The sequence below is a fragment of the Camellia sinensis genome, chromosome 12 (assembly GCF_055761805.1).
Source record: "Camellia sinensis isolate YWXY chromosome 12, ASM5576180v1, whole genome shotgun sequence".
NCBI lineage: Eukaryota > Viridiplantae > Streptophyta > Magnoliopsida > Ericales > Theaceae > Camellia > Camellia sinensis.
In genome coordinates this window covers 55,077,945-55,150,033 of record NC_138972.1, presented here as the reverse complement: position 1 = coordinate 55,150,033, position 72,089 = coordinate 55,077,945, and the positions used below count along the sequence as shown (strand labels likewise).

Here is a 72,089-nt window from a genome sequence, read left to right as displayed (position 1 = left end):
TTACTAAAAACCTATATTTACCCATTTGCTATTAAATTATTAATAGATTAGCTTAAGTATTAGCTCGGCCAAGAATTGACGCTGAGTAGCTCAGTTGAGCGCTCAAAAGAGTGCCTGGGCAACCTAGTCAGAGTTTGCAAAGTAAAAAAGAAAGGTGTTAAGCACAGATCGATTGGACCGTGCTAAAAGAAACAAAGGCAAGATAAATGAAGTCCTAGCTCGGCTACGTGGGATACTGTCCATTCTTAGCCCGGTTTGAGCGAGGGTCTTTAGCCCGGTTGAAGCTATTGGAGCAGCATTCCTAGTTCGGTTTTGACTAAGGGAGCTGGTTTAGCCCAAGTTATAGCTCGATTGGCGGTTGAGGCTTCCTAGCACAGTATTGCGCGAACCTAAGGCAGTTCGCTAACTCGGCCAGTAAAGCACAAGGTATTTAGACTTATTGAAACTACAAGTATGACATGAAGTGTTAGTTCGGTTGTTTAGTTTGGCTAGGTTCGCACCTAATACAAACAATTTCCTAGTTCGGTTGGAGTGTGATTTTGGATCAAATACATCGTTTCTCAGATTATTTGTGGGTACAAGTGGTTCTATTATATGGTTTTTCACAGAAAAATGGAAGCAACCATAGTATATATATTTTGAAAAACAAACGAACGAGCATGCTACGTATTGCAAAATAGGTGCAAAATCAACAAAAAGGAAACAGATTTGAGCAAACATACCAGTCAAGAATGGAGGAACTGGAGATGGAAATGGCACCAGGAGCAAAACACGAGCTTTTGCAGATACAATATTGAGGAAATTTCAGAAAGTAGAAAGAGAAAAATGTGAATAGCGTTATGTTTGAAAAGTAGGGTTTTTGTGAAGAGTAAGAAAAAAGACGGGACTGTTCAAATTTCTCGAAGTACGAAGACGGCGTGACAGCTACACTGGGCCAATGAACGTTCACCACGTGTCCACAGAATGGGAAGCGATTCAGTTACAGCGGCTGAAAAGACATTTTGACCGAACAGATTAGTAGCTCTATGTGAATTTAGCCTGGTTAAAGACTACTTTTTAGCTCGGTAGGAAGAAGAGTAATCCCAATCATGTTGGGCAGATAGAATTAAGGGGCAATTGAGGGTAATTTATAAGTAAATCGGGCCGAGCTAAGTAATGGGCCGTTTTATGGGCCACGGTAGAAAAGGGCTTGGCAAGTGGACCGTAGTGTTAGCACGGTCCAAATGGAATGACAAACACCACGGTCGGAGTGGAGTTAGCTCGGTCTTAGCGTTTGGAGCTGAGGTATGATGGCTTCTCACAGTGGACCTGGCTCTGGTTAGCGCGGTTGTAGCTTGCCATAGATTAGCCCGGTTTTCAACAGGCAACCGAGGTACAACTGAACGAGAGCCGAGCTAGCTTGGCGTTGCGTATTGGAGCACCAAGCTTAATTAGCTCGGTCTTAAGTTAATAGCCCGATTGGAGTATACCTAACCAAGATACAGGCACTGAAGGGAAGGTCTGAGCTGGGTTAGCTCGATCGTACTGTCTTCCAACCGGAGTAAAACCATCTCACTCGGTTTAAGCAGTGAGGAGGGTGTTGAAGGATAAGCACTATCTTTCAGGAGTGTGATTCCTAGGAGGACTATGTATGGAGGAATAAGAGTCCTACTAGGATTATGCCATGCGGAACCTATAAAAGCTCATAACATCACCTATGGAGAGGTAACACAACTTTGATTCTCGAATACGCAGAACTTTTGTCTATTTGTCTATTTTGCTAACTTAGGCATCGGAGAGGTATCCGGCACACACCCGCCGGCTAGCTCACGTTTGTGTTTTCAGGGAGTAAAGCGACGACGTTTGGAGGAGCGCAGACTTGATTAACAGGATTATACGAGAAGATTATTTCTTGCTCGTACAATTACTATATTAGAAAATGAGGTAGGAGTGGGAAAGAGGACAACACTATCAAAACATCAAATTACATTTTTTAGTCAATCCTGTTACATCTCTTAATTGGAGTTTTTTTATTTTATTGAATAGTCTAAAAAATAAAATTATTTATAAAAATAATTTTCTTTAAACTATTTATCAAATCAATTGCTTTTGTAAAAACACAACTTGAACTTGCAATTTCATCTTGAAATTAGACTTTCCACCTACAATTTTATGTTGACATGTCCCCGTAGTGATTGCTGACACGTCTCATGTCTCCTTAGTCAACATCAAATCATAAGTTAAAGATCTTATTTCAAGGTGAAATCGTAGTTTAAAGATTCGATTTCAAAGTAAAATCTCAAGTTCAAGTTTCAATTTCATAAAAGTTATTAGTTTGATAGATAATTTCAAAGGTGAGTTATTTTCATAAATAGTTTCATTTTTTAGAATATTCAAGAAAAAAAACTCCTCCTAATTGAGGTCCTAATTCCACCGTCAATGAAGTGACTAAGACATGTGTAAAGAAACACCCACACTCCTCTCTCTCTCTCGCTCGCTCGCTCGCTCTCTCTTTCTCTCTCTCTCTCAACTTTTATGTTTTTCATCCACATTGTTGGGGTGAAATTGGGAGATGTCTATTAGGAGATGAATAATTTTTCTTTTCTATTTAGGGTTTTGAGATAAAAAAAAATTACACCTTGTTGACTAGAATAATTATTCTAGATTGATGATGTATACAGTTGGGGAAATTATATAATACACCTTTATGTCTTTGGTTATGATCCACTGTGTTGTTAGTTATGACTTATTGTAATATTAGTTATGATATAATTTTGCTTATGATTCAAGAGTTCTTTATTATACGTATGTGATGTTTGATTATAATTCTAATTTTTTTTTAGTTATAACTTTCATAATATTAGGTTTTGTTATTTGTAATTTAAAAAAAAAAAAAACTCATTAATAACATAACATACATATGAAGGTGTGTACTAAAAAATTACCCTACAATTTGAACAAGAAAAGTTGTTGAGCAGCCCAAAAATGGTTATGTCAAGTTTACATGTTTTTCTCCAACTAATAGGTTGGTAAAATTATTCAATTTGTGTAGATCATGCACACGACTTCTAAACGATATATTTATATAAATTTTATAATTAAGAAGGTCAATATGTACAAATTCATAAACGAATGGAATAAAGTGATATGTGCTAATAATTGAGGGAGGCTTAAGTATAACTAGCTCAATTTTTAATTCAAACATACTACTAATCCTACTCTCAAACAATTAGTCCCCACCCATTTCTAATTATCTTAGAGTATCTTCAATGCCTCATCAAATTTGAGTAAAAGTTTGATCTAATATGATGTGCTCCAATTATTTCATCAAATCTGGCTTTCCTAATCTGGTCGTTCACTCGGTTGACCGACTGGTCATCTACCAGGTCGTCCATTAATAGTCACTTGCGAGATTTGATAAAAGATTAAACGCTCCCTTAATTTGGTGAAATTTTTGATTTTTTCTCTCATTTGATATGGGTTTGATGCCATGGTTGGAACCCAAAAAGTAACGTGTTTTATCAAATTTAAATTTGATAACAAATCTAATACTAGGGTTAGACTTGGTCTTACCTCCACCATTTAATGCTAAAAAAAAAAACCTTTTAAATCTTATGACATTATTTATTTTCCTCTAACCCAATAATCTTATAATATATATATGTAGGTGTTGTTTAAAAAAATTAAAGACCGGAAATTGAAGTATTGAAAATTGAATGTTAAATTTTTAAGCTGAAAAGATATTTGATAAAAAATTTAAATGCTAAACTAGAAATAATTTGTTTGAAATGTATAAGATCAAATTTAAAATTTATTATTTTCAAATTGTATATTTCAATTTTTATATTGTGACGATGGTGGTAGTAGTGGTGGTGGTGGTGGTAGCAATGGTAGTGGTTGTAAAATGATGGTGGTGCTTATGACAACGATAGCAATCGTGATGAAGGTTATGGTGGCAACAATGGTGGCATGATGGTGGTGGTGGTGGTAGTGATGGCAATGGCATGGGCGTAGTAGTGGCGGTGGCATGATGGCGGTCAGTGGCGGAGCCATAGAGGGACTAGGGGGTCACGTATCTCCCTGGGTTTTGAGTTTTTTTTTTTTTTTGCAAACATAAAGAAAATATTTTAAATAAAAAAAATGATAAAATATTATTTAGAGTGAAATATCAATGACATTTTTTAAATTATGAGAATAATAATGATTGTTTTTTATTGTAAATAAAGATATTATGATGAGTCATATTATTATCTATGAAAATTTCAATACAATGGTGATATCTATCATTATTGACATGCAATTATAATCTCGATGAAGATATGAAATTTATTGAATTGTTAGTTACATTTGACATGTAAGGTTCATCCTCTATGTGTTTCTTTAGTATTGGTTAGTGATATCATATGTCAATGATGATGTGATATTACTATTATATTGAATTTTTACTGAAATTTTATATAAAAAAATTACTTTATCATTATATAATTTATTTTAAAACTTATATCCATAATTTTTATTTTATATTATCCATGATATACTAGTTATAAATAATATATATATATATATATATATATATATATCTTTCTTGAAGTCAATGATAAAAATTTATGTGAAATATTTTTGTAAAAATTTTCAATGTTGTAATTAATAAGTGCACACTCTGATTTAATTTCTTGGCTCTGCCACTGATGGTGATGGTGATGGTGATGGTAATGGTAATGGTAGCAATGGTAGTAGTGGTGGCAGTGGCATGATAGTGGTGGTGGTGGTGGTGGTATAGTGGTAGCGGCGTATATTGATATTTATAAATTCAGTCAGAATTAAGTAAGTTTCACATGACTTAAAATTTTTAAAAATTTTAGTCTACATTTTAAGAAGCACTTAAATTTTTAAGTGATATCAATTGTGGTTATCAACTGAGCTTAATTGATTATCACTTAATACATTCAATTTTAAATGTTAAATCTAATTATCAAATACTCTTGTAATCGTACTTGGGGGTGTAAGAAAAATCGAAAAAACAGACCAAACCGATTTAACCAAACCAGACCGACTATATTTGGTCTGTTTTTTAAACAAGAATCAATTTGTGCGGTTTTTAAATTTGATTTTTTTCGATTTTCGGTTCGATATCGGTTTAAGCACCCTGTGCACCGATCTAAACCGAAACCGACCGCTTCAACATATATTCTATTTATAATATATATATATATATATATAATCTAATAATATAATGATATTAATAAGTATAATAACTTATTAACCTTAATTAACTAACCTTATCATCTTTATAATCTAAGTTTATAAACTCTTATTATATGTAATCTTAACTCTAACTCATTATTCTTAAAACCTTAGTAATTTTAAACTTCTTTTTCGTTTTATTTTTGTTAATTTATGAATTGAAAAGTATGTATTAAATGGATGGATTGAATATGTGTGAAATGGTAGACAAATAACTAATTTAATGTTTTATATAGATTAATGATTGTATTTAAAAGTGGCTCAAGTTTGAAAATCATAAACCGATTAAACCGCACTAAACCGAACCATTTCAATTGGTTCGGTTTGGTGCGGTTTGATTCAAAATAATAAAAAAAACGTTATCAGTTTGGTGTAATTTTTTACCTAAATACAAACTGTACCGAACCGATTACATCTCTAATCATACTACAAAAAAGTGTAAACCTAAAATATTACTTATTTTCTTAAACAAAAGACTGGGAAGATTATTCACCCAAAAACAAGACTGGGAAGATTAATTGGTGTAATGCAACCTAAAATTACTTCACTTCAATAATTTTTTAAAACTTAGGGTTGGATTAATGATATAAAACTAGAAAGAAAAAAAAAATCTAAGAAAAATTCTATAGATGTGTACCATATAAACCATCTATACAAATAACATTTTTATGTTCATTTTTTAAAATATAAAAAATAAAAAATAAAAATCATCAAAATAACTTATTATTTACCATGCCAATTTTTTTGGGGGGGGTGGGGACACTTTTTTTTATTATATTAAGAACATCAATATCATATTTTTGGGTGGTTGGAGACACTTGTCACTATGGTTAATTTCAAGAATATTATGAGTGTTTGCAGTTTATTTATTTGGTGATTTTTTTTTCTACTTATTTTTATTTTTATTTTTATTTTCAGTGATTTTTTTTTTAATTTATAAAAAAAATTAGGTTTATAAATTCAGTTCGATAAGACGAAATAAAAAATTAAAAATTTTATAAAAAAATTCAAAAAAAAAAAACAATCTAAAGAAGACAAAAATAAGGCAAAAAAAACTTTTTTTTTTGGCCTTGTTTAAGCTTTTATAATTTATTTGAATTTTCTTAAAAATAAATTACATTTTAGATTTGTCTATACAAGAGAAATTGGGGGGGGGGGGAATATTGACAATTTTTTTAAAAAAATCACTAAAGAAAAACAAATTCAGAAAATGGTGTGGACTTTTAAGTGTTGTCAAACATCATCCAAAGTGAGGTTTGGCAATTGTTTTATTATTTTTTTTTTATAAATTTGAAAAAACTTACATGTTTGGTAATTAGTAAAAAAATGTTAATGAAAAACTTTCCTTTTTTTTTCTAATTATTTTTGTAGCTCGAAAAAAGCTTGACTTTTGCTTTTTAACCGTACCAAAAAATAGTTTTTGTAGTCATACCAAACAACTCCTAAACTCCCATATTGGAGTGTGTGGCATATATACGTACATCATCAAGTGAGCGTGATGTCATGCCCAGAGAATTTATGTGACACAAGAAGCAGCATTTGAGGTTATGGTAGGAGCTGGAAGGTTTCGGAAGGTGTGAGAACATGAAGGCTCTACAATGTGGTAGAAGGGTCTAGAGTAGCCTAGAAGATTCCAGAATGTGGTGGGAAAATCTTAAGGGATCCAAAGGAGTCTGGATGAGTCTCGAACATCCTAAAATGTTATGGAAAAGCCTACCATGTACTACTCTAGTATAAAGAATTCTAGAATGTGGGTAGTTGTCATAGATATTTCTATGAATTGTTCTAAAGGAGAGTTTGTAACCTTTAGATTAAAATGATCCTAACCATCTATTGAGGAGGTGGATGGCTATAAAAAGGAAAAGGCCTCATTTGGAAGGACCATCCAAGAAGACATTCAAGAGAGTTTTAGAGTGAGAATAAAGGGAATGTCAAGAATAAGCACTTGTGAGAGTGCGTCTTGTAAAGTTTGTACACACTACTATACTCGTATAGTGAATACATTCTTCCACCTATACTTTGTGTGCAAATCTTTGACTGACCTCCTCCTTCCATTCATGTACGATACCACCCACTTCTGCAAATCAACTCCTACCCTTTTTATAATAATATTAGAACAATGTAGAAAATGAATGCATTGATTCTTTAAACCATTCAATGTATAAAATTATTCTTCCACCTATACTTTGTGTACAAATCCTTGACTGACTTCCCCTTTGGATCCAGCTGTGATACCAATCCTTGACCCGCATCTAAAAAAAAAATTCTGAATTTTTGTAATGTTCGTATAATTCAAAAGGGAAACCATAAATGGCTTGGTTACTTTGAGGAGGATGATTGTTAGTGTTTTGTTCTTTCCATTTGAATGGAATGGCAAAGAAGATGTTGTCAAACCACTCATGGAATTTCTTGGGTTTCCACACCCTTTCAACGTTTCATTGAAAAATTGTTGGAAATGAATTTCGTGTGACTTAATTAAGTTTTTGAGGTTCATAATAGTTTTTCTGTTTGTTGTTTTAAAAAAAAATGATTATGTATAGCTAATTTAATTTCTCATTTGTTTTGCAGCAGGAATATTCATCCCGACTGAATATTAGATGACCCTACATTTTATACTTCAAAAGATGCATTTTATAAATAGTTTACATGATGTTGTTCGTGGTCATGTTACTTTTGATTTTGATCTAGCACATAATTATATTTCTTTAAATCTAGAGGCGATAGGTGTATTGGATTGGGAAATAGTTGTTTCGAGAGGGGAAGGGAATCGCATGGGTGAAGTTCTTGACTTTTATAAAATGGAACAGTTGAAAAGGGGGAAAAGGCAAACAAAAGAGGTGAATCATTTTTAAAATATTTATGCCTATTGCCGACACCTTATTGTCCATTTCAACGGCTCGTAGGTAAGTGTTCATGTTTAATTAGAGAATACAATAACTTATAATAAATCCCCTTATACTATTACCATTTTACACGTTACCACCTTAATGTTTAAAACTTGACAATCAACCCCTTTGAAGTATATGAAATGCGAGTTTGGTTGATGCCATGAAAAGTAAATATTAGTTTACCTCCTTGCCCATCAGCTATTGTCATTTCAATATCTTTCTTAAATCTCAACTAATCTTTCTCCAACACTTTTTCATTAAATCTATCTCACTAAAAACACATCAACTCCCACAACATACTGATACCACCACCCCCTTGCTTTATCACCACTAGCCAACCAAAACTGTAATAACCCTCACCACTGATTAATGCTAAACTGAGACTGATTATGATAATTGACTGAATTGATTGAAATCCTGAACTGATTGATTTTCTGTATCTGTTTAAGTGCATTTCTATCTGTTCGACTGTTAAACTATCTGCTCATGTTTTATGTTTTAAACTGCAAATTGAAGGCTTTATCGACGGCCGAATCTGAAATTGATTAGTGATATGTGTTAATCATAATTTACGTGATTTTATGGCATATTTATTTGAAATGTGATTTGGTATGATTAAATAGATTAAAATAAGTTAAATTACACAAGTTGCATTATTTACAACTTTGCCACTTAGTGGCCCACTTCATACTTTTTGTTGAGACTTGAATTATACATTGTTTAGCATCATTTCCTCAGCCATTCCTTGAGTCCTTAGCCGACTAGAGATAGAGAGAGTGAGGAAACTTGAGTTCAACAATTTTAGCTTGGTGATTTGAGGAAATTGAAGGTTGATTGCGTGTTTGGAACTTCTACACCTAGAATTGGAGACGTAAGGTAGAGATTATACCTTCTTGTTTATGTATTCAAGTTATATGTTGTTGGTTTATGGAAGTTTAGAGATTAAGGTCATGAGTTAGCTTAATTTGTTGAATCAAAGCTTAATCTTTGCATGCATGGGCATATTCTTGCATTTTAAAGTTGTTCTTCGTAAATTTGCCACATGCATGTTCATATTTTGAGTATAGTTCATGATTTTACCATGTTTTTGGAAGAATTAGCTCATTAGAGCATGTAATTGAAGCTTTGAATTGATTTAAACTCATGCATGTCATGTTTGAGTTATGTTCTTGGAAATTGGTTTGAAACTGAGTTTAATTGAACTACCTTTGGGCTTTGATTTCTCCAATTGATCTTTGAAACATGTTATATTATGAGATTTGAAGTGTTTTCTAGAAAATTAGCCCAAAAGGATCGAATTTGGTACATTGAAACTTGTTTTTGAGCTTGAGGTTCAAAGCTGGAAATTCCAGATTTTGGACTCACGCTCGAGCGAAGTGACTGGCGCTCGAGCGTGAAATTCTTGCATCCAGCAGTTTACACTATTTTACAATCCGCTCGAGCGGGGTATTGGACGCTCGAGCGAGGACTTGTGTCACACGCTCGAGCGGGTATCGAGTGCCCAATCGAGCGTGATTTTCACACATCCAGTACTTTTATTGTAGCTTGCAGTCCGCTCGGGCGAATTTATTTACGCTCGAGCGGAGACCCTTATCTGCATGTCCGCTCGAGCGTAACCCTTGTTTTCTGAAAATTCTGAAAAATGTTTTAAAGTGCTCCCTTTTGTCAAAGCCAACCACTGTGCCTCACTGCGAGGTTCCGAGCCTGTCAAGCTAGGGCTTTTGGGTTGTTTTAGTTTTCCCCCTTCTTGGTTATGTTCTGTATAGACTAAATGTTTTTGTACTGTACTGTTTTAAATAGAGATTAAGTCTCTGTCCTGAATGATTGTATATATTGTACATACTGTTTTGGTACTGATTGTATATGTGTATATAACATGAAAAATCTTTTTGCATTCAGACTGTCATAGCTCATTGGACATATTTTAATTACTGTATTGGCTTCCGCCAGCCTCTGTATTCTGTATTACTGTTAAGCAGGCCTTCGGTAATCTTGAATTACTGGGCGGTTACGGTACTAAACCCATAGGGGCAGGTTTGGGTCATGACAGAGTGGTATCAGAGCGATACTTAACCACAAGTTATACCGCACACACGTGTCCAAATGAGCTATAGGATGTCCTAGAAAAGTGATTAGGGCATTACATGAGAATGATAAGTGTGTGTGGCTAAGACATGAATATAACTGTTAATGTGATAATCTGTCTAAGTATGCAACTGCCTATGTTTATAATTGTTTTAACTGCCTATAGTGAGATGGACAACGCAAGAAATGTTGATGAAACTGAATCCTTTGAGGCAAGAATGACAAGGTTGGAGAGAATGGTAGAACTACCAACTGAAAGACTAGGGCAACAACAGAACCAACAGCCCCCACCTCCTCCAGTACAACCAGAGCCACCTATGAATGATGATATCATAGCTCTGACACAGAAATTTAGTAAGATGAAACCGCCATCCTTTCAGGGAGGCCTCAAACCGTTAAAAGCTGAAGCTTGGGTTCTTGAGACTGAAAAGTTATTTGAAGTTTTTCCATGTTCTGAAGCACACAAAGTGCTACTGGCCACCTTTACTTTGCAAGAAGAAGCTAGAAGGTGGTGGATGCTTATCCGTGATGTCAACACTGTTATGACTTGGGCTCAATTTAAAGAAGCCTTTTTCGAAAAGTACTTCCCTCAGTATGTCACGGACAGAAAGGTGACCGAGTTCGAACAACTGAAACAAGGCGCCATGTCCGTAGGAGAGTATGAAACAAAATTCACCGAACTTGCTAGATATGCACCACACATGGTGGATATCGACTACAAGAAGGCTAGGAAGTTTGAAGGCAGCCTCAATGTAGAAATACTGGACAGAATCAATGTGCTAAAGTTACTGAAATATGTAGATGTTCTTGACCGAGCCATCATGGCTGAATCAAATATTGAAGCACTGAAACAGACTGAAACACCAGCAACTGAGTGGCACGGGAAGAGACGAGGTTTTAAGTTCAAGAAAGGCAGAAACAATTCATCGAATAAGAAGCAGAACACGGGGTCAACAATCAGTTCCAGTCAGGGAAGTGGTTCCATACCGCCCTGTTCTGAATGTGGTAAGAAACACAAAGGGTTTTGTAATAAATTATCTGGTGCTTGTTACAGGTGTGGCAAGGTGGTCCACATGGTCAAAGATTGCCCTTCCACTCCTCAGGGCAATAGTAAGCTGCACCGAGAACCGCAGCATCAACTGCTCCACCGAAACCCAACCCCAAAGCTACTGGGAAAGAACCTATGAGGCAAAGCCGAGTGTTCGCACTCGTACCGACAGATGTACAAAATACCGAGACTTTCGTATCAGGTATACTCTCAATTGTGCTCAAAATACGTATGTTTTGATTGATTCGGGGTTTACATATTCATATGTATCGCATGTTTTTTCGCAAAAATTGAATAAACCATTGGAACCCATGAACTATCTGTTAGCCGTATCTTCACCTGTTGGGGGATCTATGACTTGTGCTTATTTGTACCCTGCATGTGAAATTATTGTTGGGGATATGCATCTGTATATTGATTTACTGCCTCTGAATATTGATCACTTTGATGTGATATTGGGAATGGACTGGTTAACAAAATGCCATGCTACCATAAATTGTGTAACAAAACAAGTTGTTTTCTGTCCACCCGAACTTCCTGAATTTGTGTTTAACCGAGTAGGAGTAGTACCTCCCCCATATTTGATTTCATCCATGAAAGCTCTCAAACTGATTAGAAAGGGGTGTAAAGGGTATTTATGTTTTGTATTGACTGTACCTACTGATGATAATACTGATGTGAGCAATATTCCTATAGTCAGAGAATTCCCAGATGTTTTTCCAGATGATCTGCCAGGGGATTTGATGGACAGGGAGATTGAGTTCACCATTGATGTGATTCCGGGTACACAGCCCGTATCTAAAGCTTCTTACAGAATGGCACCAACTGAATTGAAAGAGTTGAAAGTTCAGCTGCAAGAATTGTTAGATAAGAAGTTCATCAGGCCCAGTACTTCACCGTGAGGCGCACCTTTCTTGTTTGTGAAAAAGAAAGACGGCTCACTGAGACTTTGTATTGACTACCGTGAACTGAACAAGGTAACTGTGAAAAATAAATATCCATTGCCGCGTATTGATGACTTATTTGATCAGTTACAGGGTGCTCAAGTGTTCTCTAAGATTGATCTCAGATCCGGATATCATCAGCTGAAAGTTAAACCAGAGGACATTGACAAAACTGTTTTGCGAACGAGGTATGGACATTACGAATTCCTAGTTATGCCTTTCGAAGTTACCAATGCACCTGCTGCATTTATGGACCTTATGAACATAATTTTTATATCATTCCTTGATGACTTTGTAGTTGTGTTCATAGATGACATTTTAATTTATTCCAAAAGCACAGAGGAACATGAACATCATCTGAGACTTGCCCTACAGACCCTATGAGAACAGAAACTGTATGCTAAACTGTCTAAATGTGAATTTTGGCTTGATCATGTTATGTTTTTGGGACATGTTATTAGCAAGGATGGAATTTCAGTTGATCTGCAGAAAGTTGAAGCAGTAGTAAACTAGCCTAGACCAACAAATGTTACGGAAGTCCGAAGCTTTTTGGGATTAGCCGGGTATTACAGAAGATTTGTCAAAGACTTCTCTAAAATTGCCTTACCAATAACACAGTTGACTCAGAAAGGGATATCATTTGACTGGACTGACCAAAGAGAATCAGCATTCCAAGAGTTAAAAACTCGGCTTATGACTGCACCGGTTCTTACCCTACCTTCAGGTACGGATGGTTTTACCATTTTTAGTGATGCTTCTCATAAGGGTTTGGGATGTGTTTTAATGCAGAATGGGAGAGTTATTGCTTATGCTTCCCGACAACTGAGACCGTATGAAAAGAACTACCCGACCCATGATTTAGAACTTGCTGCAGTAGTGTTTGCACTGAAAATCTGGCGTCACTACCTTTATGGGGCGACATGTGAGGTGTATACAGACCAAAAGAGTTTGAAATACTTCTTCACACAGAAAAAACTAAGCATGAGGCAGCAGCGATGGTTAGAACTGATTAAAGACTATGATTTGCAAATTTTGTACCATCCCGGGAAAGCTAATACCGTTGCCGATGCACTAGTCAGAAATCGATTGGAAACTTAGCCTGTTTACTCACTGGACAGAAAGAGTTGCTTTGTGACCTTGAAAAATCTGAAATTGAGATTGTTTTGCGAGAACAAGGTGGAACAATAGCTGCTATTTCTGCTCAACCGGCACTGATTGAAGAAATTAAAGAGAAACAGCAACAGGATGACTTCTTAAAGAAGATCATCGAAGAACGAGAATCCAAACCGAGACCGAATTTCAAATTTGAGAATAATGTATTGAAATTCCAGGGAAGACTGTGTGTACCGAATGGTTCTAAACTGAAAATGAGAGTTCTGCAAGAAGGCCATAATTCGAAACTGTCTATCCATCCTGGAAATACGAAAATGTATCAAGACTTGAGATTGAATTTCTGGTGGCCGGAAATGAAGAAAGAAATTGCCGATTTTGTGTCGAAATGTCTTCATTGCTAATAAGTTAAAGCCGAACAGTAACGACCCGCAGGCTTACTGCAACCCTTACCGATACTGGAGTGGAAATGGGAACATATTACCATAGATTTCATCGTTGGTTTACCTCGCTCCAGTAAAGGTATGGACTCAATTTGGGTTATTGTTGATAGACTGACTAAATCTGCTCATTTCTGACCTGTCAAAACAATTTATAATGCGGACAAATTGGCTGTAATCTATATTGATGAAATTGTTAGACTGCATGGAGTGCCTGTGTCCATTGTTTCTGATAGGGACTCGAAGTTTACATCGAGATTTTGGCAAAGCTTACAGGCAGCATTGGGTACTGAACTGAGATTGAGTAGCGCATACCATCCTCAGACAGATGGCCAGTCAGAAAGGACCATCCAGACTCTGGAGGATTTGTTGAGAATACGTGTCCTTGAATTTCAAGGAAATTAAGAAAGCCATTTACCGGCTGAATTCGCCTACAATAACAATTTTCACTCAAGCATTGGTATGGCGCCTTTCGAGGCTTTATATGGTAGAAAATGTCGATCTCCGATTTGCTGGGCAGAAGTTGGAGATGGACCTTTGCTTGGGCCCGAGATTGTGTATGAAACTACAGAAAAAGTAAAACTGATCCAACAGAGACTGAAAACCGCATAGAGCCGATAGAAAAGTTATGCGGATGTCCGAAGACGAGACAGAGAATATGAAGTAGGTGATCACGTTTTTGTAAAAGTGACGCCGATTAAAGGCCAGACTCGTTTTAGAGTCAAGGGTAAACTAGCACCGAGATATGTCGGACCGTATGAGATTATTGAGAAAATCAATCCGGTGGCGTATCAAGTAGTGCTTCCTCCTGAAATGGAGCATATGCATAACGTGTTCCATATTTCAATGTTGATGGAATACCTTCGGGATCCCTTCCATGTGATTCAGCCTACCCGTGCAGTGCTAAGTGATGACTACACTTATAAAGAACGACCCATTCAGATTGTGAACAGACGGATCAAGAAGTTGAGAAACAAAGAGATTCTGTTAGTGAAAGTTGACTAGCAGAACCATGGTGGCGTGTATGCCACTTGGGAAAGGGAAGATGATATGATGAAAAGATATCCTGACTTGTTCCCACTGAATCCTGTTTTCTTCCAAAATGAAGGTAATTCGAGTTTGGAGGACCAAACTCTTTGTAAGGAGGGGAGATTGTAATAACCCTCACCACTGATTAATGTTAAACTGAGACTGATTATGATAATTGACTGAATTGACTGAAATCCTGAACTGATTGATTGTCTGTATCTGTTTAAGTGCATTTCTATCTGTTCGACTGTTAAACTATCTGTTCATGTTTTATGTTTTAAATTGAAAATTAAAGGCCTTATCGGCGGCCGAATCTGAAATTGATTAGTCATATGTGTTAATCATAATTTACGTGATTTTATGGCATATTTATTTGAAATGTGATTTGGTATGATTAAATAGATTAAAATAAGTTAAATTACACAAGTTGCATTATTTACAACTTTGCCACTTAGTGGCCCACTTCATGCCATATGTTGAGACTTAAATTATACATTGTTTAGCATCATTTCCTCAGCCATTCCTTGAGTCCTTAGAGAGAGTGAGGAAACTTGAGTTCAACAATTTTAGCTTGGTGATTTGAGGAAATTGAAGGTTGATTGCATGTTTGGAACTCCTACACCTAGAATTGGAGACTTAAGGTAGAGATTATACCTTCTTATTCATGTATTTAAGTTATATGTTGCTAGTTTATGGAAGTTTAGAGATTAAGGTCATGAGTTAGCTTAATTTGTTGAATCAAAGCTTAATCTTTGTATGCATGGGTATATTCTTGCATTTTAAAGTTGTTCTTCACAAATTTGCCACATGCATGTTCATATTTTGAGTATAGTTCATGATTTTACCATGTTTTTGGAAGAATTAGCTCATTAGAGCATGTAATTGAAGCTTTGAATTGGTTTAAACTCATGCATGTCATGTTTGAGTTATGTTCTTGGAAATTGGTTTAATACTGAGTTTAATTGAACTACCTTTGGGATTTGATTTCTCAAATTGATCTTTGAAACATGTTATATTATGAGATTTGAAGTGTTTTCCAGAAAATTAGTTCAAAAGGATTGAATTTGGTACATTGAAACTTGTTTTTGAGCTTGAGGTTCAAATCTGAAAATTCCAGATTTTGGACTCACGCTCGAGCGGAGTGACTGGCGCTCGAGCGTAAAATTCGTGCATCCAGCACTTTACACTGTTTTACAGTCCACTCGAGCGGGGTATTGGACGCTCGAGCGAGGACTTGTGTCACATGCTCGAGCGGGTATCGAGTGCCTAATCGAGCGTGATTTTCACACATCCAGTTTTTTTACTGTAGCTTGTAGTCCGCTCGAGCGGATTTATTCACGCTCGAACAGAGACCCTTGTCTGCATGTCCGCTTGAGCGGATATAGACATGCTGAAGCGTAACCCCTGTTTTCTGAAAATTCTGAAAAATATTTTAAAGTGCATCCTTGTATCCCCATTCCATCCTAGGCATTCCTAGGCTTAGTTTAAGGCATCTTAATGAGGATATTGATATGGAACCACACTGAGGAAAACTAAGGATTAAGTTATTATTTTTCCAACTGTGTAGCTTAGTGTGTGTTCATTCTGCAACGGTGTAGGGTTGGCATCCGGAGACGCGTACTAGCTTATCTGTAGCCCAAAACTCTGTGAGTAACAATGTTGTAAAGATATGTTCGAAAATGAATATTTTTTGAATGATCAACTGAACTGTTTTCTGAACTGTTTACTGTTAACTGAATGAATGTTTGTCCTCTATTCTGAACTGTATTGTGGCATCCTTAGCAACTACTGTTACTATTACTGCTACTGTTACAGAGATCTCTGTCAGTTCCTATTTTGGAACTTCTGGTTACTGTTCTGATGGCCATCATTGATTGTTCGGTCTTTCAAGACCTACTGTTTACTGTACTGTTCTGCTAATGGAATACCACATATGATTGTTATGACTGAATGACTGATACACTGAATCAATTGACTGTTTTCAATACTGAAAGGGCATTCATTCTTAACCTCTTTACGCATTATGTTATTCACTGGGCTTTAGCTCACTGCTCATATATATATGTAGGTGTTCAGGCACCAAACCGGAGCTAGGTGCATGGGTTAGACTCCCTTTTGTCAAAGCCAACCACTGTGCCTCACTGCAAGGTTCCGAGCCTGTCAAGCTAGGGCTTTTGGGGTGTTTTAGTTTTCCCCCTTCTTGGTTATGTTCTGTATAGACTGAATGTTTTTGTACTGTACTGTTTTAAATAGGGATTAAGTCCTTGTCCTGAATGATTGTATATATTGTACATACTGTTTTGGTATTGATTGTATATGTGTATATAACATGAAAAATCTTTTTGCATTCAGACTGTCATAGCTCATTGGACATATTTTAATTACTGTATTGGCTTCCGCTGGCCCCTGTATTCTGTATTACTGTATTACTGTTAAGTAGGCCTTCGGTAATCTCGGATTACTGGCCGGTTACGGTATTAAACCCATAGGGGGGTTTGGGTCGTGACAAAAACACTCCCTAATCATCTCAGCAAATAGTATGGATTCTTCAAACTACTTTATAATTGCTTTATAAACAAAGCATTAAGCTAAGCTTTGAGGAGCATTGCATTTCTTTTGCTAAAGGCCAGTGATTGACTAACCGTGTCCTACAGGTGTGATCGACTAGGTTAAGGGACTGTCACGCCCTCAAAATGAAGTATAAGACAACCATTAATATAATCCATAAACATAGAAGAAATATTACATTTCTATTAATTAGAGCCTTCTTTACAAACAGTAGTACATGTTAGTAACAAAATGAATGCCCTACGAGCTTACATCTTTCCAAGTAATAACTTGGTTACAACAAAAGAAGAGTTCTAACTCTTTACATATAAAGCCCCCTGCTTGAATTTATATTTAATCATCAAAACAAAATTACAAAACATGGAGTCTTTAACTCCTAAACCTCCCAAGCTAAGACCTTGGAGGCGGCATGTCCCCTGTACCTGAAAAATGGTGTCCCAAGTAGGGTGAGCTAAACCCTAATAGAGATATGCTAAACCAAATATGAGAATTAACTAAACTATTAGCATCTGATAAATGTTTAACACTTGTAAACCAACTTACATTCTTTCATAACTAATCAACATTTACATCCATATTTCAATCCACTTCCATTTATCTATCCAAAACAATTCATTGACAGAGTTCATTGATATCCAAACATTTCAAAATGAGACTACAACTCACATTATCAACACTTCAATCATAAACATCATTCATACACTTCCATTTACTTGCCATTTTACGAAACTACGTCCGAGGGAACCGGCACCCAAATATATATAAGATTTCGGGACTTTCACCTTGGATACTCCCGCCAACTTAATTATCAATGGAGTCCATCCCCTATCTCCTCTCAAACAAGATACATATGCAACGTATTTAAACACGTTGTCATATACAATGACCAATTCAATCACATTTTCAATGTTTACATCCAACCGTCATATTCAATGACATGTTCCAATTGATTAGTTTCAATTCACCTAACCATCATGACTTATCTTAGTAGTTTTTTTTTTAGATGAGAGAATTATCTTTGACATGGGTAGGCCCACGAGGCATACGGCCCACAGCAAACCACCCCGAACCCATCGCTTAGGACCAATAGCATAACCCGGTTGGCAAAGCCTAGGACAGCTGGAGGCCACCTAGACATGGGGGACCAATGGCATTCGGGCACATGGCAGGTGGAACACGGGCCACATCAGCAGACAAAGATCTGCAGAGTTATTACCTCAACACATCACCATTAATGCATCCCATCACAACATTTATTACGACAACACCTCCCCGTCGGAATAGAGCCCCCTCGCCCTGAACAAGGTAAGCTACAGCACAGGCTTTCGGCGGAAGGGGGCACATCACGAGGGACATTGAAATGATTACCAAAGGATATAAGCAAGAATAGGAAGACAAGAGAAAGGTTAAGTTTTCTATCTCTCCATCTCTCTCTCTACATTTTTCCTCTTCCTCTACTAATTCTCACGCCGGAGGGTTCACTGGGGGACTACCCCGTTCCCCTTTGGACTTGCATGCAGGTCATTTGACGGAATCACCACCCCAAACCGGAACTTGAAGAGTCTGGACCAGCCTGACCCATCCACCCGGGACGGATAGTATCACTGGTATCATCAGTTGGCGCTGTCTGTGGGAAATTGTGGTTTATCCGTGCGCTAGTTGTGTTCGCTATCGCCGGAGCCCTCCTTTCTCACTATTACCTTTTTCCTCTCACCCGTCCAGGTGTATGGTCACGACTAGGTCCATGGCCTCCCACCATAATACCACCGATCATCAAACAGACCCTTCCCATCCAAACAACCCACCACAATACATCACCGAACTTACTAACAGCATTAACCGCATGGCCGAGCAAAACCAGGCCCTGATCAATGCTTTGCTCCAAAGAAACCTCCCTGCTTCACCTCCAGACATTCCACCCAACCAAGAAAGAACCCCGGACCACACTGCTCCACAACCTCCTCCCCCCAACCTCCCCAACCCAGAAGGTTTACAACCCCCTCCTCCTCCAAATATGAGCCTACCACCCCCGCCACCACGCCCGCCGGTCGTGCCACTAGCCCCTGAGGGGGAAGCCAGCAGTGTCCAGCCCCCATTGACCGACCATGGCGACAACATTCCCCTCTGGGACGCAGAACTCCGAGCCATGAAACTCCAACTACAAGGGGTCATCCAGAACATCCAGCACAAGCCCTCAGCCACCGCCAACTCGCCTTTTGTTGCCTCCATCCGCGACAAACCGTTGCCCGCCAAGTTCAAAATGCCTACCATTGACTCCTTCGATGGCACGACGGACCCAGTCGACCATCTAGAAACCTACCGCACCCTCATGATCCTCCATGCTTTCCCTGACGAGATCATGTGCCGAGCCTTTCCAGTGACACTAAAGGGATCAGCTCGATTGTGGTTTAGCCAGTTACCGGCGGACTCCGTCTCTACCTTCCAACACCTCAGTGACTCTTTCCTAAGCCACTTCATTGGGGCCCAGCGTCAGAGACGCCCAGCCACCCAACTCCTAAACATTCGTCAGACCGAGGGGGAGTCGCCCCGTAGCTTCGTCACCCGCTTCAACACCGAGGCCCTTCAAGTAACGGAGAATGACGACAAGGTCGTCCTCACCGCCTTCATGGCCAGCCTGCGGTCGTTGAATTTCTTTTTCTCCCTCTCCAAAAACCCTCCCACCACCATAGCAACCCTCCTCCCCAAAGCCCAGAAATACATGAATGCTGAAGATTCCCTGGCCGCTCGGCAAGAGCCCACCCCTAAAAATCCGATCCCTAGAGACAAGAGGAAAGACCCCGAAAACAGAGCCACCCAGTATAATAGCCAAACACCCCACTATAATGACCGACCCCCCCGTGCCGACCGATCGACTCCGACCCGACTACCCGGTCGGTTTGAGCGATACACACCTCTCAACTCCCCCACGGAGCACGTCCTCAATCAGATCCAGCGGGACTACCCCCTCAAATGGCCCCTACCTTCACGAAACCCTTCCACTCGAAAAGATCAGTCCAAATACTGCCGTTTCCACCAAGACCATGGCCATACCACCGACGAGTGTATTAACCTCAAAGATCAGATCAAGACCTTCATACGCTAGGGCCGCCTCAGCCGATTCACAGACACCCGCCCTCCACAGAGGCAAAGAACCGACCTCACCAGGAACAATCGCCGACAAACACCACCCCGCAATCAAGCCCCACCTAACCAAGGCCACGATCGCCCACCACCACAGCCTCGGCCTCTTGGTAATCCCCCTCCACCAGTCGGAGAAATCCGAGTTATTTCAGGCGGCCTTGCTTGCGGGGGACCATCCCGCTCGGCTCAGAAGGCAGAACTTAGAAAAATCAGGCAGGGCTCAGACAAAGCAGTGGCGACGGTGGACCGACCCCCCAAACAGTCAAAACAATGGATCGAACCTATCACCTTCACCGACACTGATTGTGCAGGAGTCCGCTACCCACATGATGACCCTCTTGTCATTTCCGCCATCCTTTCCAACTACAAAGTCAGACGAGTCCTCATAGACAACGGCAGCTCTTCAGACATTATCTTCCTCAATTGCTTCCGTCAGCTCAAGATTGGGGAAGAAAGCTTGTCTCCTCTCCAAACCCCTCTAGTCGGCTTCACCGGCGACCGTGTGACCTCCATCGGCTCCATCGATCTACCTATCACCATCAGCGAGAACCCGCGGCAGACCACTAAGTTACTCACCTTTTTTGTGGTCGACTGCCCCTCAGCTTACAACATCATCCTTGGCCGCACAGCCCTCAACGCCTTTTAAGCCATCACATCTACATATCATCTTGCCATCAAATTTCCTACCGATCTCGGTGTCGGAACTGTCAAAGGAGAACAGACCGTGGCCAGGGAGTGTTATGTCGCCTCACTCAAAGAAGTCAAGCTAAAAGAGGCCATGATCATCGAAGGGCTTGACGTCCGAGACGAGGACGAGCTGGTCAAAGGTGAGCCTGTAGAGGAGCTTGTTGAAGTTAACATTGATCCCACCAACCCAATCAAAACCGCCAAGATTGGCAGCCAATTACCTTCCCAAGCCAAGGCCGACCTTACTGCTCTCCTGACCGAGCACAGAGATGTATTCGCATGGACCCATTCTGACATGCCAGGCATCGACCCCTCCTTCATAACCCATCGCCTCAGCATCGAACCCCACTTTCGACCCCACCGCCAGAAGCAACGCATTTTCCATCCGGAGCGCAACACTCTTATTGCCGCCGAAGTTGACAAACTCCTCGAGGCCCAGTTCATCAAAAATGTGGACTATCCTAGGTGGTTGTCCAACGTGGTCCTCGTCCGCAAACACAATGGCAAATGGCGGCTCTGTGTCGACTACTCTGACCTGAACCGAGCTTGTCCCAAAGACAGCTACCCCCTTCCTCGCATAGATCTGCTGGTCGACGCCACGGCCGGTCATCAAATGCTCAGCTTTATGGATGCCTTCTCTGGGTACAACCAAATCCTGATGCACGCATCTGATCGGGAGCACACATCATTTATTACCGACCGAGGTACCTACCACTACTGTGTAATGCCGTTCGGATTGAAGAATGCTGGGGCCACTTATCAGCGGCTGGTTAACGTCGTTTTCCATCACCAAATAGGTCGGAATATGGAAGTCTACGTCGACGACATGCTAGTCAAAAGCAAGTACTCCTCCGATCACCCCACTGATTTACGTGAGACCTTTTCCACCTTGCGCAAGTACTAGATGAAGCTCAACCCAGAGAAGTGCGCCTTCGGCGTAGGGTCTGGCAAATTTTTGGGCTTTATGGTCAGTCAGCGCGGCATCGAAGCTAACCTTGAGAAGATCAAGGCCTTGGTTGAGATGCAGTCGCCTAGGACGGTCAAAGAGGTTCAAAGACTCACCGGCCGAGTGGCGGCCCTCAACCGCTTCATTTCCCGTGCGACAGATAAGTGCTTACCCTTCTTCAAAGTTCTTCGGCAGACTTTTGAATGGACAGCTGAATCCGAAGAGGCCTTCCAACAGTTAAAGCAATGCATGGCCAACCCCCCATTCTCTCCCAAGCAATCACGGGCGAACCCCTCTTCCTCTACCTAGCAGTATCGGGAACCGCAGTCAGTGCAGCTCTCCTCAGAGAAGATGGCTCAATCCAACGGCCGGTCTATTACATCAGTCGGGCTCTCAGGGGCACGGAACAGAACTATCCCTTGCTGGAAAAACTGTCCCTGGCCTTGGTCATTGCCTCCAGATGACTCCGCCCATACTTCCAAGCCCACTCCATAGTGGTCCTTACCGACCAGCCCCTGAAGAAGGTCATGCAGCAACCAAAACTCTCAGGCAGACTGATGCAGTGGTCCGTAGAACTCAGCCAGTTCGACATCTCTTACCACCCTCGGACAGCAATCAAGGGGCAGACTGTAGCTGACTTCATCATGGAATTCACCAAACCGACCCCGACCACCACACCTCCGCCCCTACTAACTCCAACAGAGCCAGAAGATCCCCATTCTTAGACTCTCAATGTCGACGGTTCGTCCCGAAGAGAAGGAAGCGGTGCCGGCCTCATCCTCACCTCTCCTGAGGGCGGCTACTTCAAATGCGCCCTCCGTTTCTTGTTTGAAGCAAGCAACAATGATGCCAAGTACGAGGCATTAATAGCAGGACTCCACCTTGCCAAGGACATAGGGGTCAGCCACCTCCGGGTATTCAGTGACTCCCAACTCGTCGTCGGTCAGATGACGGGGGACTTTGATGCCAAGGAAGACACGATGCGAGCTTATAGGGACCTGGCACTCCCCCTTGCTCGCCTCTTCAATACCTTCCACATCAGGCACATTCCTCGGGCGGAAAACTCCAAAGCAGATGAGATGGCTCAGTTGGCCTCTGCTGACCATCCTATTCTCAGCCATGATGTCCGCGTCGAATATCTACACCACCCAGTCATTTCACCCGATCCGCAAGCTGTACAATACATACAAAACGAACCCATCCCTTGGGCATCCGACATTCTCCTATTCTTGACCACATGAGCACTCCTAGATGACCAGCAGCAGGCTGCCAAAGTCCAATCCCGAGCGTCCAATTACGTCATTGTTGACGGTATGTTGTACAAGCGCGGTTTCTCCCGGCCATATCTACGGTGCCTCAATCCAGCTCAAGCAACTTATGTAATGCAGGAGATCCATGAGGAAATATGTGGTAATCACTCAAGTGGCAGGTCCCTTGCCCAGAAGATACTCCGTACTGGGTATTTTTGGCCAACTCTTAATCAGGATGTGACCGACTTCGTGCTCAAATGCGATAAATGTCAACGCTTTGTCAACATCCCCCATGCTCCTCCTACAGAGTTAATCACACTCTGCAGCCCTTATCTGTTTGCCAAGTGGGGAATCGACCAGGTTGGTCCACTTCCCACCGGTCGAGGCCAGACCAAGTTTGCGATTGTCGCTATTGATTACTTCACCAAGTGGGTCGAGGCTGAACCCCTTGCCACAATCATCGAGCGGAACACCACCAGGTTTATCTGGCAATCGATCATTTGCCGATTTGGCATCCCTCAAGCCATCATCTCTGACAATGGCAAACAATTCGATAACGCGAAGTACAGAAAATTTTGTGCAGATCTCCAGATTCAACCATGCTTCTCTTCCCCCGGTCACCCCCAAGCAAACGGCCAAGTTGAGGTCACCAACCGTTCCCTTCTGAAAATCATCAAAACTAAACTCGAAGCTGCTAAAGGCCTTTGGGCTGAGGAACTACCAAACGTACTCTGGGCTTACCGAACCACTGCTCTCAGTCCCACTGGTGAAACCCCTTTTCGCTTAACATATGGCGCTGAGGCGGTTATTCCGGTAGAAGTCGGTTTGCCCACTCCTAGGGTTTTACATCCGGATCTGGCCGCAGCCGAAGAACTCCATCGAACAGACTTGGACCTCGTCGAAGAGCTCAGAGAGACCGTTGCTGTCAGATTGGCTTCGTACTAGCAGAAAATGAGAACACACTACAACCGCCGAGTTCGACCACGAGAGTTCTCCGTAGGGGACCTTATCTTACGAGAAGTGACTCTTGCCACAAAGAATCCAATCGAGGGCAAACTGGCAGCCAAATGGGAGGGACCCTACATGGTAAAAGCCCGACCACGACCAGGCACTTACCGACTTCAAGACATGGAAGGACGAGACCTGCCCTACCCCTGGAATGCGGAACATTTGAAGCGTTACTACCAATAAGTTCATACTTTTGTATTGTCGATATTGTTGTATTTTCCTTTTATACATAATGCAAATTCCGACTGGTGACCTCGGCTTTCATAATTCAACTGTCTCTATGTCACTTCCATAACTTTTTCACTTGCAGCATCTCCACAGCCTCGGCCAGACCGAGCACTTCAAAAGCCTCGGCCAGACCGAGCACTTCAAAAGCCTCAGCCAGACCGAACACTTCAAAAGCCTCGGCCAGACCGAGCACTTCAAAAGCCTCAGCCAGACCGAACACTTCAAAAGCCTCGGCCAGACCGAGCACTTCAAAAGCCTCAGCCAGACCGAACACTTCAAAAGCCTCGGCCAGACCGAGCACTTCCAAAGCCTCAACCCGACTGAGCACTTCAAAAGCCTCGGCCAGACCGAGCACTTCCAAAGCCTCAACCCGACTGAGCACTTCAAAAGCCTCGGCCAGACCGAGCACTTCCAAAGCCTCAGCCCGACTGAGCACTTCAAAAGCCTCGGCCAGACCGAGCACTTCCAAAGCCTCAGCCCGACTGAGCACTTCAAAAGCCTCGGCCAGACCGAGCACTTCAAAAGCCTCAACCAGACTGAGCACTTCAAAAGCCTCAGCCAGACCGAGCACTTTAAAGCCTCGGCCAGACCGAGCACTTCAAAGCCAAGCCGAACCACATTTTTAACACTTAGTCGCATTTTGGCGCTTTTTAACAATTCCAGGACCACGTTTTTACCTTGTTAAATTCCAAACATGCCCTCACGTATTTCATTTACTAATCAGATTATTTGCCGCCTCACCCAGTTTACAATTAACTCTTTAGTTACAATTTGGAATTAACTATTTTAGTCTTCATCCGTGCTTAATATTATGTTCTATAATTTCCTACTCCAATTTTTCAATCACACACTATCATCCTTTCAATTTTCATACAACTCCAATCACACTCCGCAGAGAGGACCTTTTAACTTTAACTTTACACGATCTTTTTATTGACCCAATCTTTATGACCAGTCTTTATAACAACACTTCATTCATTTTGGCAACATAAACAAAATGAACAAAATAATCAAAATTCCACTGGCAACATAAACAAAGTAACCTTTGTACACAAGTTCATTACAATTAAATTCTTAATACATTCATTCATTCACTCCTTCCTTTACATTGTGTTCACAAGTTCATTACAAAAAAAAAAAAAAAAAAAAAAAAAAAAAACACACACACACAAACACAGAGCATGCCCAGTTCTTCTTCTCCCTGGCTACTCCTCCTCACTAGACGCCAGATCTTCTTTTTCAACCCCTTCGTCCAGGGGGGTCTGGGCCACATCATCTTCACCTATCGTCACACTACTAAGGTCTAAGTATGGGAACAGCTCTTCAGCTCTGCGCTTGAACATCTTCCAACCGCTGTCCCAGAACTCAGCCATTTTGTGCTTGTAGAAGTCTGACTGCTGGAAGCTTTCAATCACCTCTGCCTCTGTCCTACCTCCAGCAGTCTTCCTTGATGGGCCCACCCCCCCAGAATCTTGCCCAGCCACACTCCTGGCGACAGCGGCGTCTACCACCATCTGAAATTTGAGGGACCCTTTATATTGCTCCACTGCTGCGACGCACAGATCAAGGTAGGCCGCCCTCTCAGACGCCGCCTTCGCTCTTTCCTCGTCCAGCTCCCTTTGTAGGGCCCCCCTTTCAGCAGCCGCTGTCACCCTCTCCTCTTCCACCCCCTTTTTCAAACCCTCCAGCTCCGCTACCGCCTTCGCCTTCTCTATTTCCCACTCCCTCAGCAGCCTCCCCTTCTCCTCCTCTGCTCTGGCACGCTCCTCCCCCAACTCCTTCAACAGATCCCCAATCCTGGAATCTGCTTCATCCTTTTGCCTGACCAGCTCGTCATTGCTGGTCATGGCCTTTTCATGCCGCTGGACCGCCACGGCGCAGGCCCTTTCAGACTCTTCCAGCTTTTTTTGTTCACTACCAGTTGGAACTCGAGCGACACGACCTTACGGCGTGTGTCCTCCAGCTCCAACTTGACTGCTGGTAGATCGGCATGGGCAGTCTTCTAGTCGGCGCTGTCCTTCTTCAATTTGGCCAACTGGGCCTTGGCCTCCTCAGCCTTTAACTTGGCAGCCCCTGCCTTCCTAAGGAGGGCCCCTGCCAAGGTAGTTACCTCTATTTGGGCGGAGCATAACCCCCTCAGCAGGTCAGCCTCATTATATCCTGATGCCGCGCGCAGAGCTGTCTCTTCCACAATCTTCACCAGGCGGTCTGCCCCCGCCCTGCCTGGGCCTTCTTCTCCCTCTAACTTTCCAGCTACCGCGCGCGCATGATAGATCCCCGTCGCCAGACGAACCCCCCCTGCCTGGGGGTCAGGCCCCTTCTGGACCTGTTCCCCTCCGCTCGGCACCGCCTCAGTCCGCCCAGCCTCCACTTGCACTGCTGGAGCAATCTCCACAAGCTCCACCGTTGGGATGATCTCCACCACCTCTGGGGCGTCCTTGGCCACATGGACCTTCACCTCAGTTGGGGCCACCTTAGCCATCTTGGCCCCAGACTCATTTGCGACCTCCTCTGGGGCACTCCTCTTCTTCTTCGTCTTCAGAGCCTCCCCCTCTCTTCTAACCCGCTCTTTTACAGGGTCTACAGGAGGCGGCCGCAGCTCAAACCTACTTAAGTCTTTTTCCCCCAACGGCCTTGGGCGCGGTCGGATTCTCTCCCGCGCGATCGGTTGAGGCGGTCGGTCCCTTTGCGCTTCTTTCAACTTCGTGGCCTTGGCCAGAACGGCCCGATCCTCCACCTCCTGAGCCTTTCTCCTCGCCTCTAATTCTGCCCGGCCACAGTCTCCGCCCTTTGGCTGCGGTCCCAGCCCCGCCTCAAACAATGCAGACGGTTGGACAAGCTCGTCCCATTTGGCCTTCTCTCTCTCTTTCCACTCCTTCACTCTCTTCACCCTCTCTTCCGCCACCGCCCCCAGTCTCGACTCCATCGACCTGGTTGGCACCTTCCAGATGGTGCGCACCCCCACTCCCTCAGTAGCAGACACGTAGAACCACCGTGGCCGCCACCCCTTGATCGACGTAGGCAGCCTCGCCACCAATCCCCTCCCCATCACCGCCTGTAGGGTGACCCAAGTTTCCTACTGCCCCGACGCCTTGTAACACGAGAAGAACTCGTCTACCGTCATGGCCTCCCCCCATTCGCCTTAGGCCACGCACTCGCACAGGCCAGCAGAATCTTCCATGCATTGGGCATCAATTGCCCTGGCGCTACCTCTAGGCGATTCAGCACGTCCACCACCACTTGCGGCAGTGGCAACCTCAGCCCCCCTTTTAGCGCCTCCTCGTACAGGGAAAACTCCCCTGGCCTCGCAGTAGACGACCTTTCCCTTGATGTTGGCAGCAGTAACTCTACCTCCGCCGGAATCTGGTATCGTTCCCTGATAACCTCCAAATCCGCCGCCGTGAGTGTGGATCTGTCCGCCTTAGTGTGCCACTGATCTGGCTCTACCTGGCTTAGTGGCTTTGGAGCCAATATCAGGGCCGACGCCTGCGATCCCCCCACCTCCGCTCCCGTCACCCGTGTCTCCGTCCTGTATCGCGCTGCTAACTCCTCCACATCATCATCCTCCAGCGGGTCCACCCTCACATTCACTACTTCTTCTTGTGCCATTTCTAGGGTTTGCTTGCAACTCACTTCTGACGCAGGAACAAGGACGTTGAGAGAATGCTACACAGGTATGTCGTACACAGTGAAGGAATTAACACTTGGATGTTTTGGGTTTTTGTAAAACGGTAGTTGAAATGCATTATACCAAACACCCACGGTTTACCCGTATTCCATGGATCCACATTAATTTTCGCCCGTTTCAAAACCTTTCAAATCAACCGCCAAAAACCGCCTTTTCAAAACCCCCCTCGTGACTTATCGTTTCATTTCTGCTCCAACGCTTCACTTTCCCACGATATTACCACGTGTATGGCCACGATGCACTGTCCCCTCCCCTCCCCCTGTCCTTTCCATTTCAAATCATCACATGGCACCAACCTTCCCCTCTTTTTTTGAGCCCCGCGCCGCCCTGGTCGGCCCGCCTCTCTTTCGACCCCTCCGGCCCGGCAGCCCTCGCGGTCGGCACGCCTCTCGGTCGACCCCTCCCGCTCGGCCACCCTTGCGGTCGGCATCCCGCTCGGCCACCCCCACGGTCGGCACGCCTCTCGGACGACCCCTCCCGCTCGGCCACCCTTGCGATTGGCACGCCTCTCGGCCGACCCCTCGGCCGACCCCTCCCGCTCGGCCACCCTCGCGGTCGGCACGCCTCTCGGTTGACTTCTCCTGCTCGGCCACCCCCACGGTCGGCACGCCTCTCGGACGACCCCTCCCGTTCGGCCACCCTTGCGGTCGGCACGCCTCTCGGCCGACCCCTCGGCCGACCCCTCCCGCTCGGCCACCCTCGCGGTCGGCACGCCTCTCGGTTGACTTCTCCCGCTCAGTCACCCTTGCGATCGGCACGCCTCCCAGTCGACATCTCCACTCGGTTCGAACTTCCCTTCCTTATTACTATTCCCTTCGTTGGACTAAAGCTGCACTCGGAAATGGGGGACTACTGACATGGGTAGGCCCACGAGGCATACGGCCCACAGCAAACCACCCCGAACCCATCGCTTAGGACCAATAGCATAACCCGGTTGGCAAAGCCCAGGACAGCTGGAGGCCACCTAGACATAGGGGGCCAATGGCATTCGGGCACATGGCAGGTGGAACACGGGCCACATCAGCAGACAAAGATCTGCAGAGTTATTACCACAACACATCACCATTAATGCATCCCATCACAGCATTTATTACGACAACACCTTCCCGTCGGAACAGAGCCCCCTCGCCCTGAACAAGGTAAGCTACAGCACAGGCTTTCGGCGGAAGGGGGCACATCACGAGGGACATTGAAATGATTACCAAAGGATATAAGCAAGAATAGGAAGACAAGTGAAAGGTTAAGTTTTCTATCTCTCCATCTCTCTCTCTACATTTTTCCTCTTCCTCTACTAATTCTCATGCGCGGAGGGTTCACTGGGGGACTACCCCGTTCCCCTTTGGACTTGCATGCAGGTCATTTGACGGAATCACCACCTCAAACCAGAACTTGAAGAGTCTGGACCAGCCCGACCCATCCACCCAGGACGGATAGTATCACTGGTATCATCAATCTTAGTATTTGTTTTATATTTATCTGTTGAAAACAACTATACACCATAATTTTGTTTTTTGTATTTATAAATTCAGAGGAAATGTCAAAGATTTATAAATTCATCCAAAATGATATGGTAATAGAATTGGAGTCGATATTATTGGGTGTATAACAAATCAAAAAATGATACATATCATACCATATGATTCTATCATATATCTAATGATCTATTCTATTCAATTTCATAAAATAATAGTTCAAGTTTTTTACAAATTATCAAAATACAAAATTTAAACATATTGTAACTTATTCAAAAATAAAGGCCTTGTTTGGTTTGGCTTTGGGAAAAAGATTTTGGAGAAAATTTTAGAAATTTTGTTTGGTTTGTAATTTTTCTCAAAAATTTTTCAAAATTACTCTATCTCTCCTACACATCAATTAATCACTTTTTTTTCCTCTCTCTCTCTCTCTCTCTCTCTCTCTTATTTTCAATAACTTTTTCTCTCATTTAAATCTACTCAATTATAACAAAATATCAAATCATTCGAAACTCCCAAACTCCAAAATTATTTTCAAAATATACAATCAAACAAACTACAAAAATTTCTAAATTTTCTTCCCAAAATATTTTTTGAAAACTTATCTCCCAAAGTCAAACCAAACAAGGCCAAAAAAATTATATTTTGACCAAGAATATAAATGTAATTATGAAAAAATTTATTTCATAATTGATAAAAATATTTATATAATTACGAAAAAACCTATTATATAATTAACCAAGAATATTTACGTAATTATATAAAAATATTCACTTAACATATAAGCTACAAATAATAAATTATTTCAAATACAAGGGCAAAAAAGAAAAAAAAGAAAAAGAGCCATAAAGGTGAAAGAGCTTCTTACATACACATCCTTAGTTATCTTTGTATACATCATGCACATCCTTACTTATCTCAATCTACACCATTTACTCACTTTATAACATACAAAAGTTAAATTTTTAGGCTTCATTTGGTGAAGTTTTCAAAATATAATTTTACATTCATTTTTAAATGTAGTATTTGTTTAGTATCTTCAAAAATTAATTTGACATTTTTATTTGGTGGAGTTTTCAAAATATAATTTCACACTCACTTTTGAGTGTAGTATTTATTTAGTATCTTCAAAAATTAATTTGGTATTCACTTTTGAAAACTCTTTTTAAAGCGAGAAAATTTAAGTTAACCGGTTGTTCTACCGGACGTCTCACCGGTTGACTGGAATAGTATTCGTTTTTTTTACACCTATTATTTTTATATTACAAAAAAAAATATTTGTGAATTTTTTAAAATTTTTTTATAAGTTTTAAATAGAATTTTGAATTATGTGTTTATTTATAAGTTGTAAATTTTTTTATCAAATTTCATATATCACATCACTCAATTCAAACTCAATTTAAAATTCTTTTCAAACCTCATAACCAAATAAATTTTCCACGCTTAAATTATAAATCTAAACCTCACAAACCCAAAATATAATTCATTAGCAAATCATAATCGTGAAACTCTGCCAAACATATGTCTCAGTACACGGTAACTTTTAGATACAGTAATACTAAACTACCTCATCTTCTCCAGCAAATCATAACCCTAACCATTGCCGGGAACCACCGCCTCCCACCGGCGCCGTTCCCTTCTGAGCCTCTCTCAACTTCCCACGGCCACCGCCCCTCCCCAGCCGACTCCCCCTCCCGCCACTGCTTTCTCCTCTAGGAGATTGAAACCCAGATGATGAAATGAGGTTTCTTCAAGCAGAGAGATGGGAAGTTTCTGAAGGTGGTTGCCCCTCTCTGTAATCTGTACAATACAGAAAAAGAAGCCGAGGATTTCATCTTCATCTCTAAATTTCAACAACCCTGTGAGTTTGTATGTACTCAGTACTCTGTATTGTGTATATATATATATATATATATATGCATAGCTCGGTTCGGTTCATCGAATCCAGATTCAACCCTTTTGCTGCATCTTCTTCATCATCATAATCAACCCCATAATAACCAACTATACTATCTTCTTTGTAAGAGGCTGTGATGATAGCTTTTTCTGGGTTTTCAAATCAGGCTTTGAGATTTGGATCCGTTTCATGGCGGGGCAACCCGGAAGGCCATTGAGAGAGAGAATAAGGGGGGAGAGAGACTAGATCTGGTTTTCTCTCTCTCTCACTAGGCAACCATTGTTGCAGCCATGACGGAGTTTTAACTCCATTAACAGCCTGGTATCATAGCAGATCTGGGCCTCACCCTTTTCTTTACCAGAAATTTTATGATTGTTTTGCACAATTTTTAAGATGATTGTTTAAAAGTGACAGTTTTACGGTTTTAATTAAGAAAATGGAAGTTACACTATGTTTGGGAACTTAGGAGAGAAAATCTTAGCGAATAAGAGAAAAGAAAAGAAAAGAAATGATTGTGATTTCTCTTCTTTTTGTTTGAATAAAAAAGAAATAAAAGAAATAAAATGATTGTGATTTTTCTCATTCTTGCTTGGTTAGGTTTCATTAAGAGAAAAGAAAAAAAATTATTTTATATTATATTATCAAAATAACCTTTTTATATTTTTAATCATTTTATTTCTTTTATTTTTATAGGGACAAAATTGGTATTATGAAAATAGTGATTTCTGTTCTCTCACAATCTCTCCACTTTTGGGAAGATTGAAAATGAAGCTTATAAGAGAAATGAGTTTCTCTCAATTTCTTTCAATTTCTCTCTACTTATCTTATCCAAACAAATAAGAGAAATACATATCACTCCATTTCTTTTCTTTTCTCTCCAAATCACTCAACTCAATCCAAACATAGTGTTAATAATTGAATCCTCTGTAGCAAATTAATAATTTTTTATTTTTCCCTTGAATATTTTGTGGAAGTTTAATGGCTATACTATGCGCCTGTTTGAAATTTTGACATTGACAATTAAAATGATAGGAAGATTTTGCAAAGTATACATACGCCTATGAAGGTGGTGATGATCGGAAGGGCCTGATTGCCGGTGGTCGTTTATGGTTGAGTTGGGACGGAGGGAGAAAGGAGGGGTGTGTTGGTAATTTAATTTGATTTGATTGAAGGATAGATTTTGCAAAGTATAGTACAATAAAATTCAATGTTTTTCGATTAGCTAAAGAACTTACTATTATTTTTTTGGGTGGGTATGACTTACTATTATTGCAGGTTGAGGTTGATCTTTATGTAACGAATGATAACAGTCAACCATTTTCACTTCAACATTGCTACCATTAGTATTGAAACAGATGTAGCATTGCCAACTGCAATCATTAGACCTTTGGATGATTCAATCTCAATAGATCCAAGTGAGATCTCTTGTACTAGGGACAATGAGGTGGCTTACAGATCGTTTCAGCTTCGTCGTCATTCAAATTTATTTAGACTTGTCCCGGAGATATGGTTGTAGCCATTGGCCGCTCCTGTGGTAGAACCCATGCGCTTATGGCTGCACCTGGCAAATTCAGGTACACAAAGTAAATTTACTTTACATGTTTTAATTTACGTTATTACAATTTTCTTACACAACTGAGAGAATGTAAGACATATCTTAGTGCATGTACAGTCTGTCAAAGATTAATTGTATACGATATCCATTACCTATATATTGCATTATTTTTTGTTGATCACAGTGCTTGTAAGTGCCTTAACAATTATTTACACTTGCTCTTTTTTCTTTCTGTGCAGTCTTGACTGCTGCAAATTTGATTGCAAAGAGCTTTTCAGGGCAAATTGCATTATTACAAAAGTAATAATTTTACTCTTTTTTCCCTCTCTCTTATATCTATATTGGTTTTGGTTTTAAATTAGTGGTGAATGATGATGAATTTTTGTCTTTTAATTTTTCTTGGTATGCTATACGCTAAGAAACATGGACACGGACACAATAATTTTCAAAAAATGCTGGACACGACACGTGGGAGACTTGTACAAAATGTATAATTTTATATATTTATATCTCATAGATATTAATATATCATTTATAAATAATAAAAATTATAATATAACACTAACTTCTATATATTTATAATGTTTTCCTTATGTTAAGTTATTTTTTTTAAATTTATAATTAGTTTCATGTGGCTAATCGATGAACACATGTATTTAAGTGATGGACACGTGTGTCCTTCAAGTGTCCGGGTCTAAAAATATTTGAAAAAAAATAGGGCATGTTTTGTCGAGTGTCAGACACGTGTCGGGAAAGTGCTGACACGACACGGATATGCCACCTTCTTAGAAGTGTCCGTGCTTCGTAGGCTATAAGTTTAGGGTTAGAGGTGGAGTAGATGTTAACCTGCCCCCACCCCTTCTTGCCCTTAATGGAACGAAGTTGGTAAGAGTTCAATAGGGTTAGGGGCAGATTTGGGATTTCGTTCAAACTGCGTTGGGATTCGGGCCAGAGTTCGCATTTGCCTTCAAAATCAGCTCCGAGTCTGGCTAGTTTATATTATTATAATACATGTGTAATCCTAATTTATTTCAAACAATTTTTTATATGTTTATATATATGCTGAATGTAGTCCACATTTAGGCAGCCAGTATGTGGTAGAATGTAGAGCATACATGGTGGAGTGCAATCCGTCCCTAGAGTGTTTTAGAAAATAATTGATGTACGCTGCGTGGTATGTATGAGTTAATGCACTGTGCTTTGGGTTTTATTTGAGTAGATTGTATGTATTTTTAGCAATCTTACAACTAATGATATATTTTCTTTGCTAGAGTGGTATCGGGGGACATCAATCGTTATGGAGAAGTCATTGGAGTCAATTTTTATGATGATGTTTGTACCCCTTTTCTGCCGATCAATATTGTTTCCAAATGCTTGTTGTGATTTAAAAAAAATGGGTATGTTCTCCAAATCATCATAGCTTCCATGTATGTACTTTGCTTATTATGTGTTGCTAGATGTCCTCAATTATGTACCCCCCAACCCTCCCCAACACACACACTGCTCTTACAAAAAAAGAAATACTGTAGTCTGAAGTTTGTTAGATCTTCTGTGAAGTAGGTACTGAAAAAATGATATATGGGAAGCATTATGAAGCCGTCTTGGAGGGTCTAATGGTTTGTATCATGGCGTAGGAAATCCCGTCGACCTTGGCTTGGCATGGAAATGACTAATCTTTATGCGGCAAGTGTGGGCAAGTTGGAAAAGATTATCTCGAAGTTCAATATCTCCAAAGGTATTCTTGTTGAAGAGGTATGTTCTTTGCTACACCTTATTTTAGATAGATGCTGATTCTTTTGGGGCAAAATCTTTTGGGGAGAGAAATGCTATTTATCACCGGATTTATTTCACCTTCTTATTTCACTTCTCATGTGTACTCATGCAATAAAAGCCACCTGTATGTGTAGAACCCACTTTATTTAAAACTAGCTTATCATGCTACGTAGGAAACCCGCATTAGAGGTGAAAAGTTTGGTGAAAAAAAACAGTGATATATAGCAGCCTTCTTTTTTGGATGTTCAAATATGACATAGGTACAAGAAATTTGAACGCACATCTAGAACATTGAGTTATTGGTGTCAGAACAATTGCAAATTGCAAAATATTTATTTAGATATCTTGTTTCAACATGGCGTACTTCTCTAGTAGAATGCTAAGTTAAGTGATATAAAGTTCTTCATCTTTTTTCTAGTTTTACTTTAGTGTTGGCATAAAAGCAATGAATTATATGTATATAATTTGGGTTTAATGTACCATTAGGGATAAGTTCACATGTCAAGGTATGGGGTTCTGCAGTTACAGTGTTTTTAAAGGCTCAAGGCGCACCAAGGTGCCGAAGGTCTCTTGGGGCTTAAGTGCAAGGCGAGACGCACTTCATTGCAGCAAGGTGCAGCTTTTTAGTAAAAAATAGATATATTAACATAGACTAATGATTTAGATATCAACATAAGAAAAACACAGAATTCACAACTTATAAACACCTAAGACAAATAATTTAAAAATAAAAAATAAAAGAACTAAAGCAAATAATAATTTTTCGAAGCCCATAAAAGATCAGATCATTCCAAATGCAAAATAATCAACATTCATCAAAAGCACCAATATTCAAGTTTAGTTTAACCATCTCAAAACATCAAAAAGGAGAGGAGAAGAGAAGAAAATTGGAACCCGGAAGGAGAAGGGAGAAAAAAAAAAACCTAACCAAATATATATATATATATATATATGAACCAGCGGGCTGGAAGAAGAAAAAAAAGAAAAGAAAAAAGAAGAAGATGATTTAGATGTATTGACCATTTTTTTTTTAGAGTTTTAACCAAGTGTGGCTGCACATATTTGTATTTGAGAACTGTTATCCTCTGTGGCAGCACATATAATTTCATCTATGAGGCACGGACACTTCAAAATAGGTGTTGTACCGGTGTCGGATACGAGGACACGTGCTGAACACGCACAAGACTCGCCATTTGGCATGTTCTAGTTGTTTTTGGTATGGGACACGACAGGGGACACGGAGGGACACAGAAGTGGACACAATAGGGTCAAAAAGCTCTAATCGGAACCCTAATCAGAAAGCTGTAATCAAAGAGAAGAGACCTAATCGAAGCCCTAATCAGAAAACCCTAATCAAAGAGAAGAAGCGACCTAATCTAGAATAAGAAGAAGAAAAAAAAAAAGACCTAATCTAGAATAATAAGAAAAAAGGGGCAAATTACAGAAATGGTCCCTGTAGTTTACCCGTTGTTGCATATTGGTCCCTACTCTTATAATTTCATCAATTTTGTCCCTACAGTTTGGTTTTCGGCTCTATGTGGTCCAATAGTTAACAGCCGTTAGATTTTTGGACGGAAACCCCATACATGCCTTGCACGCATAGGGCTTGCAAGGGCAAGGTTGTCATTTCGACCTCTGTTATCAGAATCTTACGATTCGCGATTCGATTCACGATTCGATTCACAATTTTTGTAAAATCGATACGAATCTATGGGTGAATCTATTTTGGAAGTGAATCTCTAGTGAATCGTACGATTCACAATCGATTCACGATTCGATTCACTTTTTACGATTCATGCAATTTTTGAAATTATTGTGTCCGACATATTTCGTCTCTTTTTTTGTCCATATTTTTGGTGAAAATTACATAATACAACTTCTAGTAGTGTTTAATACCAAAATAACTAACGTATATACATGATTTGTTGTTATTTTAGTAATTATGGAGTTTTTAATAGGATCCAATTGGATTTAATCAGACCCAACATATTTTTAACCTTTCTTCTCATTTTTTTTCCTTTAAAAAATCATAATATATCTTCTAATGATGTTTAAAATTAAAGTTAAACTATGAATTATCTATTGCTGAGATCAGTTATATCTTTTAAAATGTTTTAGGTTTTAAAATAAAAGATTCTAAATAATTCTTTCTTATTATTTGCTCACTGTTACTTAGAAAAGTATGTATACTTATTGTCCAAATATCAATATCGTTAATTATTATTACTTTAGAAATTGATAGTTTGTCTATTTGGTTATTATTTTTTTATTAAGAATGATTGATAAGACATACCTAAAAAAGAAAAAAAGGTAAGATGGTGATCTTACATAGGAACCTTTGTTACCTAAGAACCTATTAAACTACGTGATTATCATTCAAAATAATATTTTCATAAATTTAAGTCTAAATATTTTATATTCATAAGATATATTTAACATCTAAATGTGTAGATATATGTTTTAAGTAATTTAAAAAAAATGACCGAATCTTTACGATTCACGATTCGATTCGATTCGCGATTCGGTACGAGGTCATTTCGATTCACGATACGAATCCCGATTTAACAACTATGATTTCGACACCCCCCCCCCAACCCATTTTCCCGCCCGAATATGCAGCCCACATTATCTGTGTAAACAAATAGGGGATTAGGGTTAGGAAAGGGGTGAAGAAAGGGAATACAACAAATTGGTCAGAGCTGAGTCATGAATTCAGAAGGAAATCTGAGAAGTGAATCAAATCCATTTAAGTAAGAAAGCAACAAGCCAACTCGATGGCTTTTGAGAGAGGCTTCGTCTGGGAGCCCTCAATTTGGTATTTTACTTTTTTAAACAACATTTGTTTGTTTATGTATATTGTCATCTTCAGTTTTGTAATGTTTGATAGTGGTTGAATGGTGATTTATGTACACATATAGGTTATTGTAAAATTTAATGTATAAAGAGAAATAGAGAGAGAATAAATTGTATGTATTATTGATTGATTTATATTGATATCTATTACAATGATTCATGATTCCTATATATAGAAGAGGGTGAGTGTGTAGTAGGTAAGGAGTAGGTGAAGTGGAGGTGGTAGTGGTGTAGTGGGTTAGGTTTAGTGGAGTAGGTGAGGTGGTAGTGGTGTAGTGGGTTAGGCTTAGTGGAGTAGGTTTAAGTGGGTGAAGCAGGTGGAGAGTGGGTGAAGTAGTAGGTTAGGTTTAGTGGAGTAGGTTTAAGTGGGTGAAGTAGGTGGAGAGTAGGTGGATTTTAACAGCCCCCCGCAAACTCAAGGGGGATAGGAACTAACCAACTTGAGTTTGGAGAGAGTAACAAAACAAGAAAATACATAAAAATAAAAGAGGATAAGAGACACTGTATGGTCGTGTCAGACCATTGGTGAAGACACTGGATGGTGGTGTCATAACGTTGTAGAGGACACTGTATGGGGGTGTCATAACCATGTAGAGGACACTGTATGGTGGTGTCATAACGGTGTAGAAGACACTGGATGATTGTGTCAGACCAATGTAGAAGACAGTTTATGGGGTCATGTCGGACCGTTGTAGCAGACAATGTTGTGACAGTTGTTGTGACAGTTTACAGAGTCTTGCTGGACCCTTGTAGAAACTAACCGGAATCAATGTCGGGACAGTTTACAGAGTCTTGTCGGACCCATAAAGGAGCTAACCGAAATCAATGTCGGGACAGTTTACAGAGTCTTGTCGGACCCATAAAGGAGCTAACCGGAATTAATGTCGGAACAGTTTACAGAGTCTTGTCGGACCCATAAAGGAGCTAACCGGAATCAATGTCGAGACAGTTTACAGAGTCTTGTCGGACCCATGAAGGAGCTAACCGGAATCAATGTCGGGACAGTTTACAGAGTCTTGTCGGACCCCTAAAAAGTCGCACCCTCAAAAGGTGTGCCCAATCTTTCAAAAGGCGTGCCATCAAAAGGCGTGCCCAATCCATAAAAAGACGTGCCATCAAAAGTTGCGCCCTCAAAAGGCGCGCCCACTTCATCAAAAGTCGTGCCCGACAGAAAGCGTCGAGCCATCAAAAGGTGAGCCGGAGACGCGGCGAGGCACGTGAGCGACAGAGTGGCGTGTCGGCCGCGTCGTCAGTGTCAATATAAACCAATGCGGAGGCTGTGCTTGAGGCAGAAGCGAAGACAAAAAAACCTGGGAAAAAACTTCTGAAAAACTTTTCATTTTCTGAGAGAGATATTCGTTTTTCTGAGAGATTGCCTCTAAGAGCTGCAAATCTTGAAACACTCCCCTTCCGAACATTATCAGTCTGAAATTGCTATTTCGCTGAAACACTCAGCAACCCAAAAAACATGGCCTCTTCTTCCCGTTCAGCTACCCAGAATATGGCCTCTTCATCCCGTGGTCTACTCACTCTCTTTCCTGACCTCAACGAGTCAACAAGAGAGATAACTGGTGCGGAGGCCCGTGAACCTCAACCAAACACCTCTGGTTTTGCTCCGTTGAACTTTCCGATGCGTTCGGTGGAGCAAAGAATGGCAGTGCAGTCGGATGTGGAGGCCAATCAGTATACATTGAAGTCATGTGTGGAAACCATGACTGCGGTTACAAATTTGTCGAACCGGCTGCAGAGTAGGACAAATGAGGTGCAGCAGTTAAACGCCCAACTGGCTCTGCTCCAACGCATGTATAAGGATGCGCGAGCAGAGTTAAGTGTGCTAAAGGCGGAAAATAAGGAGCTGAAGCGGAAGGCCACCGTGATGTTCCGATTTGGAGGTCCACCGTATGCTGTAGTGGAGGAGCAGGGAGGAGGCAACTTGCTTGGTGGTCTAGGAAGCACGGAGGCAACACCGGCAAGGACCACCCAGGACGGAGGCAAGAAGAAAAGACCGGCGGCTGAGTAGAGAAGAAAAATCCCACTGTGGGTGTGGTAGTTTTGTTTTTGTTTGTGTGGGTTTTTTTTTTTTTTTTTTTTTTTTTATGTAAAAGTGTGATCGGGGTTGATCCCCTGATATGAATAAAATGACAAGGTTGTGGAATGTTGTTGGTGTTATTTTGTGGTGTTGTTTTGTTTAATAAGAAAAATAAAATAAAAGAAAATAATGGATAAAGAAAATAGAGAAAAATATTTGTGGATGGGTGATAAGAAAAATAGCAGATTTTTTTTTTTTTTTTTTTTTTTTGGTGGAATATAAAATAAATAATAATAAGAGAATGGAAAACGGGTGATGCTTACTAACAAGGGATAGGGAAAATATATTATAATAAAATATATATATATATATATATATATTAAAATAAAAGAAAAGGGTGAAAGAACGTGGATGAAATAAATTAAGAGAAAGGAGAGATATGATTAAAGTGGGTTTGAAAGTGGGAAAAGATGAGAGAGAGGGATGTCCAAGAAGCTTGTGCTTTTGATAGTTACACATTACCCAAGCTGTATGTGAAGATGCATGTTACTGTCTTACACTTCTGCAGGCTTGGTATTCTTTGTGGGGCACTTGCAACACGTGACATTGAAAATTGTATTCGAAAATGATGACATCTCCAACATGAAACGTCTTGGAAGCAGCCCAGGCCTTGTAATCAATATTCCCAATGATGGTTCAACCAGCGGAGTCCCCAACCTTGTACACTGCTGCCATTGAAACCTTCAAGCCAGCAAACATGGCTACCAACAACAGAGCCACAGCTCTACACCCCACACCCAAATCCATGGCTAAGAGAGAGAGAGCAAATCGGGAAAAAAACAGCAGTGACGAGCAGAAAAGCAGCGCCAGAAACGCCAACGACGACGACGAGTAAGAGTACAACCACGGATATGTGAGAAGCGAGGTGAACGGCGATAGAGGCTAGACGATGATGCGGGTGCCGCCGCCGACATAGCGGAGGAGGGGTGTAAGAAAATGTTGAAGAAGTCAAGGTATGTGTAGAAAATAAGCGGAATAGGTTGAGGTCTGGCGGGCGGCCAAGGCGAGGTTGCCGCCCGCCGGTGAAGCGAGAAATAGTAAGGTCTTAACCTTGCTCTGATACCATGTAAAATTTAATGTATAAAGAGAAATAGAGAGAGAATAAATTGTATGTATTATTGATTGATATGTGTTGTTCTATACTGTCTATTACAAATGGTTCCTTATATAGATGAGGGTGAGTGTGTAGTAGGTAAGGAGTAGGTGAAGTGGAGGTGGTAGTGGTGTAGTGGGTTAGGTTTAGTGGAGTAGGTGAGGTGGTAGTGGTGTAGTGGGTTAGGCTTAGTGGAGTAGGTTTAAGTGGGTGAAGTAGGTGGAGAGTGGGTGAAGTAGTGGGTTAGGTTTAGTGGAGTAGGTTTAAGTGGGTGAAGTAGGTGGAGAGTAGGTGGATTTTAACAGTTATTTATATTTAGATTCACCTTTTTTTTTTTTGGTTTTTTTGGGAACAATCTGAGCTACATGCTTTCACATGATACTGATAAAGATATATATACATATGTTGGTTTTTTTGTTTTGTTCCCTCTTTTGTTGACATTCGTTCCCACAAGAATAGACATGCACATGGGGACAAGTAATCAACCCCTGACAAATTTTGATTAATTTTTATTTATTTATTTAATCTTACAGATCCAGATAGTGATTACTTTACTTTAAAAATGCATCACGGGGGAACATTTATATGTAATCCAGATAGGTTATATGTGGTGGGGGGAAGAAACATAGTCAAATACTTTGACTACTGCAAAGATGATTACATGAGTATGTTATACATCGAGGATTTGGTCGAGAAATTGGATCGTATTGGAAGCATGTCATATTACTACAGAATGCCTGATAAAGATCTTACTAGTGGGCTAGTCAATGTAAGGAATGACAATGAGGTGATGGGTATGCTGAAATTCTTAAATAGAAATAGGCAAATTGATTTCTATTTGGAACACTATCCTAAAACACAACCTAGTTCAATACTGATTGATGACATTGATGAGTTGTTTGGAGGTCAAGACGAGTTTCATAGGTATATGGATGTAGTAGAAGCTCAGTTCCAAAAGAATGGTGGTGGAGAAGCTGAGTTAGAGCAAGGTAAGGGTGTAGCAGAAGTTAATGATTTGTTTGATAGTGGATGTGATGAAGGTTCTCAGACAGAGTCCACAGATTTGGAGGACTATGAGGATAGTGAAATTGATGAAAGTGAAGATGACATGCTATTTGAAACTCATGTGGATAGGAATGTGGAATGGGGTGGTTTAATTAGGAATAATGTGACTGATGAAGCTTGTACTCATGAAGCTGGGGTTGGTTTAACCAACAATCAAGCACAAGTTGAAGAGAGGTGGGAGGATGAGTCAGCTTTAGATGAGCTTAGAAGCATTGATTCATCAACTGAAGGTGAGGATAATGGAAAGAAGAAAGAAAGGTACCCTCAATTTAATATGTATACAGATATGGTTGAGCCCCAATTTAAATTTGGGATGTTGTTTGGGACTTCCAAAATCTTTAAAGATGCTGTCAGACAGCATGCTATAAAGACTGAAAAATCAGTGAAGTTTGTGAAAAATGACAGCCGTAGGGTGAGAGCCACCTGTAAACCTCCATGCAAGTGGGTCCTTTTTGCGTTTAAAGTTCAACGGGGAAATAGTTTTCAAATCAAAACCTACCACCCCACACACAATTGTGGCAGAGTTTTCCATAATAGACAAGTCAATTCAACTTGGTTGTCCAAGTACATGGAGACACTTAAGACCAACCCTACATGGCCATTGTCTTCTTTCCAACAAGCTGTGCAGGTGGACCACAAAGTTGGGGTCTCAGAGTCGACTTTATAGGGCCAAGAGGAAAGCACAAGAGCTGATTGAGGGCAGCCATCAGGAACAATATGCAAAGCTGTGGGATTATTGTGAAGAAATTAGAAGATCAAATGTTCATGAGATTCAGCTAGAGGATGAGGATGAGGACGATGTAGGGAAGTCCAGATTTGAAAGGATTTATGTATGTTTGGGGGCTTCTGAGCAAGGCTTCATTGCACGTTGTAGGCTATATATTGGAGTGGATGCTTGCCATTTGAGAGGTCCTTACAAAGGGCAATTGCTTCAATCTGTGGCCATTGATGGTAACAATAACACTTTTCCAGTGGCTTTTGTTGTAGTGGAAGGGGAAACAAAATCCTCATGGAAGTGGTTTATATGAAGTTGCAAAGGTCAACCAGTTGAAGGCCAAAGCATGGCAAGGAGGATAATTTATTTCACTCTTAAGAGGATAATTTATATGAGGCATTGATTGATTAATTACATTACATTTCACCATGTTTGCAGGTGAGGAAGAATAATAGGTCAAGTCAAGTTGAAATACCTCCAATGGCTACTGACCAAAGCATGGCAAGGAGGAGTAAGGCAAAGGTAGCTGTTGTAGAAGGTAGTAGCATGGGCACCAGGGCGAAGATAGCAGCTGCAAGACCTAGTGGCAGTCAACCAAGCATGGCACCAGTAGTGTTATTAAAGGCATGACCGCACTTCAAACCACATCATGACTACACCTTAAATCACATCATTAAGAAGGGAAGTTTTTGTAATTCTCTACATACATAGGATTTAATTATAAAAAGTTATATAATACATGTCACTATATGATGAGCCTAACTTTGGTGAAAATAATAAGGTCATCAAATGAATGAGGATATTGCTGGTATACTCTATTGTCTTGACCTTAGTTGCAGGAATCGCGCAACTAGGTGGCGATTCTAAGTAAGAATCGCGATTCCGTGATTCCGCGAAAGAAACGTGTAAGAATCGCGTTTCTGTGGAGAGAGAAACACGATTCAGTCCAAGATGTGATCGTAAAGGAGAGAGAGAGAGAGAAACCCTAACCTGATCGATCGTCTTCGTCTCTGAGGGCTTCGATCTTCGTCACTCTCTCGATCGTCTTCGTCTCTGCTTCTCTCCCTCTTCATCTCTGTTCGTCGTTCTCTGCTTCGTCTCTGTTCTCTGCTTCTCTCCCTCTTCGCGTTTGCTTCGTCTCTGTTGTCTTCACTCTCTCTCTTCGTCGTTCTCTTCACTCTCTCTCTTCGTCTCCATGTAGTAATGTTTGATCATATATATTATACATATAACATATAATATATATAATTTATCATATATATAATATATACATATTATATTATATATTATATAATATATATAATTTATCATATATATATATGTAATAAAATTTATAAATTATAATTTTTACCATATATAATAAAATATTCAATTATTATTTCTTAAAATATGATATATAATAATAATTTTTGTAAATTATTATTTCTTAACTTTTTAACATATAATAAATAAAATAAATCATCCTATTATTTAAAAGAAATCTAATTAAACCATATATAATAAAAAAATTATAAAATAAATTATCTAATTTTTCTTTTTATTTATTTTAACATAATTTATTATTTCTTATTTATTGTAATTTTTTATTTATAATATATAAGCGCTCCTAATTTACGACTCCTCTAAGTGGTCACGTTCCCCAGCTCCCGCTCCCGCTCCCGCTCCCGCTCCCGCCCCCGCTCCCGCTCCCGCTTCGTGCAACTAAGGTCTTGACTTATACATTCTTAAATTTTTATTTATTTTTGGATATATATATATATATATATATATATAAATTTTGGGTATGTTTACTTAAATATTATTGAACATGCTTGAAACTCACAACATGCTGTAAAACCCAATAATTTCACACATCAACAAAGTATGATTGACAATAATGGTACACTTATCACATTTGTTTATGGGCAAATTTCAGTGATAGTCCTATAGTTTTCTTTAACCTTCATTTTCGTTCTTGTCCTTTGAATTGGAACACATTTACCCTTCCATTTAGTTTTTTGTTTCAAACAAGGATAATAGATGACAGAGGATAACTTTTTGGACGGAAATTGCTATTGTGCAATGTATGTAATCAATTTTTAGGGATAAAATGGTCTTTTATCTCTCTCCCCTCTTTCATCTTGCTCTTCGTGTTATCTCCAAACCACAAACCAAAATTTCCATAACCACACCCACCACTAAATCTCCTCCCTCCACTTCCTCTCACCATGACCAATCATCACCTCCACACCACCCATTCCCCTGCTACACCACCAAACAGCACCTCCCTCCATTACAAACCCACTTCCTCACCACTATAAGCCCATGCCCAACCTCCTTATTGTATGCAAATGTTAAGCACATGCACATCCTTGTCAACCCTTAATTTATTTTGCTCAAACGCAATACAATATATATTTCAAAATCCTTCTCAACAATTCTAAATCATTATCTGATTTAATATATATACTCAATCAAAATTATCACACTTTGTATGCAAATGCTGAGGGATTTCTAGTTATTTCTTTTGTGCCATTATAGGGAGAGAGTGAAAGAGAGTTTTATGTATGCGTGCTTGTGTAGTATGTCCAAAATTGGCTAAAGAAAAGCGCACAAATACATCGTGGACTAAAATTTTATAGTGAAATTTAATGCAAAATCCTCCACCACTTCATTTAAATAATGAAAAACAATAAATAATGGCTAATCACATAATTAAAAAATAATAACAATACTTGAAGGATTTCTTAATCACAATTCTCTTAAAAAATCAGAAAAATTTACATTAAAATTAAATCTATTCAATAGACAGCATAACAGAAGTTACAGCAAGAATATAAGTATAAAAACAAAAATTGAGAATGTGTGATTCATTAGTGTTGTTTCCGTCCCACAAAACATGGGACAAAGTGGTGCAAGCTCAATGGATTAAAAAAAAAACAACACAAGAAATGCACAACAATCAGCAAATTACTGTTAAGAATAAAGAGGTAGATATCCAGAGAATTTCAAGAACCTCAAAAGAACCTAAAAACTTTTCATTTTTGACTTTGCCTATTTCATTGTTCACATGTGCATAAAAGAAGTAACTAAATCATGTCTTAGCAAGAAAAAGGGAAAAAAAATAAATAAAGAAAATCACATATCCAGATCTGATCAATTCCCCATACTGCTGCCTTGTAGTCTTTCCTTACACGTAGGCACTTAATTTCTTTAGAAAATGAGGACGGATGGCAAAATCAAAGTCATCTCTGAAAGCTATCAACCCAATAACTTTTCCATTCGAGTCAAAAACAGGAGCCCCCATTGAGCCATAAGCCGCACGTATGTTGTTTATCTGAATTACTGTCAAGTTTATACTACAACACATTAAAGTGTGGAAATAATGATGGTCAGGATTAATAAGAAGAGCAAATGTCCCTCTCTTAGGTTTAGCAACTTGTCCCATTACAAAAGTATAATCGAGTTGGTTAGGGTGAGTTATAGAAAATACTTCCATCCCAATGTTTTTACAATTTTTACTACCGAATTTACAGAATTCATAAGAATGAAGTCTCGTATCTATATCCTTAGTTTTCAAAATAGCTAGGTCATACTGGGACGCTCTAAAAAATACATCAGCTTTTTAAAAAGCTTTACCTTCCCTGCGACGTACCGTTACCAAATGTGCACATGTCAAAATATACCCATATCTGTTTATCACCACACCAACACCGTGCTTGTTACCATCCTCCTCTGACGATCTTGGAATAATCGGCCGTGATGATACAACCACCACTACCTTTTTCATCCGGTTGTACAAAATCTCTCAATGTTGTTGGATTGGCATTGGCATTGGCATTGACATTGCTGTCCTCATTCGCTTTGGCCTTTGACTCCACATGCGTTTACTTTTCATGGAAAGGATGAAAATTCTTTTCATGGCGGCGTTGTATGAGACCTTTTCATCGTCTTCTTCGTCTAGAAAGGGGTCTTTAATGCAAAGACAATATTCCAATGCATAAGACAACTAGATTCAATCAAAACCTTAAAAAGGGTTGTATCTAAAAAGCTACATTGGGCTCTTCACCATGAAAAGACCCTTTTTTAGAATCTGGTTGAATTTGGTTGTCTTATGCATTGGAATATTGCCCTGCATTAAAGACTCCTTTTTAGACGAAGAAGACGAGGGAGAGGTCTCATACAATGCCGCCATAAAAAGAAGTTTCATCCTCGCCATGAAAAGTAAACGCATGAGTCAAAGGCCGAAGCGAAGGAGGATAGTAATGCCAATGCCAATGGCAATCCAACAACGTTGAGAGATTTTGTACAACTGGATGAAAAAGATGGTGGTTGTTGTATCATCACGGCCGATTATTCCAAGATCGTCGGAGGGGGAGGATGGTAGCGAGTACGGTGCCGGTGTGGTGATATACAGATATTGATATATTTTGACATGCGCACATTTGGTACCTGAGGGTAATGTTGTAACGACACGTCGCAGGGAATGTAAAGCTTTTCAAGAAGTTGTGGTATTTTTGAGAGCGCCCCAGTATGACCTAGCTATTTTGAAAACCAAGGATATGGATACAAGACTTCTTCATTCTTGTCAATTCTGAAAATTCGGTAGTAAAAATTGTATAGACATTGGGATGAAAGTATTTTTTATAACTCACCCTAACCAACTCGATTATACTTTTGTAATGGGGCAAGTTGCTAAACCTAGGAGGGAGGCATTTACTCTTCTTATTAGTCCTGACCATCATTATTTTAACACTTTAATGTGTTGCAGTATAGATTTGACAGTAATTCAGATTAACAACATACGTGCGGCTTATGGCTCAATGGGGCTCTTGTTCTTGACTCGAATAGAAAAGTTATTGGGTTGATAGCTTTCGGGGATGACTATGATTTTTCCATCCGTCCTCGTTTTTTAAAGAAATTACATTCCTATATGTAAGGAAAGATTACAAGGCAGCAGTATGGGGAATTGATCAAATCTAGATATGTGATTTTTTTATTTATTGTTTTTCCCTTTTTTTTTCTTGCTAAGACATGATTTAGTTACTTCTTTTGTGCACATGTGAACAATGAAATAGGCAAAGTAAAAAATGGAAAGTTTCTAGATTCCTTTGAGGTTCTTGAAGTTCTCTCGATATCTATTTTTTTATTCTTCACAGTAATTTGCTGATTGTTGTGCATTTCTTGTGTTGTTTTTTTTTTTAATCCATTGAGCTTGCACCACTTTGTCCCATGCTCTGTGTGACGGAAACAACACTCATGAATCATACATTCCCAATTTTTGTTTTTATGCTTATATTCTTGCTGTAATTTCTGTTATACTGTCTATTGAATAGACTAAATTTTAATGCAAATTTGTTTGATTTTTTAAGAGAATTGTGATTAAGAAATTCCTTCAAGTATTATTATTATTTTTTATTTATGTGAGTAGCCATTTATTGTTTTTCACTATTTAAATGAAGTGGTGGAGGATTTTGCATTAAATTTCACTATAGAATTTTAGTTCACGATGGATTTGTGCTTTTCTTTAGCCAATTTTGGACATACTACACAAGCACGCATACATAAAACTCTCTTTCTTTGTCTCCTATAATGGCACAAAACAAATAACTAGAAATCCCTCAGCATTTGCATACAAAGCCTGATAATTTTGATTGAGTATATATATTAAATCAGATAATGATTTAGAATTGTTGAGAAAGATTTTGAAATATATGTTGTATTGGGTTTGTGCAAAATGAATTAAGGGTTGAAAATGGATGTGCAGGTGCTCAACATTTGCATAGAATAAGGAGGTGGTTGGGCATGGGTTTATAGTGATGAGGAAGTGGGTTTGTAATGGAGGGAGGTGGGTTCGGTAGTGGTTTTGTGATGAAGGGAGGTGGCTGTTTGGTGGTGTAGCAGTGGAATGGGTGGTGTGAAGGTGATGATTGGTCATGGTGAGAGGAAGTGGGGGAGGAGATTTAGTGGTGGGTGTGGTTATGGAAATGTTGGTTTGTGGTTTGGAGATAACACGAAGAGGAAGATGAAAGAGGGGAGAGAAAGATAAAAGACCATTTTATCCCTAAAAATTGATTACACACATTGGACAATAGCAATTTTCGTCCAAAAAGTTAACCTCTGTCATCTATTATCCTTGTTTGAAACAAAAAGCAAAATGGAAGGGTAAATGTGTTGCAATTCAAAGGAGAAGGACCAAAATGAAACTTAAAGGAAACTATAGGACTATCATTGAAAGTTGCCCATAAACAAATGTGATAAGTGTACCATTATTGTCAATCATACTATGTTGATGTGAGAAATTATTGGGTTTTATAGCATGTTGTGAGTTTCAAGCATGTTCGATAAAATTTAAGTAAACATACCCAAAATTAATATATATATACATATATACATATAAATCCAGAATTAAATTACAAAATAAAAAAAAATTAAGAATGTATACGTCAAGACAATAGATAGAGTATGCTAGCAATATCCTCATTCATTTGATGACCTTATTATTTTCACCTTATGAAGCATGGACATGGGACACGGCGATTTCAAGAAAAGGGGGGCACGGACACGCGGGGGACACGGCAAATTATTATTATTTTTTTAAATATATATTTTACGTATTTGCTATGTATATTAATTTTATATTACCAAACAATCAAATTTAATAAAAACTAATTAATTTAATGTGTATTTTATTCCATTTATATATTATAAACATATGTTCTATATATTGTAAACATTATATAAAGACAAAATTAAATATATAATAAAAATAAATTTACAATATGTAAATTTATAAAGAAAAAATTAAATTAAAATATACAATATATATATCTAATCATCAAATAAATAAAAAATAAAGAAGAAAGAATATAATATATATAAACTAAAATTATAATATATATATATATATATGTATATTTATATATAAATAAAAATATCTGATCACGGAGGAGAGAAAAACGAGATAGAAAAGAGAGAAGACAGAGACGAGAGAGGTGAGAGGTGAAAAGAGAGAAGAGAGCAAAGATCGATGAGACAGAGAGAGAGAGACGAGAGAGATGGAGATCGACTGAGAGAGGAGAGATAGACGAGAGAGAAGAGAGAAGATTGAGAGAGAGTGAGAGAAAGAGACTCTGAGAGAGATAGAGAGATTGAGAGCGACGAAGACGAAGATGAAGAAGACGATCGGAGACCAACCACCGACCATCGACGACCCACCAGCGAAGAGCTTCCAGGTATGTCCGACGAGCCTCTCTCTCTCTGTGTTCTGAGTTCGATTCTTGTTCCGATATGGACACGAGTGTCCCTGCCGTGTCCTCTACAAAAAAAATCATTAAATTAAAGGAACACGTCATCTGGCGTGTCCTCGGTGTGTCCTCGTGTCCCCGGCATGTCCGCGTGTCGGACACCGCCACAGCACCGATTCTAGAGTGCCCATGCTTCATAGTTTTCACCTAAGGTGGGCTCATCATATAGTGATATGTATGTTCTTATACAACTTTTTATAATTAAATCCTATGTATGTAGAGACTTACGAAAACTTCCCTTCTTGATGATGTGATTTAAGGTGTGGTCATGATATGGTTTGAAGTGCGGTCATGGGTGTGTGTCGTTTTAGCCATTTGAATGAAATGTGTTCTTTGATCTGGTTTGTACCCACTAGAAAAATTATACACTATTTTAAAATGCGAAACACCTTGGCATCAATGTCACTTTGTTTTCAAGTGTGGCACACTGTTTTCCTGTAAATGTGAAACGCCTTGATGTGTGGGTGTGTGAAAGTAATTTGTCATGTAATACTTCAATGGAATCTGCCAAAACTTATATGCAAAAATATGTGTGCATATGCCTTCTTTTGCTGTATAAATGTGTATTAGTTTAAGCATATGCATTGCATGTCATTAAATTTAATCTTGCTGCGTGTAAATTGTGATTGATTGGATAAGTTTGAACAGGTTCCATGTGTTTGCTATTTATACTTTGATGAACACCGTTTTGGTATTGGCATGGGTTCCAGTGCTCCATTTTTTTGTGGCCATGGGTTCCAGTCATAGATCTAAATTTCCGTTCTAGTCATAGATCCATTTTTCGAACCACCGATTAGGATATAGACCGGTATAGCAGTGGGAATGAAATTCGCAGCCGTAGTGTTTGAGTCCTCATACGTGCCGGCCTGAATCCGATACATACGGCGATACAGTCCGATACGCGTTGGTTGTCGTCGGTACGGATGAAAATCAGCGCAGAAAACCTGCAAGATCTAAGCTTCTTTGGGCTGTGGAGTTCACTTCGATCTTCAAGCTTCTTCAGAGAAGGTTTGTCCTTGAGTTGCAAATTATAATTTGTGCTTATGCTCTGTTTTTGGCGAGTTGTTGTGCTATGCTCTGTTTTTGGTGAACCTGCTGCTATGCTTTGTTGTGCTAAATGTTTAGGGTCTTTTTTTTTTCCTTCTATTTATTTGTTTATACACCTACACTACACCACTGTTTATATTAATATTGTTAAAATTTATCAATAAACCTACCACCACTACCACCTCACCTACTCCACTAAACCTAACCCACTACACCTACATCTATATAAGGAACCATTTGTAATAGACAGAAAATATCAATACAACATAAATCAATCAATAATACATCTATTTTTTAATACAATTCTCTATTTCTCTTTATACATTAAATTTTTACATGGTATCAGAGCAGGTTTAGAACTTAGAATATTCGCTTCACCGGCGGGCGACAACCTCACCTTAGCTGTCCGCCGGACCTCAACCTATTCCGTTTATTTTCTTCACATACCTTCCCATCATTGTCCAAATACTTTCAGACTATGTCTCCATTGTGAGTCTTGAGAGCCTTGACAGCTTTACCCCTTGATACACCTGCCTGTGTCATCACCAAATCAATGTCACGTGGCTCCACCCCAGTCTCGTCAATCTCTCCCTCTTCAATGTCAACTGGAACGCCCTTCTTCTGAGCTCTATCAACACAATCACTCTCTCTGCCGCGACCATGGCAGGACTTGCAGCAAGCAATACTATTGCTGCCATTGGAGTGCCACTTTTTGCTTTTAAATTGTCATCAACACTCTTGTTTCAGCCACAGGGATGTTGATGGTGATGAACAAGCTCCAACCATCACAACTTGCTGAAGAACAGCGCAGCGCTGCCCGGTTGTTTAAGCAAATCTATGGAAAAATTGAAATCATTCTGGCTCTTCGCGACGTCAATAAAATGATGTGAATGAGGCAATGGAGAAGGTTTTGGCACTTGACAAAGCATACCCACTTCCCTTACTTGGAGTCATGCTTGAAAAGTTTCCTTTAACATTTGAGCCTGCTGTTTGGTGGCCTTCAAAACTTGCCCAAAATGAAAGAAAAGTATATGAAGACAGAGAGGTTAATTTGAAGAAGAGGGAGAGGAAGGACAAGAGAAAGGCTGCAGATGCAGCTGCTGATAAGAAACAAAAACGGTTCAAAGAAGCGATCTACTGCTCCTCTTTAGTCCTGTGTTTAAGCTCACCTCAGTTGGATCTTCTTGTTTCTCTTCTTTTTTCCGTCTCACTTTTCTTTGATAGAATGCGATGATTATTGTTCTCTCTCTCCTTGTTCTGTGGATAGCCTCAGGCACTCTCTCTCTCTCTCTCCACTCAAGGACACCCACTTTTCTTTTCTTTAAACAAAAAACCCTCTCTCATATCAGAGCCACTTTAATCATATCCACCACCATTCACCTATCTTTATCTCTTTTCTCTACAACTCTCACCCGCGCACATGCTTTCCTCCTTAATATATTATTATTATTATTATTATTATTATTATAAAAAAAATAAAAAAATAAAATAAAATAAAATTATATATATATATATATATTTCTATTTTTATATACCGCACACCGTTGCGGCTTTCAATTATATTCTTATTATTTCTTTCTTTCTTTTTCTTTCACATTATTTTTAATCTTTTTTCAAATTCCTTTCATACCATATAGCTTTGCACACCAAACCAAATTTTATTCATCTCAGGGCTCAACCCCGATCACAATTTTACACAAAAAAAAAAAAAAAAAAAACCTAAGATTTGTTTTCTTTTCTGCAGGCGGCCACCCACCGACCTCACTTCTTCGCCTATTCCGCCGGTCTCTTTTTCTTGCCTCCGTCCTGGACGGCCCTTGCCGGTGTTACCTCCGTGTTTCCCACTCCACTGGGCACGATCACTACTCCCTGCTCCTCCGCTGCAGCATATGGCGGCCCTCCAAATCGGAACATAACGGTGGCCTTCCGCTTCAGCTCCTTGTTTTCCGCCTTCAGCACACTTATCTCTGCTCGCGCATCCTTATACATGCGTTGGAGCAGAGCCAGCTGGGAGTTTAACTGTTGCACCTCATTTGTCCTGCTCTGCAGCCGGTTCGACAAATTTGTAACCGCAGTCATGGTTTCCACACATGACTTCAAAGTATACTGATTGGCCTCCACATCCGACTGCACTGCCATTCTTTGCTCCACAGACCGCATCGGAAAGTTCAACGGAGCAAACTCCGGGGCGCTTGGTTGAGGTTCCAGTGCCACCGCACCAGTTCTCTCTTTTGTTGACTCGTTGAGGTCGGGAAAGAGGGTGAGCAGTCCACGGGAAGACGAGGACGAGGCCATTTTCTGGGCAACAGCGTGTTACAGACTATCTCTCTCAGCAAAACGCACTATCTCTCTCAGCAAAACGAAGAGTTTTTTTTCAGAGGTTTTTCTCAGTTTCTTGTCTAAGCCTCTGCCTCGGCCTCAGCCTCCGTCTTGGTTAAATAGCCGAGGTAGCCACGCGCCTCGCGCGCCACTTGACGCCAGCCGACCAACGGGCGCGCAAGCCAAGGCGCCCACGTGCCTCGCCATCATGTCCGGCACATCTTTTTATGGATTGGGCACGCCTTTTGATGGCACGCCTTTTTATGGATTGGGCACGCCTTTTGATGGCACGCCTTTTGATAGATTGGGCACACCTTTTGAGGGTGCGACTTTTTAAGGGTCCGACAAGACTCTGTAAACTGTCCCCACATTGATTCCGGTTAGTTTCTACAAGGGTCCAGCAAGACTCCGTAAACTGTCACAACATTGTCTGCTACAACGGTCCGACATGACCCCATAAACTGTCTTCTACATCGGTCTGACACCGCCATCCAGTGTCTTCTACAACGTTATGACACCCCCATACAGTGTCCTCTACAACGTTATGACACCACCATCCAGTGTCTTCACCAATGGTCTGACACGACCATACAGTGTCTCCTATCCTCTTTTATTTTTATGTATTTTCTTGTTTTGTTCCTCTCTCCAAACTCAAGTTGGTTAGTTTCTATCCTCCTTGAGTTTGCCGGGGGCTGTTAAAATTTATCAATAAACCTACCACCACTACCACCTCACCTACTCCACTAAACCTAACCCACTACACCACTACCACCTCACCTACTCCACTAAACCAAACCCACTACACCTACATCTATATAAGGAACCATTTGTAATAGACAGAAAATATCAATACAACATAAATCAATCAATAATACATCTATTTTTTAATACAATTCTCTATTTCTCTTTATACATTAAATTTCTACAAATATATATATATATATATATATATATTTTTGTTAAGCAGAGCAAGGAAAAAAAAAACAAGAAAAATAAATATTCAAATCAAATCTATCAAAAGCTTGGATTAGTGGAAAGGTTTGTTATTGGTTTATTTATTTATTTGTGTCTTGCTTTGGTGTAATTGCTTAAGATTTAGATTTATTTATTTTTTTTAAATGAGGTTTATTCTCATCAGATTTTTATTTTTATTTTTATTTTAAATGTATTATTGTTACCAACTAAATTAGAATTACAATAGTTGTCAATTGAAAACTGTTATTGTAGATAATTGAAAGTTATAATTGAGACTAAAATAAATATATATCATTTAGTTGAAAATGAGTCAAAAGTGCTCTACATATCAAAATTTTGATTAAAATGTGACAAATTAAGGCTAAAAGAGTCAAAAAAAAAAATGCATAAAATTAAGTTTTAGAGGGATTGCTAATAATTTTTAAAATTTTACGGCCGCGACACCTGATTCCCGATACGTACCGGCCGATACTACTGATATCCATACTTCGCGATCGATACCGATACCGTTACGTTACCTGATACCGCGATTTAGAACTATGGTTCCAGTGATCAAGAACACTATTTTGGTGTTCTCTTATTTTGATGTTGTGTTTAACCCTTGCAAGTAATAACTCCCAGGGCCTACAATCCTGCCATACCATATTTTAGGTTGAGTTGTATTTCTGGCTAATTCAAGAAGGGAGGATCAATGTTTCAAAAGTCCAGCCATCCCAAAGTTATGTGTAGGATTTTTTTTTGTTCTTTGTTTTTTGTAACCTTTTATCAGTATGTGTGTTTATTGTGTATTGGGTGTTGTCTCTTTTGAATTGATCATGACATTTTAGAGAAATAATTGCCTCTCACTTTAAATAAATAAATATATATATATATATATATATATAATAGCCCTTTGATCTCATGTTTAGCTCAAGGAACCACTGACATGTAACTATTTTTTTTAATTTAAAAAAATTTCATTTGGTCTAATGAAATGGTTAATGTTGTTGTTAAAATTACATAACCAAGCACTTTTAGGTTGGGGAACCACTAACATGCAATGACCTTTTAAGCAACTACCAGCATGCAACAACCTCATGTCATGTAAATTGTCTTCCAAAAAAAAAAAAAAAAGAAACTGCTCCACTCTTATAGGTCGAGGCCTATTTTTTACTCATGATATCTGTTTTTCTTATAATAAAATGCTCGTTTCTCATATTGGTATGCTTTACTCATTTTCTTAATATGAAGTTTTTATTTATTTATTTATTTTTTTATACCTCTCTAATACTTTCGTATATATAGGTTACTTTCTTCAAGCCAAGGCCATACCCCTTGATCGACTGAGAAAGTGTGGATGGATCGCTAGCTGGAGATTTTTTATGCATCCATTATTGCCACAGAATCCCTTGGTCTTTGCCATTGGAACCCTAGGTTGTTGTCGAAGCCCTTGGTCAGCTTTCTTTCTCTCTCTCTGCATATGTTCTTAAGCTTGCGTATTTCCTAAAATCTAGAGATGTTATGCCATATTATCTATTTTCATGCTTGTTGTGCTTTGTCTGGGAATTGGCTTGCAAGCATGAGTCATCAAATTTACTTGGTACTCTATTTTTTTTAGCAATTTTTTCATGCTTGTCCCAATCTAACTTTTCCATTCACTGCATAAGTCCAAAACCTATTGATACTCATATGACTATTCATTTTCAGAACCCCCTTGTGGACATAAAAGTACCTGCATTGGCATTTCTTCCTTTAGTTGCGTTTGAAGGAGGAATGAGGAGAAACATACCTAAGTTTGAGGTGCAATTTTCACCATTCGGAATCTTGTGCTAAGCTATTTTGTCTGCTCTTTACAAATACTTTGAATATATTGAGTTCTTATTAGTTTGGTCGTTTAACACCCAAATATGCTATTAAAAATATGTCAATCTTGTGTTTATGTTCCATGATTGGATTGCAAGATCTTCTTCACCAAGATTGAATTTGCTATTTCATTAATGTGTTATGGTTATGTTTCTAAATCTATCTCTGTATGTTTGCATTTTTATGTAATGTGCAGTCTAATTGATATGATATTTGAATTGTTAATGAGTGTTGACACTGGATTACCATGAACAAAGTTCTCATATTGTTGAAACTACTTTATAAATAATTTGCATTGGGAGGATAGAAGTCCTCAAGAAGCATTATACAAAACTTCAAGGGTGGTGTTTTGAACAAAGAAACTTTAGTTTCTTTGCATGGTATGCTTGTTGGGTGGTTTGTTTGAATTGGTGCAAATTGAGCTGGAAGTTCCTTTAGGCACAAATAACTATTTGATGCATTATGCTCATTTCAAAGCACATAGAATTGGAAGAAGAGACACTTTTCATCCATGATTATCAAATTTCAAGGTTAATAGGTGAACCTCCCACATGTGTTGTTGCAGTGGCCTAAACTCTCAGTGCGAATTAGGATTTTGTTATTATGTGAAGAACGTTGGCATAGTTGAAGAACCTGGTGTGCCGAATCTGTACTTTGTAAGTTAAATGCCTTGGTCAGGAAAGGTGGCCTCTTGCAGCAAAAAATTGACACTATAGCATAAATTAATGCTGCAAATTCTGTTTATTAGAACTGTTATGATATAAATTGTTTAGTTTATTCTGAAAATCTACTATTGCCGTTCATTGTAAAAAAAAGAGTGATTTTTTGTTTGTTTAGTTTCTCTATGATAAAAGTATGATTTTTTTTTTATTTGTCATGATTTCAGCTATTAAGTTTCTCTATTTTGTTTTTGAGTTATTTGTGGCTGATGTTCTTCTCCAAAGTTGTTTCATATTACTATTCTTCTTAACTCATGACAATGTGCTTTGAAAATAGTGTAGAGCTTGAGGGTTGTCCTGTTCATATTATTTTGTTACCTTTGGTTTGCATCTTCTGCGTCATCACATATTCAAAGTTCGGTGTGTGTGCGTGTTTTATTTTATTTTTCTTTCACAGTTGCAAGTTGCAGCTCAGAGTAATAATCTCCATCTAAATGTTGATGTGAGTCTCAAGGAATGATGACTTTTGTAATCAACATTTTGAAAATTGAGCCATGGGAGTTGATTGGATTTAGTCTCGAGTTGTATTGAGAGTGGTGAGAGTATAGAATGCAGTTATCAAGTTTAGTTTATTAATTGTTCGGAAAAATTGTCTGCAAAAGCAGTTATTGTTTGAAAACAATAAGTTATTTTGAATGATAAAGACCTTCCCATGATTGGCTGCAGGATCAAGCAAGAGTACAAGCAGCTGCAGAAGCACTTTGCAAGAAGTTTCATCCCGGGGCTTTCTATGAAATCAATTGACTCGAGGGGGTGAAACTGCTCGCCTTTGAAGCATAGCCTGCTCGGGCATTGACTGAGCTTTGTCATAGCTGCGTCAGGCAGCCTTTCTATTGGGGATTCAGATGGTGGGTGGGTGGGTGACACTAGAATTGCAACAGGGGAAAGGTTTTTTATTTTTATTTTTATAATAAATAAGAAAATAATTAAATCTCAATGTTTTATGTGTAGTGAATGATATATGGTTGTAAACAATAGAAATTGCATGAATATCTTAATTAGCGGACAGGTCATTCTGATACACTTGGTTGGATTTGCAATTCCAGATAGAATGAACACACCTTTTTTAGTGTATGGCTAAATTAGTCAATTAATTTGATCACTATGTATCTATTTTGGTACATTTCACAATCAGTAGAGAGCTCTAGCTAGAAAATCTTGAATTTGAATGTGACAGTTACGAATCCTTGACGATAACGCATGCAATGTTTGATAGCTTTATAAACCAAAATCTCCTGCAGGCCCCCTTTGTTTCTTGTTTCCTAGAATGTCCACCAGGTATTAACATTTTTTTGTTTCCTGAGGAGCACAAAAAAATAAGATACAATTTATTCATACATCTAGTAATATCCAATAAAATTAGTTTCTTGCATAACTCGTATAAATCGTTGGAATTATGAGATGAGCGGTTTAGATTATCATTGCGAGCTTAAAATGAGCCTAAAAAATTGGAGTATGGAAGGGATCAATTTTTTATTATTTGAACATTTGATTCACTTAATCATAATTATCACCAATAAAACCTTAAAAATAAATGAAATGATTTTGAAACAAATAATTTAAACAAAGGCAATAGTGGTAAGAGCTCTTCCGCAAAACAATCACAAAAAATGATGAGTTGAGTTGTATCACACCTCGTTCTCATTTTGAAATCTTTGTTTGTTCGTTCGTTCTTCAGATCTGTAACTGGCTTCATTAGGTTTGGGGTTTTGATTGAATCTGGTTGTCTTATGTATTGGAATATTCCCCTACATTAAAGAACTCTTTTTAGATGAAGAAGATGAGGGAAAGGTCTTATACAACGCCGCCATAAAAAGAAGTTTCATCCTTGTCATAAAAAGTAAACGCATGCGGAGTCAAAGGCCGAAGCGAAGGAGGACAACAATGCCAATGCTAATGCCAATTCAACAACGTTGAGAGATTTTGTACAACCGGATGAAAAAGGTAGTTGTTGTTGTATTATCACGGCTGATTATCCCAAGATCGTCATCGTAGGATGGTAGCGAGTACGGTGCCGATGTGGTGATAAACAAACATGAATATATTTTGACATGAGCACATTGTTAGAAACACAAACTCAATTTGAGTTTGGAAATGAAAAAGCTAGGAGATGAAGTTGCTGGAGAGTTCTAGAATGAAGAAGAGGAAGCTAAAATGAAGAAGAAGAGCAGAGAAGCTGCTGGAAGAATGGAGGAGGAGGAAGTTTCAAGGAAGCTCCATTGATAAAGTTTAATGAGGAAGACACATTGTAGCACACACGGTTTATACATGTTTGTGAAATCTATAAATAGATAGGTTATGTGATTGTTTTAGATAAAGTGGGAGAAAAACAACATCTCCAGGAGTGGGAGATTTCTAAGAGAGTTGAGAGGTTTGAGAGTTAACAGAGAGATAGCTCTGTTTTGTATAATTTGTTTGTGATTTAATAAAAGAAGTGTTTGTTCAATTTATTTTCCTCTCTTTGTATATTTACACAACCAGCATACATCCTTATCCCACTTTCAACACACATTTGGTACCTGAGGATAATGTGTCTAGCGGTGGCCATTTAAATCCAAACCGCGAGGGCCCACCTATACCCGCCCCGACACTTATGTGGGGGGGGGGGGGTGGATTATGTTTTGGTCACCCCGCAACGGGGGTGGGGCGGAGGCGGAGCGGGGGCGGGTATTGCTTCCCCCGATCTAAACCTGACCCGATATAATTAATAATATATAAATAAATAATATATGTATATATATATATATAATATAATTAGATATAAGAAAATAATATTAAAAGTCTATGATTTTGTTTAAATATGAATAAATAATAATCTTAAAAGTCTCACAATTTATATATATGAAAATAAAAAAAATTATTTGGTGTGCTAAGAATTTAAATAGTTATTAATTTTTTTGACTATTTGAAATGTGGTCGGATATCTGCGGGGATCGGGTATCGGGGTGGCGGGGTGGGGTTGAAAAATTCCACTCATAGCGGGAGTGGGGCGGAGCAAGCGAATGACAAACCCGCCCTATGGCCATCCGTAGATACAAAGGTAAAGCTTTTCAGGAAGCTGAGGTATTTTTGAGAGCGCCCCAATATGACATAACTATTTTGAAAACCACGGATATGGATACGAGACTTCTTAATTCTTATGAATTCTGTAAATTCGGTAGTAAAAATTGTATAGACATTGAGATGGAAGTATTTTCTGTAACTCATCCTAACCAACTCGATTATACTTTTGTAATGGGGCAAGTTGCTAAACCTAGGAGGGAGGCATTTGCTCTTCTTATTAATCTTGACCATCATTAGTTCAACACTTTAATGTGCTGCAGTATAGACTTGATAGTAATTCAGATTAACAGCATACGTGCAACTTATGGCTCAATGGGGGCTCCTGTTTTTGACTCAAATGGAAAAGTTATCGGGTTGATAGCTTTCAGAGATGACTTTGATTTTGCCATCCGTCCTTGTTTTCTAAAGAAATTACGTGCCTATGTGTAAGGAAAGACTACAAGGCAGCAATATAGGGAGTTGATCAAATCTGGATATGTGATTTCTTTTTTTTCCTTTTTCTTTCTTGCTAAGACATGATTTTGTTACTTCTTTTGTGCACATGTGAACAATGAAATAGGCAAAGTAAAAAATGAAGGCCTTGTTTGGTTTAACTCTCAAAACATAATTTTTGAAAAAAAAATTCAAAATTTTGTTTGGTTAGAAATTTTTGAAATTTTTTTCCAAAATTACTCTCTTTCATACATATCAATCAATCACTTTTTCTCCCTCCTCCCTCCTCTCTCATTCTCAATCACTTTTTCTCTCACACACATCTATTCAACTATAATAAAATATCAAATTATCCCAAACTCTCATACTCCAAAACTATTTTCAAAATATACAACCAAACAAATCAAAAAAAATTCTAAACTCTTTCCCCAAGATTTTTTTTGAAAATTTATTTCCCAAAACCAAACCAAACACACCCGAAACGTTTCTAGGTTCCTTTGAGGTTCTTGAAGTTCTCTGGATATATGCCTCTTTATTCTTCACAGTAATGTGCTGATTGTTGTCATTTCTCATGTTTTTTTTTTTTTTTGAATCCGTTGAACTTGCACCACTTTGTCCCATGCTTTGTGGGATGGAAACAACACTAATGAATCACACATTCCCAATTTTTGTTTTTATGCTTATATTCTTGTTGTAATCTCTATTATGTTGTCTATTGAATAGATTTAATTTTAATGTAAATTTGTCTTTTTTTTTTAAAGAGAATTGTGATTAAGAAATTCCTTCAAGTATTATTATTATTTTTTAATTATGTGAGTAACCATTGTTTATTGTTTATCATTATTTAAATGATGTGGTGGATGATTTTGCATTAAATTTCACTATAGAATTTTAGTCCAGGATGTATTTGTGCTTTTTTTTTAACCAATTCTGGACATACTATACAAGCTTGCATACATAAAACTCTCTTTCTCTCTCTCTCTATAATGGCACAAGACAAATAACTAGAAATCCCTCAGCATTTGCATACAAAGTCCGATAATTTTGATTGACTATATATTAAATCAGACAATAATTTAGAATTGTTGAGAAGGATTTTGAAATATATATTGTATTGAGTTTGTGCAAAATGAATTGAGGGTTGAAAAGGGATGTGCAGGTACTCAACATTTGCGTGGAATGAGAAGGTGGTTGGGCATGGGTTTATAGTGGTGAGGAAGTGGGTTTGTAATGGAGGGATGTGGATTCGGTGGTGGTTTTGTGATGAAGGGAGGTGACTGTTTGGTGGTGTAGCAGGGGAATGGGTGGTGTGGAGGTGATGATTGGTCATGGTGAGAGGAGGTGGAGGGGGGAGATTTAGTGGTGGGTGTGGTTATGGAAACGTTGGTTTGTGGTTTGGAGATAACACGAACAGGAAGATGAAAGAGCGGAGAGAAAGGTAAAGGACCCTTTTATCCTTGAAAATTGATTACATACATTGCACAATAGTTATTTCCGTCCAAAAAGTCAACCTTTGTCATTTATTATCCTTGTTTGAAACAAAAAGCAAAATGGAAGGGTAAATGTGTTGCAATTCAAAGGAGAGGGACCAAAATGAAACTTCAAAAGGAAACTATAGGGACTATCACTGAAATTTGCTCATAAACAAATGTGATTGTCAATCATACTTTGTGAATGTGTGAAATTTTTGTGTTTTACAGCATGTTGTGAGTTTCAAGCATCGTGTAAAATTCAATAAAATGTAAGTAAACATACCCAAAATTAATATATATATATATATATATATAAATCCAAAATTAAATTACAAAAAAAAATGAAGAGTGTTCAACCTTTGGCATGACTTTAGAAATTACCTTAGCCATTGACTGATCTAGGTCTGTGAAAATGGTGAGAGCTCTTTTCCCCAACATTGCATGCAAGAATGTTCAAATAACCACACAAATGATGTCACAACTTTATCAAAAAATAATGCGGGACCAAAAATCACCGCTATTCTAAAATGATTAAAGTCAGTAAAACAAGTAAATGGTATGCAGTCTTTGTAAAGTTGTGTCGAATGACAAAACATCCCCAAGAGATACATAGTCATGTGAGTAACAACACATCACATTCCTAAATTGATCAGTAAAATCTCAATATCATCATACATCTATTCTGGCTACAATGATTTCGAGGTCACATCTTGATACTAATTTATATAGGCGAGTGAAAGTAAAAAATGGTACATGATTTGATGGAAGAGAAGAAACAGAACTAACCACATCATACCAGTGCAATTAAATAAATCCAATGTGTATGATTATTGTTTCTAAATTACACATGCTAAAGGATTGAAACAGATCATTGACATCAACAACCAGCTTCTTCTATGCTTAGACCACACAGCTGGACAAAAAGATTGCATTCCATTCTGCTAATCAATCATAACAACTGTTTGGTATGTCTGTGGAAGGAACAAAAGCACAGAAGAATAATTAATTGTAAGGATCTAGATTAAGTAAGGCAGGTCAGGATTGCAATGTTGAAATATCAAACTACAATGAAAAGGAAGGCCATTTTTGTACTACTACGTTCACTGAGGAACTAAAAGTCTTCAAATAATCGAATAAAGTACACTAAACAATGTATAATACTGTGGGTGGTGAAGCTTGGCAATCACATGAAATACTCTGGCTAAACAATATTTTACCTGTAAATGGAGACAATCAAAATTTAGAACAATCATACCACAGCTTCAAAATTTGTGCTTTGTGCTAGAGTTAGAAATTAAAACCACAATGTTAATAGAACCGAATAATCAAAATTCAGCTCACGGAATCAAACAATCAATTTTAGATGAGAAATAATTTTTAACAATCAAGTAATGGGTATGATTGGCAAATTAAACTTAACTTTTGAATGATGAACAAGATTCTGGCATTAAAAAATTGGAGTGATTTCTCTTAACAGTTAGGAAGATTAATCGTGTTAGGGAAAATGGATGATTTTTCACAAGTAAATCAATCAATAGAAATAAAAACTAGGACGAATTACACTAATAGTTCCTATAGTTTGGGGCTCATGTCACTTTGCTCCCTGACTTTTCAATTGCGACACATTTGACCCTGAATTTTGAATCTTGTTTCAAATAAGGACAATTGAAGATACCATTGCTTAATTTTAAGGGTAAAATTATCAATTTGATAAAATATAAACTAATTTGACAAAAATAAGTGTCAAAAAAATATTTTTACCCACCAAAGATAAAATTATGTGAAATTGATAAATCTTTTAGACATTTATTTATTTACTAAATTAATTTTTATTATGTGTTTGGATGATGATCATGTAATGAGTGGTTGTTAAGATTTTAATGTGTAATCGATATATTTAATAAGTATATGAAATGCTTTTAGTTTTAAATTTTTTGATTTAATGGATTGGTTTAATAATGATATTAAAATTGTCGTCATATTTGACTTTTGAAAAAATAGAAACTAATTTAATGAAAATAAAAACTACTCATTACATGATCATCATCTAAACATATTATAAAAATTAATTTGATAAAATTAAATAAATAAATAATTTATCAATTTTATATAATTTTATTTTTAGTGGGTAAAAATCATTTTTAAAAATTCAAAAATAATTTTTTTGACATATTTTTATCAAATTAGTTTATATTTTATCAAATTGACGATTTTGCCCTTGAAATTAAGCAATGATATCTTCAATTGTCTTTATTTGAAACAAGATTCAAAATTCAGGGTCAAATGTGCCACAATTGAAAAGTCAGGGACCAAAATGACACAAGACTCAAACTATAGGGACCGTTAGTGTAATTCCCCCTAAAAACTAATGCAAAAAAAATTAAATCAATAACGACACATGAATTTTTACGTGGTTCTCTCAATGTGAGGTACGTCCACAAGATCGAAATCCGATTCTACTATCAACCAAAAGTTTTCAAACAACTACAAACGAGACACGAATAGTCTCACAAACTACCCTTATGTGAATTCCAAGTAATCATAAAATTATCGAGATTGATTCCAAAATGAGCTCGTTTAGCCCAACTACTTTATCAAGATGAATAGCCAACTTGAGAGAATTCAACCCCGTTAAATTATTTATTATATTGCACCAATGAACATCTTGTAAGAAGCTTTTCTCTTCAATTCTCCCAGTACACATCTCTCTATCCCTTTCTTCAATAATGACGTACAATTTTGAAAGGTTATCACAAAGAATAATGTTATATATATAATTTTTACTAAAAAAATTCATACGAAATAATGTCATTTTTTTGCCCTTTGTTTCAAGCAAAAAACACCTAATGGTAGTTTATAATGGCAAAAAAATCATGTTATATTATTTTTAGATTTATTTATAAAAATTATGTTTTTGAATCATTTTTTGTTTTAATACTATAGTTAAAGCTTATAAAGTTTATTATTTTTGAGAGATTTATTAAGAACTCCTTTTCCAAGTACTTGTATCTCAATTAATCCATAATATATCCTTATATTTCAATAAGTACTATTATTTAGACATTTGATCCACCAAATCTTAATTTTCATATTTAAGATATTTCATGGATAATTTTACCTTTATAAATATTTTTTGAATGGTTAGCAACTTAGTGATGTGAACGTTTATCTTTTACGATGTAAATATTCACATTGACGTATGAATAATTACATTTGCAATGTAAATATTCACATCACGGAATATTCACTGTCAATGTGAATATTATTATTATGAATATTTTGGTAACTATGTTATCCATAGGACTTATTAGAATATAATAAAATAATTTGGATCAAGTGAAATATAAGTAGGGAAAGAGGGATTTATATATAAGTTTCCCATTATTTTTTGTAAGAAGGCCCGATCTGTTAAGAAATCTGTTACAAAATATCATTTTGTGAATATGTTATTATGAGTAACAATATTAAATATATTAATTTTAGAAAATCAAAAAACCCTATAAAAATTAAATGGAAAATGAGGAATCACTCATGACGAGTAAGAATGATTTACTAGCACTTGAAATATCTAAAACCCTTAATAGTAAATTAAATTATTAATTATTTTATATACATTAGATTATTTCTTTATTTCACAATTTTTCAAAATAAAAATAATCTTATAAACCTTTTCTCATTACTAATCTAATCCTACCTTTCATGGTTAAAAACAAACAAGACATTATATATGTTAATCAAATAGAGGCATAGTTAGTCATTTCACTCTTTGATGTTAGTAGTGTGTGTAATAAAATTTTTTAAAAAATGTGAGAAGATAAATAAGACAATCTAATAATTCCAAGTCTATAGTACCGGTCTTGGATCATCTATACTCATTTTTTGTATACATCTTGTGTCCCATTCATGATTTTAAGATTGACTACGTGACAGCTTGAGATGAACAGGACATAAGATAGGTACAAAAGAATGGCTATAGGAGATCCGAAACCCATAGTACCGAAAAATCAACATAGAGTTGCTTATTTAGTCAAGCTTGCTATTGACATAAAGCACCAAATAAGAACAATATTGTGGGTCCTTTATTTAGGCACTGTTTCGGAAATGACCAAAAAAAAAAAAAAAAAAATCTTTTTAAATCATATTTGATTATGAATTTAAATAATGATTTGAAAAAGAAAATGAAAAGGTGAAAAAGTGGATAAAAAATTTAACTTATATTTTATTTATATTTCTCTTATCTTTGCTTTTCTTTTTTCAAATTCCTTTACCAATTCATGATTCAAACACAATTTTATTCATAATACAATGATGAGAACATTTATTTATCAAAAATTATATATCTCGTCATATGTTAGCATTATATTCTTAGTAATAAAAATGAGCAAGTGTTGGGACTCATTACTTCAATAATGCTATGTTGAATACAAATTACATTTATTTACTAAAAGTAATTTTATTATCTTTATATTAGTAATAAAATTGACTGAGTGATGGAATCCATTAAACTAATACAATGATAATGTGTGAGACTATACAATGACAATTGTTGGTTTATATTTTTTTATTATTGAATTATTATTAAGTTATAAAAGGGAGAGTGCATATAGAAGAAGCATCATATCCAATTCTCTCTCTACCACGCAATACTGGTGTAAGAATGGGTTTCTTACTATCCAATTATCAACTCACAATATGTATCCTGTATTCCCTAATTTTCTGCTTGTCTTCTTCTGCACATCTTTGCCATAATGACGAGAGCACTGCTTTGCTCCAATTTAAGCAACTCTTTCCGTTCAATTGCTCTGCTCCTATCAATTGCAATGATTTTTCTCCTTCAATCACTGATAATTGGAAAGAGGGTACAGATTGTTGTGCATGGGATGGGGTCACATGTGATAACTCCACTGCTCATGTCATTGTCCTCGACCTCAATTGTAACTGCCTATATGGTACCATCCATCCAAACAGCAGCCTCTTCAATCTTGTTCACCTTCAATACCTCGACCTTTCTTACAACAACCTCAATCACTCTCAAATTTTACCTTCATTTGGCCGTTTCACAAATTTGACCCATCTTGACCTCTCTTACTCCTCTCTTTTTGGCCCAATACAATCATCAGAAGAAGAAGTCTGGCAAGGGAATAACTTCTCCAATAGCATTTTCCACTTACAGAAATTGCAGGAGCTGTGGTTAGACGGTAACAGAGAACTCACAGGTAAACTTCCAAGTTTTATTAATGGAACTCTCCGGCACCTTAGGTCGTTGGATCTCTCTGAAACAGGTTTCACCGGAGAGCTACCTAATTCCATCGGCCAACTTGAGGACTTGGAGGAGCTACTCCTCTCTGACTGCAATCTCTTCGGTACCATTCCGACTGTTAGTATATTATTGTATATTCATATTGTACAGTGTTAGTCATCATTGTAGTCCATTATTATGTTTATGCTTTCATAATTGTTGTTCCCTCTCTCTCTTTATGCTTTCGGTGCAACGGCACCCAATGTCCCTCTTCCTCTCTATAAAAGAGAGGTGTAAATCTCCTTGTAATTACACAGATATATAACAACTGAACACTTCAGTATTTCTCTCTCTCTATTCTCTATCACTCTCAAATTATTGTTTCATGGTATCAGAGCCCAGTGTTGCATTTCTGGCAATTTTCGATTTTGGTGTTTAGTCCCGTACACAGTGGCATACATCAAACCGCTCGGAATTTCCTCACGATTCCAACGGCACCAAGCCCGTCCTCAGAACACGCTCCACGCGCCCTCACGCGCCACCTTTGTATTCGGCGCGTCACCACCTCCGTCACCACTCTCACACGCGCCCGCACGCGCCATCTGTTGCACCTTGCTTCCGCCACGCGCCTCCACGCGCCCACACAACCGCGGCTGACGTCAGCCCTACCACTCCCGTACGCCGCGCCTGCTACTGTGCGCCTTTCGTGCGCCGCTTCACTAAAGTGCACCCGCGTGCGCCAAAACGGCTACCGTGCGCCGCGCCTGCGCCTGTCCGCTATCGTGCGCTGCCGCTTCCTGCTAACGTGCTCCTTCTTGCAGCCTGCTAACGTGCGCCGCTGACATCATTGCTGACATCATCTCTGTCCAGCATACCTTTCCTGGCTATTTTCGACCTTCCGGACTCACTGGTACACTCTGTTTTACCTAATTTTGCTCCTACAGGTCTATTCCTCTTGCTTTAAAATCCTACTCAACTCGTATTATGGATCGTCCTGATGCCTCCCATCCCATTTCCGTTATTTTGAACGGTTCCAACTATGTTCTGTGGGCCCAAGCCATGTCTTCCTTCCTCAAAGGCAAGAAGCTCTGGCGAATTGTCACCGGGGATGTAACTAAACCGGTTAAAGACAGTGTCACTACTGAAACTACTGCTCATACTGCTACATATGAAGACCAACTTGAGGAATGGGACAGTAAAAATTACCAAATCATTACCTGGTTTCGTAATACATCTATTACCTCTATCAGTCTTCAGTTTGGTCGCTTTCAGCTTGACTCTGTAAATACTCCTGCAAAGGACATATGGAATTTTTTGAAAGAACGATACCAGACTACTGGTCTTGCCCATCAATATCAACTTCAGAACCAACTTCATCGCATGCGCCAAGAATCCACTCAGTCCATTAATGACTTCCTTTCTCAAATGTACTCTGTTTGGGATCAGCTTGCTCTTTCGGAACCAACTTGGCATAACCACGAAGATGCTGTTTTATTTACTATCTATCGCAACCAGCAAAGACTGGTGCACTTTCTCATGGCTCTTACTTCCTCCTTTGAGCCCGTACGTGCCTCTCTGCTTCATCGCCATCCATTGCCCACTCTTGAACAAGCAATTTCTGAGTTGCTCTCAGAGGAGACTCGTCTTGGTACACTTCAAACTCACCATGTGGACTCTGTTCTTGCCACTCCTCCGTCCCGGCCATCATTTACCCAGCGGCCCACTGCTTGCCTCTATTGTCAGAATCGGGGCCTTTCTTCAACCCATCTCCTGGTCAACTGCCCCGTCAGATCCTGCCGCTACTGCAACAAACTTGGTCCTGGTCATCTACAACAGGATTGTTATCGCAATCCTTCCCGGGATCTCGTTATTTTGTTGTCTTTATTGATGATTTTTCCCGCTTTACTTGGCTTTTTCTCATGAAACATCGGTCTGAACTTAAACACATTTATTATCGCTTTGCCCAAATGGTCCACACCCAATTCTCTAAAGTCATCAAAATTTTTCGCTCTGACAATGCCATGGAATATCGGGATTCAGATTTCCTTTCCTTTCTTCAGCATCATGGTACACTGCCTCATCGTTCTTGTGCTGGCACGTCCCAGCAAAATGGCCGCGCTGAACGGAAACATAGGCATATCCTTGACACTACTCGTGCTCTCCTTCTGTCTTCTTCCTGTCCTGAACACTTTTGGGGGGAAGCTGCCCTCACTGCTGTTTACACTATCAACTGTGCTCCTACCCCTGTCATCCTTAATCAAACTCCCTTTGAACGTCTGCATGGCACTCCTCCTCCTTACGCCAATCTCCGGGTTTTTGGCTCTGCCTGCTTTGTTCTTCTTCAATCTCATGAACACACCAAACTTGAACCTCGTTCTCGTCTTTGTTGCTTTCTTGGATATGGAATTGAACATAAAGGCTTTCGCTGTTGGGATCCTATCTCTAAACGTCTTCGTATCTCTCGCCATGTCGTTTTCTGGGAACACCAAATGTTTTCCTCGCTCTCCTCATTTCACCTACCCACACTTTCCACTTCTGTACTGTTTACTAATCCCTCCATCGATCTTTTCTCTGCTGATTTTGATACAGGGTCTTCATTCATCGAGACGCCCTTGCTCACTCCTGATTCTGTCCAGCCTGCTCCCTCTGAAGGTCTACCTCTTATTGCCACACCTCCTTCTCCACCGGTTCTTCCTCCCACCGATCCTCCTACGGGTCGACCACGCCGGGTAACTCAACCTCCTCTCCATCTTCGTGATTATATTGTTGGATCTGCTGCCTTCTCTACTTATGAACCTACCTCCTATCGTGAGGCTTGTACTAATCCTCTTTGGCAGCAAGCTATGACTGATGAACTCCAGGCCTTGGACAAAGCTCATACTTGGGATCTTGTTGATCTTCCTCCTGGCAAGACTGCAATTGGCTGCAAATGGGTTTACAAAATCAAAACACATTCTGATGGCTCTATTGAACGCTACAAAGCTCGTCTTGTTGCCAAGGGTTTCAACCAGGAATATGGTATTGATTATGAGGAGACATTCTCTCCTGTTGCTCGACTTACCTCTGTTCGCAGTTTACTTGCCGTTGCTGCTGCTCGCCACTGGGGGCTCTTTCAGATGGATGTCAAAAATGCTTTCCTCAATGGTCATCTTCTTGAGGAGGTCTACATGCAACCTCCACCTGGGTCCACTTTTCCACCTCATCAGGTCTGCAAACTACAGCGTGCTCTCTATGGCCTCAAGCAGGCGCCTCGTGCTTGGTTTGCTACGTTCAGTTCTACCATTCATGACTTCGGGTTCACCTCTAGCTCCTATGACTCAGCTCTTTTTATACGATCTACTTCTCATGGTACCACTCTTCTTCTTCTATATGTGGATGATATGATTATCACTGGTAATGATGAAGCTGGTATTCTCCACCTCAAACAGTTTCTCCACCGACAGTTTGAAATGAAGGACCTTGGTACTCTTAACTACTTCTTAGGCCTTGAAGTCTCTCATGACTCTACTGGTTCCTATTTGTCCCAGGCTAAATATACATCCGATCTTCTGGCTCGTGCTGGTCTTACTGATTGCAAAACTACCTCTACTCCAGTTGATCCTCAGATTCGTCTCACTCCTCTCGATGGGACTCTTCTCTCTGATGCTACTCTTTATCGCCAGCTCGTCGGCAGTCTTGTCTACCTCACAGTCACTCGTCCTGACATTGCCTATGCTGTTCACATTGTCAGTCAGTACATGTCGGCCCCCCGCACTCCCCACTATACTGCTCTACTCCGCATCCTTCGCTACCTCAAAGGCACTCTGTTCCATGGCCTTCACTTCTCTGTTTCCTCCTCTCTTGAACTGCGTGCCTTTTCCGATGCTGATTGGGCTGGGGATCCTACGGATCGACGCTCTACCACAGGTTTCTGCTTCTTCTTAGGGGATTCTCTTCTTGCTTGGCGTAGCAAAAAACAATCCCTCACTGCCCGCTCTAGTACCGAAGCTGAATACCGAGCTCTTGCTGATACTACTCAGGAACTTCTCTGGCTTCGCTGGCTCCTTACTGATATGGGTGTTTCTTCCTCTGGTCCTACCCCTCTCTATTGTGACAATCAGAGTGCCATTCAGATTGCTCACAATGATGTTTTTCATGATCGCACCAAACATATTGAGATTGATTGTCACTTCATTCGCCAGCATGTTACCTGTGGTACTGTTCATCTTCTTCCTATTGCTTCAGTCGATCAACCCGCTGATATCTTCACTAAAGCTCATCCTCCTGGCCGCTTTCATGATCTTGTTTCCAAACTCAACTTGGTTGATGCTTTCCCTCCTTGAGTTTGCGGGGGGATGTTAGTATATTATTGTATATTCATATTGTACAGTGTTAGTCATCATTGTAGTCCATTATTATGTTTATGCTTTCATAATTGTTGTTCCCTCTCTCTCTTTATGCTTTCGGTGCAACGGCACCCAATGTCCCTCTTCCTCTCTATAAAAGAGAGGTGTAAATCTCGTTGTAATTACACAGATATATAACAACTGAACACTTCAGTATTTCTCTCTCTCTATTCTCTATCACTCTCAAATTATTGTTTCACCGACATCGCTTGGAAACCTCAAGAAACTAAGAATGTTAGATCTTGGAGGGAATAACTTTATCAATGGTCAATTCCCATCTTCAATCGGCCATCTTAAAAACTTGGAGAAGCTACACCTCCGTGACTGCAATTTCTCTGGTACGATTCCGATATCGCTTAAAAACCTCACGCGATTAATTTGGCTTGATCTTTCAGACAACAATTTTGAAGGCCCAATTCCTCAACTTTTTTTCAACTCCTCTCAACTTTTTTTTATAGATTTCTCAAACAATCAACTAACAGGTCCCATTCCATTATCAATAACTGGCCTTCCAA

General features: G+C 39.0%; 1 protein-coding gene across 13 annotated transcripts; it reads left to right on the top strand.

The window, feature by feature from the left end:
• Positions 1-31,244: 31,244 nt before the first annotated feature.
• On the top strand, positions 31,245-58,057 carry LOC114258340 (uncharacterized). Of its 13 annotated transcripts, none has more exons than XR_014346392.1 (7): positions 32,787-33,226; positions 33,447-33,507; positions 34,842-34,959; positions 50,730-51,089; positions 55,707-55,835; positions 56,109-56,201; positions 57,650-58,057. XR_014346392.1 is itself a non-coding variant. In XM_082898641.1 (6 exons), exon 6 carries the CDS (start codon positions 41,578-41,580, stop codon positions 42,745-42,747), a length of 1,170 nt encoding a protein of 389 aa, XP_082754767.1. In that variant the 5' UTR covers positions 31,245-31,534; positions 32,685-33,226; positions 33,447-33,507; positions 34,479-34,604; positions 34,842-34,959; positions 41,549-41,577; the 3' UTR covers positions 42,748-43,038. The 13 variants fall into 13 exon arrangements, 6 of the variants coding, with proteins under 6 accessions (XP_082754767.1, XP_082754768.1, XP_082754771.1 ...); XR_014346390.1 differs by having other exon boundaries at positions 55,707-55,854; XR_014346394.1 differs by lacking the exon at positions 50,730-51,089 and adding an exon at positions 34,479-34,604 and having other exon boundaries at positions 55,707-55,854.
• The last annotated feature ends 14,032 nt before the right edge of the window (positions 58,058-72,089 follow it).

Bases quoted from the DNA above. Each gene is read 5' to 3' on its own strand.
- LOC114258340 (XM_082898641.1), top strand. From the start codon at position 41,578: ATGCATCACGGGGGAACATTTATATGTAATCCAGATAGGTTATATGTG.